Source organism: Lathyrus oleraceus, chromosome 1 (genome assembly GCF_024323335.1).
Source record: "Lathyrus oleraceus cultivar Zhongwan6 chromosome 1, CAAS_Psat_ZW6_1.0, whole genome shotgun sequence".
Classification (NCBI taxonomy): Eukaryota; Viridiplantae; Streptophyta; class Magnoliopsida; order Fabales; family Fabaceae; genus Lathyrus; species Lathyrus oleraceus.
The window spans coordinates 456,599,698-456,665,237 of NC_066579.1; the positions used below are offsets into that span (position 1 = coordinate 456,599,698).

The 65,540-nt window shown below is 35.7% G+C and overlaps 2 pseudogenes; both read left to right on the forward strand.

Moving 5' to 3' along the window:
• Window positions 1-41,904: 41,904 nt before the first annotated feature.
• Window positions 41,905-43,276, forward strand: LOC127115296 (probable plastidic glucose transporter 1; annotated as a pseudogene).
• A 106-nt stretch (window positions 43,277-43,382) lies between these two features.
• On the forward strand, window positions 43,383-46,392 carry LOC127115297 (uncharacterized; annotated as a pseudogene).
• Window positions 46,393-65,540: the final 19,148 nt, after the last annotated feature.

The window sequence follows — 65,540 nt, forward strand, 5'->3', positions numbered from 1 at the left end:
CGGATGCGATAGCTGGCGACTCTGCTGGGGAATAAGAAGTTGACCTCTTGTTGGTCCATCTTCCCTAAGCGAGTCTTTCCTAGCGCTCTCTAGGATAGTTTAGGTTGCTTGTGCTGCTCTATTTAATGTATTTATTATTATTCTATTGTGTATATATTTGCATAAATGTTTGCATGCATCATACTATCATTGTGCTGTCTTCTGTACAGGTGGTTCCTCTGATTTGGGGTGGGTGTTCTGAGTGGGGCTAAAACCCAGGCCCGAGTATACACCTAGGATTAGTGTGGACTCATGTTGCCTCTCATGTTAGGTCAACATGTTTTGGGCAACATGACATACCACAAGCCGGACGAGGTTCTTTTGAGAGAACTCTTCCTTTGTGGAGTATCCACTTTGGTTGAGTTACCTCATATGAGCTGGTGACTTCGGTGACCGATCTTTCCCGGATCTTTGGTTTAAATGATCTTAAGAGAGCTGCAACGGCACACCCGAAAGGGCAAACCCGTTGAGTATCTTTGCCCGATTGTCGAGACCATTATCCGCCTTAGGATGACCTGATTAGAATTTACCTGTGAGGGGAGGGTTAATTCTTACAGATGCATGTTCTGATGGTGACTTTGATGGTGACTAATGGTTCAGCCGTTGATCAGAGTCCTATTTATAAGTCGGATTTATGGATTTATTTCCGAGACGCCGGAGTTCTGTCCGTGATATTTATCAGTGGGGATCCGTTTATTTCAGGATTCCCTGGGTTGATTCAGATAGTGTGGTGGTTATCATTTCAGTGGGTTCTGATGATGATGGTGATGTACCCTTCAGTTCCGTTTATTTCAGAATTCTTGAGTTGGATTTATGGTTACTCAGTTCCTTAGATGGTTGTGATCAGTTCAGAGACCGTGAATCAGTGCAACAGATGTTCAGATGACTTGGAGGATGGCACAGTGCATTGCATTCATGCATCAGCATCATTTCATTTTGCATTTATTTGCATCTAATTCATGTTTATCCATATGCAGGGACATTCTTGATCGAGATCCTGGTTGAGAGACTTCTTTGCTCAGACATGAGGACCGGTTTGAAGGACGATGTTGTCTACAGTTTCTTTAACCCAGAGATCGGTGTGTTGAGAGATATGATAACCTTGATTACGCCTGACCATGTGGGGATGCTTCGTGAGGCATATGGTGGTATTCTGAAGTCGGTTTTCAGGCTCACAGACATCGATAGGAGCGCCATCCATACTCTTCTCCAGTTCTATGACCCTGGTTTGAGATGTTTCGTTTTCCCGGATTACTTGTTGGGACCCTTGATGGAAGACTATGCTAGCGTCATGGGTATTCAGATCATAGATCAGATTCCTTTCTATGCCACTAAGGGGGAGCCTGATGTTGCTGAGATCTCTCGTGCTCTGTATTTGAGCCCGGAGATGACCAAGGGGGGGTCTGAAGGAGAAGGGAAAGTTGCCTGGTTTTCATCTGAGTTTCTTGGAGGCTAAAGCCAAGGAATATGTTGTTGTGGGTAATTGGAAGACCGTTTGTGCTTTGATTGTTGTGAGCATCTATGGAATCATCATGTTCCCTAATCAGAAGAACTTTATGGACATTAATGCCATCAGGTTGTTTGTGCAGAGGAATCCTATTCCTACTCTGGTTGGGGATGTATATTACTCGGTCCATAATCGGAACGAGAAGCGACGTGGTGGATTGATTCGGTGTTGTGCTCAGCTGTTGTACAAATGGTTCATGGGGTATTTGCCTTCCAGGGGTGCCTTTGTCTTTCTTGATCCTACTGTCAAGTGGTCAATCAGGTTGATGGGTTTGCGAGCCAAGGACATAGCTTGGACTCACAACGGTATGGCAGGACGAGATTTCATATACAGTTGTGGGAGTCTTCCCAATGTGCCTCTTATAGGAGTTCAAGGTTGCATTAATTACAACCCGGTGCTTCTTAGGAGACAGATGGGATTTGCTGTGGAGGGTCCTCCTCTCGGGCGAGAGATTCAGGAGTCTTTCTACTTCCCAAGTGAGGGTAATCAGCCAAAGTTGAGGCAAGTATCTGATGAGTGGCGTGACATTCAGAGAAAGGGCAAGGTTCCGTTTGGTAAGGTTAACAGCAGGTCTTTTCCTCCATTTGATGATTGGCTTAGGAAGAGGATAGAGCTCACACATCTACCATTACCTGGAGGTGATCCTTGGTGTCCTTTGATTATGGGGCCACGTTCTTCTGTCAGTATGGAAGAGTTCCTTGAGATGAAGAAAGCCAGAGATTAACTGCAAGCAGAGAAGACTGAGTTGGAGATGAGTGTTGCTAGAATTCAGATGGCTAATCAGGAGATCAGAGGGAGGATGGAAGATCAGGATAAGAGACACGCCATTGAGGTGAAGCGCTTTGAGATAGACACCGCTTATTATCGGAAGGTCAGCCAAGCTTTGGAATCGTCTACAAAGGAGCACGACATCACCAAGGAGAGGTTGGCTAGAGCTTCGCAGGTCATCGAAGATGAGAAGAGGAGACAAGTCCTTGTGAAGAATCAGAGAGATGCTAGAGTCAGAGTCCTTATCACCGAGTGGGAAGCAAAGCTGAAGACTAAGGAAGGAGAGAACACGAAGATTATTGCTGAGAGAGATCACTATCTTGCTGAGAGGGATCATTATTTCCGGCAGATGAAGATTCACCAGAAGGAGATAGGGAGGTTGCAGCAGGAGAACACTGAGCTTAGGTTCGCGGTGAAGTTTACCAAGATGGTTGATGATGCAGAGCCGTCTGTGGGACTTCCTTCAGTGTAGACCTTTCTCATTTGTGTGGATTACCGTCAGGCCTGTTGACGGAATTCACTTGCCTGTATTTTCTTTCTGATTCTAGAGAATTGTATCTGATTTGTATCAGCTCGATATATGACTCTTGCATGTATTGTGCACTTTTGATATACCGTGGTTGTTTTCTTTCAGTGATCAATCTTCAAGCTTTATTTGCTTTCCTGTATGCACTCACATAGCACACACATGGTCGGGTGATATCTTTGCTAAATCATATATCTCTGATCTGTATGATGAAATCAAATGATGGATGTCAGAATATTGCCGCCGGATTATTATCTGTCTCGATGAAACCAGGATCGAAAGACAGAATGTTCCTCACATGGATAGACAGTGCATTCATGCGTGAGTCATAATAACTTGTGTTCTGTTTTGCAGGTGTCAATTTCTAACATGTTTGATTGACTTAGGAATGATGAATCCACCCAACGCTGACATTCTCGAATTGAAAGAGATGATGAGGGAGTTGTTCAATGTTGTGCATGGGCTCGCCTTGGGGCAGAAAGCAATCGCCGAGAAGGTGGAGAGGATTGAAAACTGGCTGAGAATGGGGGAAATCCAGGGAGATGCTCTGTCGTCTGGAGTAAAGAAGCCCTCCGACAATAGTCAGCACAAGAAGGAGGTTGAATCAAGTGATGTGCATGCCAAAAGGGGTAAAGATCGTTACCACCCGTATGTTGCTGCAGTGACTATTCCTGCTGGTAATTCATCTGTATTACGGCAACGGCAGTCACCTCAACAGAGAACACAGAAAGCTGGGTGCCAAGTGAGAAGAAGGACGACAAATCGTCATTTTAATAAGCCGCCTGTGACTTATGCCTTTCTGTTTAAAAGGTTGAAGGATCTTGGGTTGGTGCAGCCAAGGACATTGGTTCCAGTGAGACCGGATCAGAGGCTTGCAAGTTATGATGAGAATGTCAGGTGCGAGTTCCATGCTGGCGCACCCGGACATCATATTGAGGGGTGTAAAGCTTTTAAGCATGTCGTTCAAGATTTGGTGGATTCTAAAGCCATCAATTTTGCACCGACGCCGGATGTTAATGCTAACCCCGTGCCGATGCATGGTCCTATGGGGATAAATGTGATGACAGAGGATAAGAGAAAAATAGAGGTGACGGATGTGAACCAGTTGAGGACTCCAATGTCTGTGGTCAAGAGACATTTGATGAAGAGTGGAGTTTCCCCTGGTTGTGATAATCGTTGCGTTGCCTGCACCGTTACTACAAATGGGTGCATAATGCTGAGGGAGACGATTCAGAGAATAATGGATGAAGGACGTCTCCGATTTGAGAAAGTTGATTGGGGGAAGGAGGACATCTTTGTCAGCCACTTGTCATCGTTCAAGCAGGTAGAAATGGACGGTGAATTATTTGAAACACCATTTCAGGCAGTTGAAACCGTCAAGATAGAAGATGCCATTGTTGCTGAGAGAGAGAAAAAGTTGTCCATTTCTTCTTACAAACAGGCCATGGAAGTGGTGAAAAACAGAGAGGCCCAAGGCTGGGGAAGAATAGTAGACATTGTAGTAAAAGCTGATAGGTTCGGGGTTGGCTATCATGAAGGCCAAGACTCGTCTGAGCAAAACAGAGGACGTCGTCCGCCGTTCACGTTCATCAGTGCTGGAATGCTAGATCCAGGTCACGCCGGTGCGGTGGGTAAAGAAATTAACAGTGACTGCGAGCTCGATGGTTGGATAAACTCGTGCGTACCAGAGCACTGGAAGGCCTAAAAGATCATCACTGTCACTCTACTTGAAGAGTAATATTTCTGTTTTTCAATACTGTTTGCATGAAAGCCATACGTTTTGCCTGAAACGTAATGGTCCATTGTAAGGGCCACCTCATGTGTTTCATTTTGCAACATTTTGCATCATTAATAAATGGATGTTTTTATAGTAAAAGCGATGTTCCCTGTTTTTCATTTATTTTTGCAGTTTAAAAACAAAAATAAAAATGGCAATGTTTGTTTTCATTTTCCTCCTTTTGATTTGTCTCGTTCCGACTTCAAAAAAAAAATTCTCCGGATCTCATTGATAACAAGTCGGTTACACCTTTGTATGACTTCGACAATCCGATCTATCATGCCGAAGAAGAAGGCGAAGAAGATTGTGATCTGCTGGAAGATTAGCCAGGTTGTTAAGACAAGAGGAGAAGGTGATTCAACCGCACGAGGAGCGAGTTGAGATTGTCAATCCAGGCACCGAGAAGGTCAAAAAGGAAATAAAAGGTTGGGGCCGCCTTGGAGGCGAGTGTCAAGAGTGGAGGTGATGCCATTCGGTTTCAAGAACGCCAGTGCTACTTATCAGAGGGCTATGGTGACTTTGTTTCATGATATGATTCATCATGAAATCGATTGCTATGTTGATGACATGATAGCAAAGTCCCCAAACTGGAAGAGGGGCGTCTGGTAGACTTGGCCAAGCTGTTGGACCGGTTGAGACAACTCAAATTGAGGTTGAGTCCGAATAAGTGCACTTTCGGAGTGCGGTCCGGTAAGTTGCCGAGGCTTATGGTGAGTAAAGAAGAGGAATCGAGGTTGATCCTGCTAAAAAAAAGAGAAGAACAAAGCAATACGAGAAATACCTGAATCGAAAACAAGGAAAAAGAGATCAAACGGTCAGGTGAATAATGATTGCCAAGGGGCATTGAAAAATAAAGGAATAAGTTGCAGGAACCTCTGATTCAGATGCCTCCCTGTGGAGGGAGACCTTTAATCCCGTACTTGACAGCCCTCGAAGAGTCTATGAGGTGTGTACTCGGGCAGCATGACGAGTCTGGTCGAAAAGAGCATGCAATTTACCTTAGCAAAAAGTTTACCGACTGTGAAACAATACATTCACTGCTCGAGAAAACTTGTTGTACTTTGGCATAGGCTGCTCGTCGACTGAGACAGTATATGCTGGTCGATACCACTTTGTGGATTTCCAAGATGGATCCGATCAAGTAGATGTTTAAAAAGCCAGCATTGACCGGACGGGTTGCGAGATGGAAAATGATTTTTGACTGATTTTGATATACAGTGCACCTCTCAGAAAGCAATCAAGGGGAGTGTATTGTCTGATTACCTTGCCTAGCAACCCATGGAGGATTATCAATCGATGATGTTTGAATTCCCTGATGAGGACATCGAGGTTCTCAAATCGAAAGATTGTGAGAAACCGATCCCGGAGGAGGGGCCTGACCCTGAATCCGAACGAGTTCTGATGTTTGATGGGGGTCGTTAACGTGAATGGAAGCGGAGTTGGTGTTGTTTTGGTTACGCCGAAAGGATCCCACATTCCTTTTGTTTCCCGGCTGACATTTGAATGCACCAACAATGTGGCTAAGTACGAAGTTGGTATCCTGGGTATTGAACCTCGGTGCGTACATCTACTGGGGCAACGCCTTTCTCGCTCGTGTATGGAATGGAAGCGGTGCTACCGGTTGAGGTGCAAATTCCCTCTTTGAGAGTCCTGATGGACGTGAAATTGTAAGAGGCTGAATGGGTAAGGACCCGGTACGAAGAGTTGAGCCTGATTGAGGAAAAGAGGCTGGCGGCCATCTGTCATGGGCAGTTGTGCCAGCAGCGGATGAAGCGTGCTTTTGACCGAAAGGTGCGACCTCGTGTATGTCACGTAGGAGATATGATGCTGAAAAGGATCCTTCCTCTTCAGAACGATCGTAGGGGCAAATGGACACCCAATTATGAAGGTCCATTCGTGGTCAAGAAGGTTTTCTCTGGCGGGGCCTTGTTGTTAACGACCATGGATGGCGAAGATTTTCCATCCCCTGTGAATGCGGACGCAGTTAAAAAATACTTCGTATAAAGAGACCCGCTGGACGAAAAGAATAAAATAGTCCAGGCAAAAAAGGGCATCCCGGCGAACCAAAAAAAATGATGAATGAAAAGGTTCGGGCAAAAATTAGGGATAAAAATGAAAAATTGTACACCCGGCAAGTCGAAAACCCCACAAGGGCGGCTTGGGCAAAAAAGGGTATCCCGGTGGATTGAAAACCCGAAAGGGCGGTCCAGGCAAAAGAGGGATTAAAACGAACAACTGCGTCCAACATGATCGTTTGTGCTTTGGATATGACATGGGTAATCCTTGGCAGGGATCAGTTGGAGACGTCTTGTTCAGAAGGCAGAAAGCGCGGAGAGTTTGAGGACATATGGGGTGTAACCGAGTTGGAACTCGATGAGATCACGGTTCCACATTTCCATTAGGATAGATTTTCCTTTTGTGCGCAATTACCTCTTTTCAGGAATTGCTTCCTTTGTATTGCTCAGTTTTGAGCCACACTTTCTTTTCAATCAATAAAATGCATATTCAGTCAAATAATTTTGTTTTTGTTTTCATTACCGCTTTGATTGCAAAAACATCTGTTTATTTTGATAAAGAATATTTGCATTTTAAGACATACAGGTCCCTTCCAATGCATGTTTATAAGATTGAAAACTTGAAATCTTATTCGGAAGGTTGAGTGACCCAAGTGTTGAAATCTTGACACGCCTGGGGCACGTTTTTATCTAGCGATCTTTTTTTTGCAGGTGCTGTTAGATATTCTTTCACTCACTTGCAGGTTGTGATGTGGAAGCTTTTGACAAAGGATCCTCGTGGAGTCCGATCAGGGACGAGGGATTGGAGAGTGGTGAAAAGACGACGAAAGATATACGACGATCCTGGATAATAATCAAGAAGACTCTTCAAAGTCTGAAGATTAGAAAGTTTGTACCAATCTGAGGAGTTCGCTTTCCGTAGAGTACGGAGCAGTCGAGAATACAAGGTGATGAATCAGAAAAGTCCAGGCGAGTCTGGGAGTTCTCAAAATTGGAAAGTTGACATTAGGATTTAGATGGTGAATGCCATGGTTCAACGAGTCGACGGGTGTTCTGTGCCAGACTTTCCTGGTTCCCCCAAGCAGAGTTGGGATTGTTACCTCCTCAGCAGATTCAAGGTCTGTGTTTTCCCTAGCAGGGTCGGGATAGTTATATCCCCAGCAGGTTGGAGATCGGTGTTTCCTCAGCAGCCAGGCCTGAAGGTTGCTATATTTCCCAGTGGAGGTATCTATTGGTAGTGGTTTCTCCAAGCAGAGTCGGGATTGTTATATCCCCAGAAAGTCGAAGGTTGATATTTTCCCCGCAGAGTGCGTTGGTGGTTTCTTCCTCAGTGATGTCCCCAAGCGGATCGGGTTCAGTGGAGTTCATCCCTAGTGAGGGTTGTCTTTTCCCAGCAGCAGTGCTATTCCCCAGCAGGGTGGAGGTTGGAGTGTTAGTGGGTTCCTCAGCGGAGTGCCTCGAGCTCCCCAGAAGAGTCCCTTGAGGGGGATACCTTTTATGCATTCATCATTTAGGAGATCATAGCATATTACATAATAAATTACGTAGCATTTCCATGATTATGGAGCATTACGCTAAAAATCATCATGCATCATCATTGCAGGAATAAGCTAGTCTCAAGCCGTGGTTACCGTTTGAGAAGTGGTTTCGCTAGTTGGAAGATCAGCATCAGCATTGCAAGCATTAGTTACTCGAGCCGTGGTTACCGCTTGGGAGTTGGTTTCGCCGGATGGTGAAGATGTTACTCTGAGGAGTTTAGCATCGTGGTGAGGGTCAACCATATTCCCCAGTAGTGCGATACTGGAGGAGATTTCTGTCATGCGAGATAGAAGTTGGAAGATGTTACTTTGAGGAGTTTAGCATCATGACGTCAGATCAGCAATGTTCCCCAGTAGTGCGATATTGGTGGAAACTTTTCCGTCGAGCGGAGATGGAAATAAAATCAAAGGACGTTACGCGATCAGCGCGAAAATACATTTCAATTGGAGAAAGGGAAGTGTTGAGGCATTTTCTGGAGAACGGGGTTCAAATGGAGATTAGAGTTGAAGATTATATCCGGGATAAGGTCCTCAGGATTATCTTCTGTTCATGTGTCACCTTAGACTTTGGCTGAGGTCAACAGAGGTCGTTGTGGGTGTCTTCTGAGAAAGAATTGCACATGTTACCTTCCTTTTGTGAAGGTGTACCCTCTGATACGTCGCCATCAGAGTGGTGTTTTGGTGTTATTTCCGACGTTGCCAGCGGAATTATCACAAGAAAATGGAGAGCGGGGTTCAAATGGAGAGAAGGAAATGCTAGGCATTTTCTGGAGAACGGGGTCCAAATGGAGAAAGGGAGACACGGGGTGTTTTCTGGAGAACGGGGTTCACAATGGCGATCACAAGTTATCGTCAGGCGGCTGGGGTCCAAATGGAGAAAGGGAGACACGGGGTGTTTTCTGGAGAACGGGGTTCATAATGACGATCACAAGTTATCGTCAGGCGACTGGGGTTCAATTGGAGAGAGGGGTTCATTATTTGGAAAACAAGACTACTATGAAGATGTCGGGGTTCAACTGCGGTGATCGGGGGTCATACGCGTGAAAATATGTGTTCGGGGTTCAAGAAAAATGAAAAAAGAGGAAATCAATCAGAAAGTTCTGGGGTTCAAGAAAAAGTAAAAGAAATAATAATGATAATAATCCCCAGCGGATATGCGGCGTTCAGGCCATGGTGGTTCCTGTGTTACCATTTATTTTGGTATCCAAGTCAACATTCTGTTTCGGTATTCAGGCCGACTTTCTCCGTACCAGACGGGTTCTTCTTGTGAGATTGTTTCTTCGCCGATTCTGACAGGCATTGTTAATTATTTCCCATCAGAGTGCAAATTGTTCGTCTGTTCTTGGTATTCAATCACTCTTCACCCTATTCATCAGAAAGCCGAGGCTGTTCATATCGACGGGTTCACAGTGGATTGAATAGGGGCAGCTGTAACACCTCAAAATTTGCCCCCTCTCTTGGGACTAGCTTAGTATATTGCATTTCATTTTTTAGGACATTAGGCATTACATCTTTGCATATCATGTGGAAACAATGAGCAAGTCATACTCCTAGGTCTTTCTCAGAAGATGGAGGGGTTAAAAGATTCAAGCTTGAGGGTCTCATGAATGGATCACTAGCCATCTGAGGGTTTGTGCTTCATTTAGGGTTTCTTGGTTTCTCAAGGAGATTGGGAATTATCTTGGTTGAAATGGTATATCATCATCATCATGGTTCATTATTTCTGATCAGATTCCTTGGGATTAGGGTTTTGACCTCTGGTCAACCCTAATCAGCTGCATTATACCAGTCAGGGTTTTTCAAGGAGATGAGGTCTTTGTTGAGAGGGATATCATCATGTGATTTTATTGAGCTTGTACAAGCTAGGGTTTCATTTTGGTGCCATTTCATCAAGTGGTTGAGGCTCAAAATCATCTGTGCATGGCCAAGTCATCTGTCAACCACAAAGGTCAACTGCAAAGTCAACTGTTGGATTTGGAGGTGGGAAGTGGTTAGAGATACTTCATTCATGTTCAAACAAGTCTCATTTGACATTTCAAACATCAACATTGAAGAATTTAAAGTCAGGTCAAAACTTTCCAAAAATAGAAAGTGACCTATAATTTGAATTTGCCAAAAATGGAAAGGTTTTAGCCTAACTTCAACTTCAAATTACATCATCAAGAAAGCTTCAAATGAAATTTTGTTGAACATGAAAGTTGTAAATATTTCTCTCCCATTTCCAAAAAGTCCAAGATCATCAATTTCTCATGTGTGGTTAAGGAGATATGATCAAAACTTGACAAAGTGTACATGGAACTTCAAATGGGCATAACTTTCAAACCAAAACTCCAAATTGGATGGCTCTTTTGGCTTTGTTCTTATTTTGATCTCTAGTTTCCAAATCTTGCATTACATGACATGCATTACATTCACATGAGCATTTGGAAATTTCTTTGATTTTTGGAGGGAAAATATGGAAGTTTAAATTTGGGGCATTATTTGAACATTCCACCATTGCATTTAGCTCCAAAACAGAATTTTGAGTGACTTTGAAGCCAAGCTCGTGCACTGTTCACCATGCATTTCATGCATAGGGTGAAAAATCAAATTTGTATTTACACTCCATAACTCATCAATTTCATTAGCATTTGGTTTAAGCTTAATTAAACATGATTAGGAGGAGGTATATAATCATAACCCTAACTGTTTTCAGCATTAGCTTCTCATAATTTCAGATCTAGATCTCAAACACTCCAAATTTTCTCTCAAAACTTTCTTCAATTTCTTCAAAAAAATTGCATTTCCTTTGGTTGAATCATCATCTAGAAGCATCATTGAGCAAGATTGAACATAGATCCATAGCAATTCGTGCCTGTTTGAAGCATATGCAAGCTTGAACTCAACAATGGTGAATCCAAATTCTGGTTGAATCACGAGCAATTGAACTTCAAGCTTTCATCCAATCAACTGTACAAGCATTATAGAAGAAGTTTGGAGCATTGCAAGGCCTGAATCACACGAATTCCAAATCTGCACTTCAAGAGGTCACCAAATCGAATCTCTCTTTTCTCAAAATTATTGTGATATTATTGTAGATCTTGATGTGCTGGTCATGCTGAGCTTCGAATCATTAAAATCCATGCACTATTGAGTGAACTAGGTTGATTTAAAGTTTGGTGTATAAATGTTCATGTGCCCGATTCTCTCTTAACATGTGGAATTAGGTTTAGTTGTTTATGGATTTGTGATGTATGTTGAAGGATCTATGTATTGATGTGTTCAATTTTGAATTCTGGAAAAAAATGTTCTTGATGCCTCCACTGTTCTGGAAATTCACGATGAAGATAATGATGTTCATCTTTTGGCCACGGTTTTTGGATCCTTTCTGCAACATTGATCCGTGGCTGTAGGTGTTTTAGGGTTTAATTCTCATTGGTTCATGCTGAATCCCATGCTAGCATTTCTATTGGTACACTTAACATCCACCTCATTGCCATGCAAGCACATTGATTGGATCACATTGTGTGTGACCACACACATCAGCGCTGACTGCCAAGTCATTAAATGAAACGCCGCGTTTCATTACTTGGCGCGCCAATGCATTCAAATTGTGGCCGGGTTCGATACCTGGCTAGTGTGAAATTCAAATGCCTTCACTCCTATTTTCCATTTCCCTCCTATTTCATGTCCAATGCCTCTAATTTTTTGTGTGATGACCATGTTGTATGTTCTGTTTACTCATGAATTTTGCCAAGATTATTTGAATCATTTTTTATTTAATGTGCATTTGTTTCTTCTGATGTCTCAATATGGTCACAACTTGCATACCTTGCCATGTTTGGTTCATGAAATGAATTTGGTTAATGATATTGATATGGGACCTTTTGGATTGTGTTCTTGATTGAATGAAGTTGATCCATGTTAAATTTCATGTTCTGTTTTGAATGTTTGACCTTCTTTTGACCCTAGGCTTTGACCTAGTGGTTTGGACTCACTGTTTGGATTATGGATTTCAGGTTAAGCACATTACCATGATGGAGTTGCTCACTCATTTGAGTTGATTAGTTGGTTGATGTTGGCTAATATTGAGTTGTTTTGTAGGTTGATGCCAAGTTATTTGTGTTGTGCCCATTGGCTTATGGCTTGCACATTGTTGCTTAATGCCTTATCTGTCTAATTGTGTGATTGACTGTTGTTTGATTGTCTGTACAGTTGAACTGATTTGTTTAGATTGTTTTCAGGTACATAAGTTGCTTTAAGTTCAATTTGAACTTGCTTTTTCTTGGTTGCTTAACCACTTAGGTATAATATCTCTTCTTCATGTAGTCTGGAAGACCTACTGTTATTGGTAGGCACCTGTCTGAAGTCCTCCTTAAGAGGCAATGCTTGTGATTGTTTACTTTTTGTGCCAAGTAGGAGAAGTCCTTTGATAAGGCAATTGGCAGATAAAAGAGATGTGTAATCCGTCTCCTGCTAGTCAGTGTGTCCTTCACCTTGCTCACACAATGTGTTGATGCATTGTGAATACTAACCCAAGATCCAGTTGTGTCAGTCATGTGGAATAGAGTCCCACATTTTGGACTCCCACACTTTCATTTGTCTGAAGCTCTCCCAGGCCAGGGATAAGAGTTGTGAGGTCTCATCCTCACTTCCTACTTCATCTGCTTCACCCTAACTCTCAATGTTAGGGTTAAGAGCTAACACCACCCGATTCCAGTTGGCTTGTGTTTCACAGCCTAACCTTGTATGAGCCCATTTGTTTGCATATAATGTGTGTGCTTGCTTTTTGCGCGTGTATGTGTTTGCTTGTGCTGTTTAGGATAGCTTGCTGCCTGTGCAAGTTAGATGGAAACCTCAACCTAGGACCATTGTGGATTGCATGATAACTATTAGGCTCGAGTCAGTCTCCCTTCTAGTTTGTCATTTCCCAGTCTCTGGTTAGGAGAAAGTTTCTCCCCTGTTAAGGGGAACTACGTTGCCCTGATCCTCATACCAGATGAGGTACGTAGGCAGGAGGTCGTACGAGATCTCTCCGGGCACCCTTTTTCTTTTTGTGTGTGTTTGCTTGACAGTTATTAGGCTCGAGTGCCAGACTCCCTATTAACTTGTTTGTTTGTTAACCTTCTTGTGTGTGTTAGGAGATGGATGTAAGACCAGCGATTGGCATTCCGTATCCTATTGGTGTTTGTTGGTGTGGAGTCTGACGTAAGTCCAGCGATTGGCAGTCGGTTTCCTGTGTGTGTTTGTTGGTTCGGAGTCTGACATAAGTCCAGTGATTGGCAGTCGGTTTCCCGTGTGGTTTTGTTTCGGCGTGCGTGAGCCGAACTACGGTAGCTCTGATTCTCATTCCAGATGAGATACGTAGGCATAGGATGTGATATCCTAGCGAGCCCGTTCCCCTTTTCTTCCATTTGTGTCTTATTCCAGTGTGTGTGTGTGTGCATTCTTTTGAGCAGTTTTAGCAACCTTATTCTTTGTTTCTGAGTGTGGATCCCGTCGAGTACGACGGATGCGTAGGGGTGCTAATACCTTCCCTTCGCATAACCGACTCCCGATCCCATCTCTCTTTGGTCGCGAGACCATGTCTTTTCCAGGTTTACTTCGAGCATTTCCTTTCTCTCTTTGGGATAAATAACGCACGATGGCGGCTCTGTTTGTTTTGTTTTTCCCGCCGGTTATTTTTCGCAGATGCGACAGGTAGCACATTCAAAGAAGAGCCATTTTCGATCAACACATGAGACAAGGTGATCCCCTTACACTCAATGGAGATATGCAGAGCTTTATTTGTGATTCTTTCCTGCTGGTGTCAGGTCAGCATCAGAAAAGCCTATGCCATTATCAACAGCCAAGTTAGCAACATAATTTTCTAACTGATCGACAGATGTCTCCTGAGGTACATGAGCGGTCTTCAAGAATTTTATCAACACATTGGCATGAGATTCAGAAGATAACAACAAGGATAACATCGAAATTTTAGATGGAGCATGCCCCAACTATTCTTCCACATCAAAATCACTCTTACGGATGATTTTCAGCATTTCTTCCATTTTCTGCTTGGCAACATCTTCGGTAGTAACTTCAACTGGTGTCTTTGATTGAGAAGGATTGATTACTGGTCCCTTTCCTCGAGTTTCAGGGGCGGGAGGTGAGATTTCTGGAGAGAAGATCCTTCCACTTCGAGTAATTTTACTAGTCCCAACAATGTCAACGTCATTAGGATTAGCAGAATTATCATCTTGCTTTATGACGTGGATGTAAACATCACCTCCATAATTCCACGAAATGACTTTGCTTGAGGAATACGGTACTGGGCCAGGTGCAGTAATAATTAGGGGAGCTACCTTGGGCTCAGCAGTAATCTTCACAAGTACTCTAGTAGCGGTAATCTTCACTGGAACTTTGGACCTAGCAATCACAGATATTTCTTCAATAGGGTTTTCCACCTTAGGAATCTTTTCAAAGAGAATTGTACGATCATCCATCAATCGTTGAATATAGTTCCTCAACTTCAAGCAATCATTGGGTCGGAGTATACAGAGATCACAATTTTCAGCACAACCTAGAAATAAACCAGCTTGCAATAAATTCTTCTTGATGATCAAGAGAGGAGATGCTAAGTCAGCTACATTAGTAATGTGAGAATTGTCATCCACAGCATTAACAGTCTTGTCATGATTAGGCATAGGAGCAGTGATGACATTAGGAGTCTCAGGAGGATCAAATTCAATTTCTCCAGCGTCGATCATATCCTGAATCTTATTCTTCAACAACCAACAATCGTTTGTATCATGCCCGGGGCTATCGGAGTGATATGCACACCTGGCATTGGGATTATAACGAGGAGAAGTAGTGTTGGGATTTGCAGGAGGATCTCTGAGGGTAATTAAATTTTCTTTTAGCATACCCTGCAGTGCTTGTGCTAAAGCCATATTGATCTTGGTAAACTGCCTTCTTGGCCTGTCTTGTCTGTGTTGGAAGTTTTGAGATGGCGGTGCTGCAATCGTAACTGCTCCAACAATATGGTCACGATTTTTCTTGTTATGACCCCTTTGACCGTACACAGCATTTGATTCATTCTTCCCCTGATAGGACTTTTTGGTGCTTGCAGAGGTAGCCGCCTGTATCTTTCCACTTCGAATGCCGCTTTCAACACGTTCACCCGTCAATATAAGTTCAGTGAAACCCGATGAGGAACTTCCCAATAGATGGCTGTAGAATGGGCCAGTCAGTGTACCCATGAACATGTCCACTAATTCTCGATCAGTCATAAGGGGTTTGACTCTGCCAGCCAAGTCTCTCCATTTTTGAGCATATTCTTTGAAGCTTTCTTTAGAGCCCATAGTCATATTCTGCAACTGTAGCCGAGTAGGCGCTAATTCAGAATTATACTGGTAGTGCTTGTAGAAAGTTGTCGCTAAATCAGTCCAGGTGCGGATGTTAGAGCTCTCGAGCTGATAATACCACTCTAACTGTGTGCCAGACAGACTCTCTTGGAAGAAATGGATCCATAGCTTCCTATCAGTGGTATACGGCTGGATCTTTCTCACATAAGCTCTCAGATGCATCTGAGGACAAGACGCACCATCATACTTAGTGAAAGCGGGGACCTTGAATTTGCGAGGAATGACCACATCAGAGACCATACCTAAGCTTTCAAAATCCAGACTGGGCGCCTTCTGACCCTCCATAGCTAGCATACGTTCTTCCAGCAACTTATACTTATCATCTTTCGGAGAGTACTGTTCATTTTCATAATTTTCATAGTCGTCCTCAGGGTTGAAGGGATCAACATTCTCATCTTCTGAATCATTTTCTGTCTCATCTTCTTTATCCTTCGGAATTCCAATCTTGACTCCTGGAGTCTGTCCTTTAAGCCTTCTTCCCGGGTTAATGTAACTCACAGATTTCTTGTCTTTCTTCTTCCGGAGCAATAGAGTCTTCAGTTCCTCCTGCCCCTTGGATAAGTTCAAGATCATCTCCTGGAATTGAGCATTATGAGCCTGGAGATCCTTGACAATTTGTTCGAGGGCCATTTTTTTGTTTGAGAGGAAGACCGTGAGAACATTGATCCTTTAGAGTACCTGTTATGCAATGTTATGTTATGCTATACAATGTATGAAATGTTTTCAAGGACTTTTGGAATTTAACTTTGCGTAAACCACCAAAAAGGGGAACTTTTATTAATAATTTCTTTAATCAATGTTCATTACAAGAAAAAATGAAAGCTCAAGTCTCCCAGGGACGGCTTCTTTTTGGGCGGAGATATGCATTGAGACTTCGTTCCTCATTAAGCTGGCTGGTGAGCTCTAATACTTTCTTCCTTTCAGCACAAAACTGAGCTTCAAAAGTATCCCTTTCCTCTCTCAACTGGATCCAAGATTTCTTCAATTCTTCAACATTGGTAGGCATATATGGATAAGGAATGATCTAAGGGGTACCTCATTCAACTTTTGGTTCAACAATCAGAGGTCCGGTTGCAAGATATGGCATGATAAGCTCACGAGCTCTGGCGCGTACCCATTTGAGATAAGGTTCCATAGGAATAGAGTTTTTCTGTCCTAAAGTACTTCTTTTCACCATTCCCCAAGCTCGTACAAACCTTGGACAGAGACCTTGAGAATCATTGTCATAGTCAAACACAGTGCCTTGGATAATTATTTCATGTGGACCATCTCTTCGAGCATAACCAAACTAACGTAGGGCTAAAGCAGGATTATAAGTAATACCTCCTCTTATCCCCAGGAGTGGTACGTTAGAGAATTCTCCACAATGGTCAATGATGATAACATTTTCTTTGGGTTGGGGACACCAATGGATGTCTGAATGGGAGAGCGACATTATCCTTTGAGACCATTTCAAATTTTGCTCATTCTTCAAGACTGATTGAGGAAGGTGCGAAATAAACCACCTAGATAATAAAGGTACGCAACACATGAGAGTCCCTTGCCTTTTCATAGTACGAGTGTGAAGGGAATGCAAAATGTCTCCAAGCAAGGTGGGCACAGGGTTATGAGTGAGAAATATCTTAACAGCATTCATGTCTATGAATTGATGCGGATTAGGAAATAGCACCAAACCATAGATTAGTAATGCTAGAACATCTTCTAAAGCATGGACACTCATAGCTTTTAGAAATTCTCGGGCCTTATTTATCAGAAATTTGGCAAGTAAACCCTTAACTTCACTTCTTGTTACCCAATTAGTTTCAATGTCGAACTTTGTCATGTGTAAAGCCGCGTCAACCTCTTCAGACCTCAGAATCTTTTCTAAACCACTGAAAGGTGTTTGATCAAGGATAGGTATCCCAAGCAACCTGGAAAATTCTTCTAATGTGGGTACCAACGAATAATCTGGGAAGGTGAAGCAATGATGTTTAGGATCGAAGAACTGGAATAGAACTCTCATCATATCTTCCTTGAAACCAGTGGTAACTAAATTGAGGAGATAACCATGTTTCTTGATGAACTGAGCATGATCGGGAAGTTCCGACACTAAATCCTTGATTTGAGGAGAGGTCGCTACAAAATTGATCCGAATGGTCTTCCTGGAAGCCATAGCCCTACAAAACAGAGCAAAGTTAAATCCTTAAGTCCTCGAAATGGTTAGTACAATGCCATGATGTCATGATGTTATGATGTTATGATGTCAAGTAAGTAACAAGCACAAATAAGTCACACCACAATCATTCCTAGGTTTTAAGGCTTGCATGAGTTCCATAGGTAAGTACCCTCCCCACTGAAGTTTGGTTGGTTCAACCTATCCTAGAATAGTAACCGGGTTCTAGAAGGATCTCAAATCATTGACCTTTCCTTAAGTCCACTTCAGTGCAACACCAAGCGGTTGACCAAAATTTCCCTAAAGTCCAATCTCAAAGAGTGTAGTATCGAGTATCAACCAACCCCAGTCGGAACCGAAGTCAATTATCTCACTACTTTCTAATGGCTAGGATGAGTCAATTAGGGTTCTAAAGGTCTGGTTAATGCTTTGATGACACCACGCAGACGCCAATTTTTTCCTCAAGTAAACATGAGTAACATCAGGACATCCAAAGTGTCACATTAACCGTAGCCATTATTTTAACCATTCCAGTATACGCCGGACAGTCGCGATGATCTCTTGCTACTTACCTAAGGTACACTAGATCCGGGTGTAGGATCTTTCACTCAAGCATAGAATACCCAAACAATCCCTTAAAAGTAAATCAGACAAAGAAACAATTCGAAAACATAAGTGATCTTATCTTTAAGGTAACCTCTCTTTTTAAGATTCCCTAGCAGAGTCGCCAGTTCTGTGATACGGTGAACTGACTTTGCGTTTTTGCTTTGAAAAGCAATGTTGCGGACAGCAAGAGTCGCCACCGACTTTTCTTTTATCCAATAAGGAAAGGCGGAAAAGAACAAGAAAGACCTTGATTAGATTTTGAGTTCGGGAGGTACATTATACAAAGGGAAGGTGTTAGCACCCTTTGTATCCATGGTTATCCATGGGCTCTTAATTGCTTAACTCACTTATGTTTTCCTTGTTTGAGAAAGTGTTTGAGAAATGTGGTGTGTTTAGAAAATATTTTGAAAGGAGAGTTTAACTTTGTAATGATTCTTGTACGAATGTATACAAAGTGTTTATCTCGTTTGATTTTGAAAGATGTTTAGAAAAATATAACTCGGCGATGATTCTGGTGCGAATGTATACCAAGTGGTGATTTTCTGAAAGATGTTTTGAAAAGTGTGAGGTGTGAAAAGTATTTTAAGCTGTGAGCAAGCATTTAAGAGTTATACCTAACCAAGGTCTTTATAGGTATTTCCTATCCTTAGGAGGGTAAAACTGTCCTTACTATTGAGAAGTAAGTAGTTTTATCCTTTGGATGTAAAGGGACATCGTGGGGTCGTCGATTGGTCATTGAAGGCAACATTTGTAAGGATACCTTAGCATTCGAAGGGACGATCATCATTTAATCGTAGGCTACAACGAAGGGTCATCGAGGGACAAAGTCATATATTCGAAGGCAACGTTCGAGGGACTATGATTTATCTTGTAGGAACATTGACCTCTTGATCGAAGGGACTATGACTTATCTGTTTAAGGATGATGATGATTTAATCGAAAGGGTCTTTGCTAAGGGTATCCCCACATTCGCGGGACATGACCGTAATATCGTAAGGCAACAAAGAGAGGGTTACCCTAGAGGTGCAAGTGTGGAGATGATTGGATTCAAATATATTATCTTGAATTAATTTATCTAAGTTTGATTATTTATCTTTCCATGCAATCCTATTAGCATACATGTAGACAGTTATATTCACAGTATGGAAACATTAAAGTGCGAAAAATAAGATTACGCTATTACATGGCTTCGGGATGGGGGGTACATAATTTAAAAGGGGATATAAAATATCTAAATCTTAATTAACGAGTACAAAATTAAAAGGGCATACAAAATAGTAAAACCTAATTAAACTAAAAAGAAGGAAATAAAAAAAATAAAAATAAATAAATATAATTAGATTTTTATTATTCAAAATAGCCCATTTTAATTAATTTAGTGATATATGAAAATTTAATTAATAAACTAGATTAAATTATATCCTAGTTTAAATAACTAATATAATATATTAATTAGAAAATTAATTAATGGGTTTTATTTTAATAATAGAAAAATAGTGGTGAATTAATTATAGTGGAAAGGGAGTAAACATAGTAAAAACACTGAAAAGCTAAAAAGTAGGTCCTGGGGGCTCAAACCCAGGACCTCTACGTTGCAGTGAGGGGGAAGCTACCAACGAGCCATGTTAGTCCATTCGTTATTTATTTGCCTTCATTAAAATATATATTAATTCTACATGGATTTTTCCATTTTGACACAACACTGTATCACCTCAAATTTGCACCTACCTTTTGTACATACATTCTCATATTAGGTCATTAACATAACATAGTCCACTGCATAGCATCGCATTGTCCTTTGCCCAAATGCAAGTTCAACTGGCAAAATTAGGTCAAACTGGTCAGGAGATCAGTCAAACAAGCAAGCAAGTGCAATTTCCTTTGAGACAAGGCTCTAGGGTTGGTCCAACATGTTCACATGACCTAGGGGTCCTTTGGAAGTGGTTTGGTCAAGGTTTGGGTGCTCAGAAGTCATCAGTCATTGTTCAGTCCACCAGAAACCCTAGAAAGTCAACTATGGTCAACTGTGGTCAACTGTGTTTGATTTTATGGATTTCAAGGTGGGAGATGGTTTGAAAGGGTTCATTCATGTCCATATAAGTCTCATTTGGCATTTCAAAGATCAAGATTAAAGAATTTGAAGTCAGACAAAAAGTTTCCAAAAATGGCAGGTGACCTGTAATTTTCAACTGCCAAAAATAGAAAGTTTTTCTCCTCAAATTTACATCATCATACAAGCTTCAAATGAAGTTTTGTCCAACATGAAAGTTGAATATCTTGATCTCACCTTTCTATAAAGTCCAAGAACACTCATTTCTCATTTATGGTTGGCAAGTTATGATTAAATCATTCTCAAGAATTTTTGAACTTCAAAGTGTCATATCTCCCAAACCATTTGGCCAAATTGGGTGAGGTTTTTTGCTACAAGTCATATTTGATGTGCTCTATCCAAATCTTTCATCACAATTCACCAAAAATCTTTCAATCAAAATGGCTTTTTTTCAAGTGCATGAATTAAAAAGAGGTGAGTTGAAAAATGGACTTTTAAATAAATCATTTCCAACACTTTATACCAATTACATATGTTCAGAAATCATGTTTGGAATTTGTCTAAGGCCCATTTCGTGCATATACATGCACCCCTTGCAATTTGGAGTGATTTTTAGCAAATGACCAAAACACTTCATTTAATCAAAATTGGATTACCACTTGATTAACCAAGCTTAGCAATGTTAAACAGAGTACATATAAATCATTTTCAGATTGAAGAAACCCTAGCCACACTCTGGAAAACAGATCAAAAATCCATTCTCTCTAAAAACTCTCATTTCCTCACTTGGAACATTTTCTGAAAACTGTCAAAAGAATTCGTGTTTGTGAGCTTTGGTCCATCATTCACCAACTATTTTGAAGCCATTGCAAACATTATTTCTCAGCTGTAAAGCTATTTTCGACCACTGTTCCATTGAGCTCCTTTCATGGCAACTGGAGATTTGGCCACTACCTAGCAAGCTTGAACCACGATTCACCACCCATTCATCATTTGGGACATCATTGGACTTCTGTTTTAGCTTAACACAGCCAAATAACTCCTATTTCATCACTGCTCTTCAAAATCAGGTGAGATTCGAACCTAGCCTTTGATGAAATTATGATATGCTTCATGAAGATCTTGCCATGCTGAGTTCATTGATTGTTGTAGTTTTGAAAATGGTTGATTATCGAGAGAGAAAATTGGAATTTAAGTTTGGTTGTTAAACTTTATTTTGCATGATGCTTCCATTTCAGCATGATTTAGGGTTAATGGTTGTTGGTTTGTTGTTATACATGATGAGATGATCACATTGGTATGCCGATTTTTGATTTTTGTTGCAAAGTGTTCTTGCTGGGATTTTGAATGAAGAACACGTACTGTAGCTTGAAAACCCTAGGAGAACGAACCCAGGCAGCGTGTTTGATCTTCTAAACCGAGCCATGCATGTGTTTTCCAAGTTTCTGGGCCATGTGGCCATTGGGCGTGTGACACGCCTTAAGTTGGAACGCAGCGTTCCATTTAAAGGAACGCGTAATTACCATTCTGCCATTCCTGTCCCATTATTTTGATTAATTCAATTTCTTTTTCAATATTTATTTCACTTTGCATGGCCATCTTCAAAAAAATCATAAGTCACTCATTTTTGATCCATTTTTCATGGGATTTTTTGTGGAATGCTCCTCATGACCTCTAGTTTTTTATGATGTTTTTTCCAGATTTTTTGCACGTGTAGATTTTAAAATGTGCTAGGGTTTGTTCATGTTGTCCATTTTGTGTATGTCTTACCAAATTGCTTGTGAAATGGTGATACTTTATCCAATGCTTCCCAAATTTTTTGTGCTTAAACTAGACATGTTCATGGTGATTTTGGTGTAGAGTTTGTAATTTTATCATTGCTGGTTGTGGAGATATGAATTTTTGAATAGGGGTGTGACAATTTGTGTCCCACCATGCATGTCCAACTTCATGATTTTAATTACCATGCTTATTGAACTCAAAATGGTCTGGATTTTTGCATGAAGACACGTGTGCATGTTTAGAAGGTGTGTGAATTTTTCTGGAAGTTTTGAATGCATTTCCTAATTGATTGACAATTTCTCCCCTGTTTGACCAAATTGTTGACTTTTGTGACACATGATGCCATATGATTTGTGAAATTCTAATGCTTAATTGGATGGACTTGAAATTTGACATGTGCATTGTGAACATATTGAAGTACATCATGGATTTGGCCCCATTCATTTATCATGTGTTGGTTCTGTTTTATGATTAATTGAAGTTGGTGCATGTTTTGATGCTTTGAATGAGTATGCTTGAACTTGCTTTGCCTTTCTGAATTTAATTTCCCTACTTCCTTTGATCCAAATGAGCTGAAATTTGGTATGCCTATCATGTTGTGAATGATGTTTGATCATGATTTATTTGAGGAATTTTTGAAATGTTTATGATTGGATTTGAGTTGAGTCATTCTATTGACTTCTTTGAGGTTCTATTTGCCATGTTTTGACCTAATTTGCTTGTGAAATGATAATGATGAATGATATGATTGTGAAACCACTTGGGTTTGCTTCTTGATTAATTTGTCTTGACTTTGGGCACTTGCCTCTTGCTGTTTTAAACTTTTTATCTCCTTTTGACCCTAGGCTTGTCCTAGTGGTCTTGTTGCTCATGTTTAAGCTTGTTGTTTCAGGTTAAGCAACAAATGCTTCAAAGAGATCAATACAAGTTAAATGAGTTTGTTTGTTTATCATGACCTAACTTGTGTTGTTTTGTAGGTTTCTTAGCTCACTTGCTTTGAGTTTGTGCTTTGCACATCTGATTGACTGTGTTATCTGTTGGTTTATGCTGTTTGTTTTGACTTTGTGTCTGGTATACTAATTGTGTTTGACTGATTTCAGGTACTTTAGTTGCTAATAATTCTTTGAGAACTTTGCTTTGCTTTGCTTGATAAGCAATTTGCATTGAGGTATAACTTCTTTACTTCATGTAGTCTGGAAGACCTGGCCTGTTACTTGGCCAGGCACCTGTCTGAAGTCCTCCTTAAGAGGCAATGTTTGTGTTTGTTTACATTTGTCCTTGTATATATTCAAAGACCTCCTAAGTGAAGAGGCAATTGGCAGAACCCAAGGGATATGCAATCTATCCCCTGCTATTCTGTGTGTCATCTGCTTTGCTCACACCACTGTGTTGATGCATTGCAGATACAAACCCAAGATCTTGTACAGTTGTACAGTTGAGTCAGTATCAAATGTGTAGAAGGGTTCCCCCTTTCTGAACCCACACATTCTTCTCTTAAGCTCTCCCAGGCCAGGGATAAGAGCTGTGAAGTCTCATCTTCACTCACCTTTCATCAGCTTCACCCTAACTCTCAATGTTAGGGTTAAGAGCTAACACTACCCAGTTACAGTGGTTTGTTTGTTGAGGTTGATATGACCCCTCGACTAAAACCTAACCTTGTTTGAGCCCATTACTTGCATATAGTGTGTGCTACTTGTGTTTGTGTGTTTGCTTTAGCTTGCTTCCTGTGCAAGTTAGGTTTAGTTTGGCTTGCTTCCTGTGCAAGTTAGGTTTAGTTCGGCTTGCTTCCTGTGCAAGTTAGGTTTAGGATAGGCTTGCTTCCTGTGCAAGTTAGCTAGAAACCTTAACTTAGGGATGATTTTGCATGATAACATCTAGGCTCGAGTCGTAGTCTCCCTAGTTGTGTCTCTCTCTGTTATCTGGTTAGGCTAGTCCTGTATCCCTCCGTAGGGGAACTACGTCGCCCCGATCCTCATACCAGATGAGGTACGTAGGCAGGAGATGAGCAGATCTCTCCGGGCGCCCTTTTTCTTTTGTCTTTGTGTGAGTAGGAGATGGATGTAAGACCAGCGATTGGCATTCTGTATCCTGTGCGTTGTTGTGTGCTTGGAGTCCGGTGTAAGTCCAGCGATTGGCATCTGGTTTCCAGTGTGGGTGTGTTTGGTTCGGAAGCTGATGTAAGTCCAGTGATTGGCATTCGGGCTCCATGTTTGCCTTTGCCTGTGTTTGTTTGTGTGCGTGTTAGCCGAGCTACGAATGCTCTGATTCTTCTTCGTCCAAGAAGATACGTATGCATAGGATGCGACATCCTAGCGAGCATGTGTCGTTCCCCAGTTCGAACTACTTTGACGCTGATGTCTATGCCAGATAGACTAAGTAGGCCCAGGATGCGATATCCTGCCGAGTCAGTCTTGTCTGTTTTCTTGTGTCTCTTTCAGCCAGTGTGTGTGTGTGAGCAGTGTTTTAGCAACCATTTTCCTTCCTATTGCGCGTGGATCCCGTCGAGTACGACGGATGCGTAGGGGTGCTAATACCTTCCCTTCGCATAACCGACTCCCGATCCCATTCTCTTTGGTCGCGAGACCATGTCTTTTCCAGGTTTACTCTGAGCGTTTCCTTTCCCTCTTTTGGGATAAATAACGCACGGTGGCGGCTCTGTTGTTCTTGTTTTCCCGCCGGTTTTTCGCGTAATGCGACAGCTGGCGACTCTGCTGGGGATCTCTAGCTGGGGATTACCAGACATTTACCGATGAATGGAGAAAACTCGATGTTTACCGACATCGAAAGATGATGTTTACTGACATCAAACAAAGGCGACCAGACATTTACCGATGACTGGGATGAGACTTGATGTTTACCGACATCGAAAGATGATGTTTACCGACATCCAAAAACGACCAGACATTTACCGATGACTGGAGTGAGACTCGATGTTTACCGACACCGAAACAATGGTGTTTACCGACACCAAAAAATGACCAGACACTTACCGATGACTGGAGTGAGACCCGATGTTTACCGACACCGAAACAATGGTGTTTACCGACACCAAACAAAGACCTCTACGTTGGGGGCTCAAACCCAGGACCTCTACGTTGCAGTGAGGGGGAAGCTACCAACGAGCCATGTTAGTCCATTCGTTATTTATTTGCCTTCATTAAAATATATATTAATTCTACATGGATTTTTCCATTTTGACACAACACCACCATGCATGTTACAACTTTCTCTCTTACGGCAAGCTACTTTATTTTTTCTCATGCTGTTTCTTTCATGTGAATACAACAAACCTGTAACTTCATCTTATATCAAACCACACACATAAAATAAGATCATATGTAATCATCATGCAATAATAAAAATAGCCATGCACAAATCAAGAAGCTTATATTATTTTACTCATGTATTAGTTCTCTTTACTGTAAGTGATAATGATAAAACAAACCTTACACATACATGTTAAAGACAACCAAGGATTTATATTATCACCATTATATCATCATCATTATTATGTAATAACAGCATGTGAAATAAACATAATCATGCTAGAAGCAACACTCATATAATAATAATTAAATGACAGATATAATTCTGTAATCATGCAAACAGAATTTCTCCAACATGCTATGACATATCAAGAACAGATGCATACTTGAATAAAGAAATATCAACATCCACCAAACCATGAATACATCATCTCAATATATATATTAAACCAATATTATTCATGCATGAATTAAGGAGTATTGGAAGGTAATCATGCTGGATGCAAATTCCATAATAAACACTTACAGGGGATTTGATTCTTCTAGCTTGCTCACTGTATGTGTGTTGTTCTTATTCAGGCTATGAGTGCTTTATGGTTGCTTCTCTTTTCCCTGCCCGTGAATCTTCTTGCTTCTGCCTTGCCTTGTGTATCTTCTTCTACTGTATCTCTCCTCTTTTTCGTCTCCTCCCTCTCGCTGCAGCCATATGAAGTATTTATAATGGTATTTATAATGCCATGCATGAATCAATTTATCATAAAAATTAACAGGCAAATTTTAGGGTATGACAGATATGCCGCCAAAAAATTCTGATACATCAATAGAATATTTTCACCGCGTTTGGGTCTTGCGAATGACATTAGTCATGTTGTCATTTCGCACAAACCGGTATGGGCAAACCAATTCAATTAAATAAATTGATATCGACACTTAATTCTTTCTCTTTTAAGTATAACAAATTAATTAATTAAATTTTGTCCAATTAGTTAATTACCATTAATTAATTTTAATTAACTTGATTATTTAATTTTAATTAATTAATTTTGATAATTAATCCTAATTAATTTAATTAATCGAGTTAACCAAATTTTAATAAATTAATTTTGGTACTAAGAATTGATCTATTTCTTTCACTATCACAATTCCTAATCATTTTCAAACTAAACTCTTTCAATCTCATTCATAAACAAAACTTTGGTTCAATGCCAAGAGATTCATTTCAAACCCGATTAAATCATTACCGTGCAAAATCAAATCATTTCTCAAATCAATACAATTCTATTTTTTTTTTCATTTTTATAATTTAAAAAACTATGGATGAAAAAGAGCCTAGGAAGCGGCCGCTTCATTATCTCTCGAGTATTCGGATGATTGGCGTATGCCACATTGCTCGAATTCTTGTCATCCAATTAAAAATTCAATCATACAAATTCAAATTACTTTTTCAAATCAAATATAGTTTCTAAAGACATTTTTTATAAACTTCGGATGAAAAAGGATGGGAGGCGTTCGCCACACCATCTCTCGAATAATTGAATAAGTGGCGCTCGCCATATTCCTCCAATTATCGACTTCCGATTAAAACCTTAATTGTTCGAATTGAAATCATTTTTTTAATTAATATAATTTCTAAAACATTTTTAATTCTATACTTCGGATAAAAAAGATGGGAGGTGTTCCCCTCACCATCTCTCGAATAATTTAATGATTGACGTTCGCCATATTGCTCGATTTCTCCGTCTTCCAATTAAAACTTTAATCGCATAAGTTCAAATTAAAATAAATATTTTTACAATTTAAACCTCTGATGAAATAGAATGGTAGGTGTTCGCCTCACTATCTCTTAAAAATTTGAACAATTGGCGCTCGCCATATTGCTCGATTTTTTCCACCGTCCGATTAAAATACTTAAATGAACTTGGATAAAGGAACGAGTGGCGCACGCCTCATTGTTCCTTGAATAAGCAAGTGGGAGGTGCACGCCTCACTACCGTGCATATCCGATTTCCCCAAACAAACTTTCAATAATAATTTAAGCGAAAAAGGAGTAAAAGGCGTTCGCCTTATTCTTCTTCGAAAGTATTGAATGATTGGTGTGCACCATGTAAGACCCCAATTTTGACCCTAAGATCCTTCATGCAATTTCATCATAAGCATTATCATTGGGATCATACCTTGGCATCCTCCTTACCCCTATTTCATTGGGTTTGTTTTAGGAGAGATCATCAAGCACTATGTGATTGTATCATACTTGTATATTATCATTTTACTAACCAAAATACCAAAAATATGTCTTTGCATTTTCCTAACTCTTTTGTAGGTAGGGCATGATCATTATTGATCTATGAAGTTCATATCTAGGGTTTAAGACCCTCATAGCTAAGAGCACAACCAAGGATTGATTCACAATGTCACAAAACATCATATATGAGTACCAATGATCTCTACATGTTATATTGATCAAGTTTTCTTCAAGAGTTTGGAGGTGATTTGCCTTGGAAACCCTAGTTTGACTGGGTATCTTGAGTAACTTCTCCAACAAGCTATCTCACCAATTGATCAAATTTATCAAAGGACACTTAAAAATTCATCATCTTATGCATATATTATCTACCATTAACTAAGAAAGTATAAAGAATTGAAGGTTAGCAAGTTGGTTGATGGTGGTTGGCCAGATGAATTCATCTGATCATAACTGGGTCTCCCTAGACCCTATCTCCTACAGTTTTCACCATATGAAAATGATTCCAATAGAAACGTTACTCTAAATTACATTCCAAACAACTTTCATGTTGATACCTAGATCTAGTTTTGCTTGGAAAATCATTTTCTATGTTGAAACATTATAGGTCATTTTGTCTAAATGCTAATTTGAAAGTCAACTTCCCAAGGCCATAACTTGCTCAATTTTTATGAGATGAAATATTTCCAAGTTTCACAATCAAATTCAAGATGTCTAATTCAACTTTGATGTTTGGAGTGAGAGCTAATTCAACTTTTATGAGCATGTGATATAAGGTTACATTATAGGTCACTTTTGACCTATACCATTGAACAAGTGATTTTTCCAAACTTCAGAAATGCATAACTCTATCATACCAAATCCAAATGACATGAAATTGGTGACCATTTTGAAGTTCTTCTAAAGATATACAAGTTTTATGAAGATACTTTTCTCATTTGAAGCTCACATAAAAAGTTAAGCATGGTGGAATATTGAGATATATGGCTTGACACTTAGAAATTTTTTTGATATGTTAAAATTTCCAAATTTTCACCTCAAAATTCATCATGATACAAGCTTCAAATGGAAAAGTGTTGAACATAAAAGTTGTTCCTCTTGATCCAACCTTTCCAAAAAGTCTAATTTCATACTTTTTGGACAAGAATTGCTAGGGCTGCGCATGGCTTGAACATGATATCATCATTTGGCAAAGATCAAACTTCAAGTTTCCATATACATTTGCCTTGCATTCCAAGTTGGCTTCAGACTTACTCACACTAAATTGTGGATCAAATGGAATGATCTCATGGGCCTGTACACGCCCATGCACCCATGCATCACTCATTGCCAATTTTGGAAAGTCATTTGGAAGGTGCAAATATCACATGATCCATCTATAAATAGAGCTCCATATGCTCAGAATTCAACAGACATTCGCGCCAGCTTTGATCCTAAACCCCTAACCCTTCCATTTGAGAGGATAAAACTGAGAATTTCCTTTGGAAATTAAGTTGAATTCTCACTATTTTGAGATTCAAAACTCTAGGGATCCAAGACCTTTTATGCATTCTAATCCACTTCTACAAGCATATTGAGCAAGATCAAGACAAGCCAAAGCAAGAACAGTTGAATCCAGACCTACATTGAAGGTATTTTTCAGAATATTTCATCTCTTTGATTCTCTCTTAATTCCACTCAATTCTCTTGGATCTTTGGTTGTATGAAGTCCTACCAATGTAGGCAAGAAGATTGAGTTGCTTAGAGGTCAAATCGAAGCAACTCAGTTGACACACCTCAAAATTCAACTCCTTATATCTTTATATATATGTGGAGTTAGTTAAAATTGAGGTCAGATTCGTGTTCTACGCCATTTTTTCTTTCAGATCATGTCCTCCTTTTTTATTTTCTTGATGGTGATGACTGAACCAGTCCTGCCAGGGTCACCAGAGAAGATGACCGGCCTTTGGACGCCAGTGATGTGTTGGCATGGTTCAGAGCCATTGATCATTTTCAAATTGTTTTAATCTCGTGCGTTGCTTTTAAATACCAAGCATATGTCGCGTTGACTCAAGTCCACCATGGAACGCGCGCTGGTGGCCACTTGATCTGCCACCTCAATTAATGAGGGAGATCAAGTGGTCCACGTTTTTTCTGATTATTTGAATTTCATTTTAATTGCTTTATTTTCATTAATTCATATTAATTTTAATATTGATCCAAAAAATATGAGTTTCACCAAAAAAGTTCAAATAATTTCCTCTTTCATATTCTGAATTAAAATTATTTTTTGGATCATTATTAATATTTTTCATGATTTAATTGATTTTAAATTTGTTTTTAATTATTTAAAAATACTTTTAAGTCTTCAAAAATTCTGAATTTTTTTCTCCAAGGTCCTTTGACCTTGTTTGGCCTATGATAAATCTCATGGCCATTTATTTGGTGTTTTAATGAGGTTTTAGGAATTTGACAAACCATATTTAATTTAAATGTCTTATTTTAGTATTTTAAATTTGAATAAATGCTAATTAATTTTGTTGACCAATTGTGATGACTTGTTTGAGTTTGACTCTTGTTGTTGGGGCTTGGTCAAGGTTGATTTGACTTTGTCAAGTTAATATCATTGGATTTAGGGGATTGATGGAATGTACATTCCATCTCCCAAAATGAATGGATGATATTAATTTGGTAAAAGTCCTCCTTTGATCAATTTGAGTTTTGATCCATTCCCCTCCCTCTTCATCTCATTCCCCTTCTTTATGCATTCATCTCATTTGGCCTATGATATCTCAAAGTCCTAAAGCTAGTTGATTGAAAAATTAACATGAGTATGGATGAGATTAGGCCACACCTTTTGCATATTCTTTTTGTGTGTGGTATGTTTCATGAGCATAGTCCATTATACTATGTCTCTAACATGCATTAACACCAAAATTCTATTGCTTGACCTCAAATAGTTATGACTTCTACATAAGTCCAATTACGATTGCTTAACATAACGCTAAATTTGTGACATAAAAGGCATAGCATTCTAGTTAGTGAGATTGTAAGTCTCCCCTCTTTCATGGTATTGTGTGGAAACTTGGCCCTTTTTTCTTCCTTTGGAAGATGTCTTGGCTCAAGGATCCATGCTTGTGATAAGTGGGTTGAGTGTTCTCCAAAGAATGTCTAAATAATGAAAAGCAAAAGCAAAACAAGACTAACTTCTAACCTATTAACAACTAACTTTTAATTTCAAGTCATTTACTTTAATGTCATTTAATTCTAGCTTTTATACATTTGACATTGTTCATATCATTCTAATTGTTTATGTTAATGCAATTTTCACTTTGTCCACTTGGACCATATTGTGTGATATATCTTGTTTGTGTATACTTTGCTTGTTTGTGTGGTCTTTGACCATTAATGTACATAATAACAACAAAAACCCTAAAAAACTTTTGTGTGGACTGTTGGCTTGATCTTGGACAAATGGATATAGAACTTAGACAACATTCTTATGCTAAAGGACTTGGCCAATGCCAACTTATTGAGAAACCAAGTGCTTGCAATTTGAAACTTTATCTAAAACATCATTCAAGATCCCTCTGAGTTCATCTGCAACATGATCATTATGTAGCTATCATTTTGAACCTGTGACTTGTGGAATTCATCTGCTACATGGGCTAATTTTTGAGGTAGATCATGGAATGGATAAAGCTTGGATGTGGCTATCTTTATTTGAGGCCTTTACTCTTCAAGATAATATAATTGTGCATTTGTGTGTTGCTTGATTCTAAAAGTCCAAGGAAATTCTGGGTTTCTATTGACATTCTTATCTATTGGATTGTTACCCATTTGGTCAGATCTTTTCAACTCTTAACTTTTAATTTTGTGCATAGGATTAGTCCCTTCATCTTCTCCACATTTATTTAATTTCAAAATATCTCCCTCCTTTTTTTTCAAAATCTTCTTTGATTGAACTTATTTTGTTCTAAACTTTGACCACTTTGCAAAAGATAGAGACTTTGGCCTTATGCCATTGAGTTTTCAAACTTCCTTTTCTTAATCAAACTTGTAAATAGACTTAACTATACTTGACCTAAACTTTCAAAAAAGCCAAAAGAGAATAACTCATTCAAATCATTTTTGGGCCTTTGTGCCTTTCAAACTTATTTTTTGTTAAAAACAATGCACCCACTTTGAAATTTGTATCACGAACTACGAGGTTTTGATCCCTCATTTTTATGTTGGTACATAGGCACAAGACCGAAGTCTTGCCAAACACAAAAATATAATTAATAAATTCTCTTCTCATCCCCTCATTCTATTTGTTTGTAAACATCATTTTTGTACCAAATACATATGCACACAAAAAGGGCTTCCTAGGAGTACCTAGGATACTTTGGGTGCTAACACCTCCCCCCTGTGTAACCAACCCCCTTACCTGTAATCTCTGACATTTTATTAGTTTTGATTTGAAAACTTCTTACTTTTGGGTTTTGTTCGTACTTTTTCCCTTTTCCCTTGGAAAAAATAAAAGCGTGGCGGCGACTCTTGTTATTTGATGTCTAGCTTATCCATAACTTGATGATCATGAATTTATCGCTACACACCACATTTCTCAATCTTTTGTCGTTCTTCTTCAAAAACACATCAAATCTATTTGTCCTCGCCCCCGTGCGATTAAAACCAATCAAACAAAACAACCAACATATTAATTCGACTTGTTACCCCGTGTGACCAAAAATCTTTTAAAAAATAACACTGTTTAATCCTTTCTAGCGCGCACAACAAACTAGTGCTTAAGCCTCCGCCGAGAGTAGACAAGTCGGCGTTTAGCCTTTAGAACGCGATCTAAATAGTCGTTCATGAAAAAACACCAACAAATCGTAGTTCCCCGAACTACGAATGCTCTGATTTCCTTATTGTACTATAAGGATACGTAGGCACGAGATTGCGAGATCTTGGCGAGCACACTAATAAAAAACCTCCATTTTCCCCCCTTCTGAGGTCTCCATCCATCTCTATTATTGATCCTTATCACTTAAAGAAAACAAATAACATTCAACTAACATTCAAATCGCAAATTAAACTAAAAGGTTCCCGTTGAGTACAACAGACGTGAGGGGTGCTAATACCTTCCCCTTGCGTAATCGACTCCCAAACCCGAATATGATTGAGATGACCATTATTCTATTTCCTAAAGGTTTTATCAATATCTTCCTATCTCTTCATTGGGATAAATTAAGTTTGGTGGCGACTCTGTTCAAACAAAACTTTTCTACGACCATCGCGAGGGATCGTATTTTTCAAGATGCGACAGAACCAAACCACATCGATTTTCATTGGCTTGATTTGGTTTTTGAACCGAATGAGAAACAATGGGATTTTCTTTCGATTCGGTTTAGTTTGGTTTGGATTGTCAATTTAATTGGTTTTTTCGGATCCGCTTACATCCTTACATTAACATTTTAGTTTTTAAATTTTGTTGTAGTTCAACTCTCTCACTCTCTCACCCTCATCGAACTTCTCCCCCCCCCCCCCCCCCCACCCTTACTCTGTTCAAACTTAGAATTTGCCACGCTAACCCCCACCTTTGCCTTCAATGAACAACCGTCCGTTGATATTCTCTTCAATTATATCATCTGACTTTAACATTTTTTTCTTGTCATTTAGGTCGTAACCATGGGTCTACAAGTCATGCCTAAGCATAAAAGATGATTCCACAAGACTAAGAACACTTGAATTATATCTCTCAATTGTAATTAAATTTCTAGTCGACACTAATTTATTGATAATGTAGTTTCTAGTTATGTTCTATTAATATTTGTATTTTGTAAATATTTGAATCTTGAGAAGAATTCATATTTTATTTTTTCTGAAACATTGTAAAATCATTTTCTTTGTTGTTGTTAGATTGATCATTCGATTAGTTAAAAAATCAATTTCAGTTGTGTGTGAAAAATGATTTATGATCATTGTTGAATTGCTTGTTTAAGCAACTTCATATTTCTCAGTTTTTGTGATTACTGATCATCTGAGTTAATTGTAATATCAATTTAATCGTATGTCTTATAAAGGTGCTGCTATCTTTTGCTTTAGTTTGCAATATGCTCCCATGATATGAAATTTTTGGCCTCAAAGCGTGTAATTTGTGAATCTCATGGTAAAACACTGATTTTATAAAAGGAAATGTTTTTGAAAATGGTTTTGGGGAAACATTCTATTTAACCCCTTCCACTCAATAACATTTGATCCCCATATCCTCCACCAATAAGTAGTATCAGAGCTAGTCTTTTGATTAGGTCCTGCAACCTCAGAAGTTGAGAATACGGGATAGAACGATCCAAAAGGTGTGTTCAATAGAGCTCCCATATTCAAATTTGAGTTATATGAATAAATTTAATATCATTATATTAACATAATCATCAGTTAGAATTTCAATGTGACTTTATCTTATTGGATTGGGCTGACAAGGTGTTAAGGTTTATGTGCACGAATAACCACCTAGCCACAAGACTTGACGACTTTAAATATTTTAATTTTGTTTGGAAAACTGATTTATCATGAAGCTTAAAGTATCTAAATCAAATAAAAAAGGGAAAAAGATTGTTAGAAGAAAGTAGAAGCATCTCCTTGAAGACTTATTCTTCTAAGGTCATTGTGAAGGAAGATGAAGATAGTTTCTATGAATATGATGGTGTGTTCTTTAATTGTTCAACAAGTATATGATAAGACTCAAAATAATAAGTTTTTATTAGTGATCCAAATTATTGTGACATTTTGAATAAGTTATCTAAATTTGTCGATGCGTAAGACAAGTAAATATAATAAAAGCATGTGTCATTCCACTTCATTTTTTATTTTGTTAAGGAGTGTCTGAGAATATCTCTCCAAACGTGAAAATAAAGACATATTCAATTATATTTGGTTTTCATCGTAATGTCCATTTACTTAAGTTTTTTCTACTAACCATTACTTGTGCAACAATTAGAGTTTAAATCATCAAATTTGTATGATCGTTCTATGCTCCTCCACCTTCTATTAGTGTGCCTTTAATTATTTGTTAATATTTGTTAGTTTGATGTATTTTGTGTATGTATTATATGTTTTTTATGTGTGCATAATATATCTCATTCATATCTACATTGCATTGTCATCTAGATCATTTCATTTATCTGATTTTTGTGTGTAATCATCTGCATCATTATATTTGTTTAGATGATATTTTTTCGCTTTCAGAATATCTTGCATCAAAATTTCATTAATTTCTTACAGCGAACTATTGTTTTTTTATATGTGCATAACATTCTTCATCGATCAATGCATCATTAAAAAAATTTCATTTAGTATGAACCTTTTTAGAATATTCACTAAAACATATTCCACTTGTATATCTACAATACCATAATCAAATATGGTATTCAAATCCTCCAATATATCTACAATACCATAATCAAATACCCGTTTTATAATATTACATTCTCTTAATCATCATATCGGTGTTAATTTTGATTGGTCTCCTAAAGAAGTAGTGAAGCTAATTGCCATTATCTCGTTATTACTTAACATTTTGAATACATATTAGGTCATTAAACTTATACTATACATGACTCAAAGTTACACAAGGATATTTCGAAGTGTCTATCCATGATCATGCATGGAACAAAAAAGTTTCTTGAATAATTTAATATTATAATGATAATAATAATAATAATATTAATAATAATAATAATAATAATAATAATAATAATAATAATTATTATTATTATTATTATTATTATTATTATTATTATTATTATTATTATTATTATGTAACCTCCTTATTAGGTAGCTTGAAGGAACACACACAACACATTTATAAAATTAAGAGACATTTAATTATGATTATAATTTTCTAAAATATTTTTACAACTTCGTAAGGGATAAAACTAAAATTAAATAAATATTTAAGAATCTGAACATTACATGCTATAAAAAGATCAAACTATGCGCTATATTTTACAAGTAAAGTAAAGTTTAAAATGGTTGTTTTATGTTTTATTATTTGTTACAACATCACATGCTGTTGGTAAACCACTTTATTTATATTTTTTTTTCTAATTTATTTTAAACTTTCAAGTTTGTATATAATATTTTATTAAGTTTTCTAATATTACTTTATAATCTCTTTTCATTTCAGAAAGATATGAGTTACTTCCTTACGAATGTGAAGTTGATCAAGATTGTCCTAGAGAATCATATTATCAACAAATTGTGAAATGCATCAATCTGTTTTGCCATATTGTATACAAGGATTAAAGATCTAAGACATGTCAAATGGAAAAGTATCAATAAAAAATAAATGAATAATATATTATGATAAAATTTATCTTCTAAAATAGCATTTATTTATTGTTCAAACATTTTTTGTAGTTTTCTGATTTCATGAACCTTGTATTACGATTTTAACTTGTACTTTAAAATGATAGTAAGAAAATAAACAATATAACAATGACATATATCCAATTCATCTATATTACCTTATTTTTAATCCCACCTACCTGTAAAATTAACTTTATATTTTCATTTGTAATTTTTTTTAACTTACTTCAAAATCTATATTTTTATGTTAAAACCACATGTTAACTTAAAGATTTCATGTCTAAAAATTTGTATTTTGATGTTCTGTAAAACAATTTGATAGTTTTGAAAACAAGAAATTATATAATGTTCTTTATTTCCGGATGAATATTTTGCTAAAATCTAAAATTTGATTATGAGTTGTATTTATTATTAGTGATATTGTTTTGTTCTAATTATTGTATTTACGACGGTAGTGCTATTGTATTCTTTTTGGTTTAATTGTTACCATTGCCATAAAATTATATATCATCTCGGTTGACTAAATGGTTTGCCCTGGTTGATTGTCTGTGGTTACAAGGGTGTCATAGAATATGCGCTATTTTTTCCTTTGAACTAATGGCTGAAGTAAAAAAATGAATAGCATGCATTTTTTCTCATGATCGAACCTGCTAACTGAGGTGAAAAGTTGTTTGATCATGAGTTCGTTTCTTAATAAAATCATTTTGGTATTTAGGCGCGTGGATTTTTCGCCACGGTTGTTACTTTTAATCGAGGGGATAATATTTCACAATGGTTATAATGAATTTATAGATAAAATAATATACATATTTTGTAACAATACTAGAAGAAATTTTGTTGAAGAAGAAACAATTCTTTTTTTAAAATATGAGAACTAACACAGAGAACTTTAACACGAAGAAGACAACAATAACATAACGATGGTAGAGAATAATAGTGGTGGAAGGAGGAGAGAGCAGCAACTCAATGAATAAAAAGTTTTTGTGACTTATATTATTTTTACTTTCTATGTTTGGGAGTTTGGTTCTATATTCGTGTTTTTCTAAAATAAATTAACGTAAACGAAGATGGAGAATAATTTGATCGATATAAAATTTGGGCTTAATTATAGGTGGAATAAAAGATTTAGAGCATAATTATATCATTGGTTCGACTCATCGATTTGTCGGTTCCTAAAAATTAAAATTGAGAATCGAACCAAACCACATCGATTTTCATTAGCTTGATTTGGTTTTTGAACCGAATAAGAAACAATCGGATTTTTTTTTGATTCGGTTTGGATTGTCAAATTAATTGGTTTTTCCTAATCCGCTTACACCCTTACATTAACATTTTAGTTTTTAAATTTTGTTGTAGTTCAACTCTCTCACTCTCTCACCCTCATCGAACTTTTTCCACCCTCACCCTTACTCTGTTCAAACTTAGAATTTGTCACACTAACCCTCACCTTTGCCTTCAATGAACAACCGTCCGTTGAAATTCTCTTAAATTATATCATCTTACTTTAACATTTTTTTCTTGTCATTTAGGTCGTAACCATGGGTCTACAAGTCATGCCTAAGCATAAAAGATGATTCCACAAGACTAAGAACACTTGAATTATATCTCTCAATTGTAATTAAATTTCTGGTCGACACTAATTTATTGATAATGTAGTTTCTAGTTATGTTCTATTAATATTTGTATTTTGTAAATATTTGAATCTTGAGAAGAATTCATATTTTATTTTTTCTGAAACATTGTAAAATCATTTTCTTTGTTGTTGTTAGATTGATCATTCGATTAGTTAAAAAATCAATTTCAATTGTGTGTGAAAAATGATTTATGATCATTGTTGAATTGCTTGTTTAAGCAACTTCATATTTCTCAGTTGTTGTGATTACTGATCATCTGAGTTAATTGTAATATCAATTTAATCGTATGTTTTATGATGGTGCCGTTATCTTTTTCTTCAGTTTGCAATATGCTCCCATGATATGAAAATTTGGCCTCAGAGCGTGTAATTTATGAATCTCATGGTAAAACTCTGATTTTGTAAAAGGATTTTTTTTTAAAATGGTTTTACGGAAACAATCTATTAAACCCCCTCCACTCAATAACATTCGATCCCCATATCCTCCACCAATAAGTAGTATCAGATCTAGTCTTTTTATTAGGTCCTGCAACCTCAGAAGTTGAGAATACAGGATAGAACGATCCAAAGTGTGTGTTCAATAGAGCTTCCATATTCAAATTTGAGTTATATGAATAAATTTAATATCATTATACTAACATAATCATCAGTTAGAATTTCAATGTGACTTTATCTTAATGGATTGGGCTGACAAGGTGTTAAGGTTTATGTGCATGAATAACCACCTAGACACAAGACTTCAAGACTTTAAATATTTTAATTTTGTTTGGAAAACTGATTTATCATGAAGCTTAAAGTATCTAAATAAAATAAAAAAGGGAAAAAGATTGTTAGAAGAAAATAGAAGCATCTCCTTGAAGAATTATTCTTCCAAGGTCATTGTGAAGGAAGATGAAGATAGTTTCTATGAATATGTTGGTGTGTTCTTTAATTGTTCAACAAGTATATGATAAGACTCAAAATAATAAGTTTTTATTAGTGATCCAAATTATTGTGAAATTTTGAATAAGTTATCTAAGTTTGTCGATGCATAAGTTCAAGCAATGAAGTAATTAGTCATTATTGGGCGGGAAGACACAAGTAAAGATAATCAAAGCATGTGTCATTCCACTTCATTTTTTATTTTATTAAGGAGTGTCTGAGAATATCTCTCCAAACGTGAAAATAAAGACATATTCAATTATATATTGTTTTGATCGTATTGTCATTTTACTTAAGTTTTTTATACTAACCATTACTTGTGCAACAATTAGAGCCTAAATCATCAAATTTGTATGATCGTTCTACGCTCCTCCACTTTCTATTAGTGTGCCTTTAGTTATTTGTTGATATTTCTTTGTTTGATGTATTTTGTGTATGTATTATATGTTTGTTATGTGTGCATAATATATCTCATTCATATCTACATTGTATTGTCATCTAGATCATTTCATTTATCTGATTTTTTTGTGTAATCATCGACATCGTGACATTTGTTGAGATGATTTTTTTTCGCATTAAGAATATCTTGCATCAAAATTTCATTAATTTCTTACAGCGAACTATTGTTTTTTCATCTGTGGATAGCGTTCTTCATCCATCAATGCATCATTAAAAAAATTTCATATAGTATTAACCTTTTTAGAATATTCATTAAAACATATTCTACTTGTATATCTACAATACCATAATCAAATATGGTATTCAAATCCTCCAATATATCTACAATACCATAATCAAATACCCGTTTTATAATATTACATTCTCTTAATCATCATATCCGTCTTAATTTTGATTGGCATGCTAAAGAAGTAGTGAAGTTAATTGTCATTATATCGTTTATACTTAACATTTTGAACACATATTAGGTCATTAAACTTATAGATGACTCAAAGTTACACAAGGATATTTCGAAGTGTCTATCCATGATCATGCATGGAACAAAAAAGTTTCTTGAATCATTAAATATTATAATAATAATAATAATAATAATAATAATAATTATTATTATTATTATTATTATTATTATTATTATTATTATTATTATTATTATTTTTATTATGTAACCTCCTTCGTAGGTAGCTTTAAGGGACAAACACAACACATTTATAAAATTAAGAGACATTTAGTTAAGATTATAATTTTCTAAAATACTTTTACATCTTCGTAAGGGATAAAACTAAAATTAAATAAATATTTAAGAATCTGAACATTACATGCTATAAAAAGATCAAACTATGCTCTATATTTTACAAGTAAAGTAAAGTTTAAAATGACTGAAATTCTCAAGTTATTTTATATATGGTTTTTTTATGATTTATTATTTGTTACAACATCACATGCTGTTGGTAAACCACTTTATTTATATTTTTTTTCTAATTTATTATAAACTTTCAAGTTTGTATATAATATTTTATTAAGTTTTCTAATATTACTTTATAATCTCTTTTCATTTCAGAAAGATATAAGTTACTTCCTTACGAATGTGAAGTTGATGAAGACTGTCCTAGATATATACATCATCCACAAATTATGAAATGCATCAATCTGTTTTGCCGTATTGTATACCAGGATTAAAGATCTTAAGATATGTTAAATGGAAAAGTATCAATAAAAAATAAATGAATAATATATTATGATAAAATTTATCTTCTAAAATAGCATTTATTTATTGTTCAAACATTTTTTTTTTGTTTTCTGATTTCATGAACCTTGTATTTATGATTTTAATTTGTACTTTAAAATGATAGTAAGAAAATAAACAATATAACAATGACATATATCCAATTCATCTATATTACCTTATTTTTAATCCCACACACCTGTAAAAATAACTTTATATTTTCATTTGTAATTTTTTTTAACTTACTTCAAAATCTATATTTTTATGTTAAAACCACATGTTAACTTATAGATTTCATGTCTAAAAATTTATATTTTGATGTTCTGTAAAACAATTTGATGGTTTTGGAAACAAGTTATTATTTAATGTTCTTTATTTCCAGATGAATACTTTGCTAAAATCTAAAATTTGATTATGAGTTGTATTTATTATTAGTGATATTGTTTTGTTCTAATTATTGTATTTATGACGATAGTGCTATTGTATTCTTTTTGGTATAATTTTTATCATTGCTATAAAATTATATATCATCTCGGTTGACTAAATGGTTTGTCCTGATTGTCTGTGGTTACAAGGGTGTCATAGAATATGCGCTATTTTTTCCTTTGAACTAATGGCGGAGGTAAAAAAATGAATAGCATGCATTTTTTCTCATGATTGAACCTGCTAACTGAGGTGAAAAGTTGTTTGATCATGAGTTCGTTTCTCAATAAAATCATTTTGGTATTTAGGCACGTGGATTTTTCCCCACGGTTGTTACTTTTAATCGAGGGGATAATATTTCACAACGGTTACAATGAATTTATAGATAAAATAATATACATATTTTGTAATAATACTAGAAGAAATTTTGTTGAAGAAGAAACAATTTTTTTTAAAAAAAAATATGAGAACTAACACAGAGAACTTTAACACGAAGAAGACAATAATAACATAAGGACGGTAGAGAAAAATAGTGGTGGAAGGAGGCGAGAGAAATTTTGTGACTTATATTGTTTTTACTTTCTATGTTTGAGAGTTTGGTTCTATATTCGTGTTTTTCTAAAATGAATTAAACGTAAACAAAGATGGAGAATAATTTGACCCATATAAAATTTGGGCTTAATGATGGGTGGAATAAAAGATTTAGAGCATAATTATATCATTGGTTCGACTCATCGATTTGTCGGTTCCTAAAAATTAAAACTGAGAATCGAACCAAACCACATTGATTTTCATTTGCTTGATTTGGTTTTTGAACCGAATCAGAAACAATCGGATTTTTTTCGATTCAGTTTGGTTTGGTTTGGATTGTCAATTTAATTGATTTTTTATGATCCGCTTACACCCTTACATTAACATTTTAGTTTTTAAATTTTGTTGTAGTTCAACTCTCTCACTCTCTCACCCTCATCGAACTTGTCCCTCCTGTCGTACCCCGATTTTGGCCCTGAAAAAAAAAACTTTTCCCAATCACTCGTTTGCGTTCTTTCTTCATTCACCTTCATATCCTTCATTCATGTTCATATTTACTATTTCATATTTTTTTACGTTTTTCACATTCCAAATTTACATTCATATTTTCTTCATTCACATTGAAAAAATTCCATTCATATTGAAGGAATTCTACATACTCATTCATATTTCATTTATTTCGTTCATTCAATCATGATGTGGCATGTGAGCAAAGCATCTTATCACATGAATATATGGAAGATTTTCACGCGAGGCAAGAACTGGCCGGATCTTCCGAGACTTCACAAGACAAGTTGGAATCCTGGTTTCAATATACAGAATGGTCCTATTGTTTCAATTGCCCAGGAACTTGGCTTTCAGCTTTCAGGGAAACTCGTCCATTGAGGGACTTATTGTTAGTATATTTATTGCTGGCGTGTTTATTGGGAGCATAAGCATTGGTTCTTTGGTTGGCAAACTTGGTTGTCGCCTCACTTTTCAGATTGATGCCATACCCTTGATCCTTGGCGCAATAATAAGTGCAAATGCCTGCTCCTTGGATGAGATACTTTGGGGAAGGTTTCTTGTTGGTCTTGGTATAGGTGTGAATGCTGTTCTTGTTCCGATATATATATATATATATATATATATATATATATATATATATATATATATATATATATATATATATATATATATATATATATATATATATATATATATTTATATATATATATCTGAGGTTGCTCCAACAAAATATAGGGATTCCCTAGGGTCCTTATGTCAAATTGGTACCTGTCTTGGTATTATTGCATCACTATCTCTTGGAATTCCTTCTGAGAATGATCTACACTAGTGGATGACAATGCTGTATATTGCAAGCGTCCCTGGTTTTATTGTTGGCCTAGGTATGCAATTTGCTGTTGATAGCCCACGCTGGCTTTGCAAGGCTGGGAGAATAAATGATGCGAAAAAGTAATACGGGAGCCTTGGGGAGCATCTGAAGTTGAGGGTGCAATTGAAGAATTTCAATCTGTCAGCAAGAATGATGGCAGTGATTTGGACAGCAGATGGTCAGAGATCTTGCAGCAGCCATGTTCTAGAGGTTGTATCAAGTTTGCAGGCATAAACATAGTTCTTTATTTTTCATCGTTGACCTTTCATGACGTTGGAATTCAAAGCAGTGATTTAGCAAGCTTGTTTGTCGGGCTTACAAACTTTGCAGGTGCACTTTGTGCCTTATACTTAATCGATAAGGAAGGGAGGCAGAAACATATTATAGGAAGCTACTTAGGAATAGCAATTTCAATGTTTCTTGTGGTCTATGCTATCATCTTTCCATTGGATGAGCATCTCAGCAACAACTTATCAATATTAGGAACTATCATGTATATATTCTCTTTTGAAATTGGAGTTGTCCCTGTAACTGGCATCATTATACCAGAGCTTAGCAGCACTAAAACACGAGGGAAGATCATGGGGCTCAGTTTCTCTACCCATTAGGTTTGCAACTTTGTGGTGGGATTGTTCTTCCTTGAGTTGGTGGAGAAATTTGGAGTTGCACCGGATATGCTAGGAATTCTCATACTCCTGTATGATAAATTGATAGCAGAAAAGAGTGGTTAACCGAATCGGACAGCTCGGGTAGCACTGTTAGTGCAGTTCACAGCGTTAATGAAATTGAAATGGGATACAGTTAAATGTTAAGGTCCTTGCTTAACCAGCAGTGACGATGACAAAGGTGAGGCGGCATCGTGACTTTTCTTCTCCTATTGTGCGTCTTAGAAGTGGCAGAGCAACTATGCATCCCCACTGTCATGAGCTTGCTGCATCCAATTACACTGACTTGTGTCGGTATAGCATCATTACCTCATGTCGCAGCTTGGTTAATTCATTACAACATATCCATTGTGTCGGCTTATTGTGTTCTGCAGTTTCCATTCATGTTGATGGTTATGGTTGTCATGTGAAGCTACCATCATGGACTTGTTCGTCTGCAATAATGCTTGGTGCAATGTCCGTCATTTCGTTCGTGGCCTTGTTCGCGTTTGCAGCTTGGCTTGCGTTCCGGTTTCTTAGCAATTGTTTTACAGTTTGGAAGGCTAGCAAGATTCTCTACCTTCTCGTGTATAATTCAAAAGAGGGCAAGTATGTCTCCAAAAATCAGGTGAATCTTTCCGCAACAATTTTAAGTATTTCATGGCTTCAACGTCGGATCTTCATCCTGCAACTGCTACTCAGAGGGTCCAAAATGATCTGGTAGAGATGTTACACATTCGTAGATGTATCAATTTTGTCAGCGGTCAATTAAACAATTTAGAGCTTGCTGTTAGTCTTGCCAAAAGAGGAAATCTTCCTGGTGCTGAAAAGCTGGTGGTTGAGGGTTTTCATGAATTATTTTCCCAAACAAAGTATAAAGAGGCAGCAGAGCTTGCTGTTGAATCTCCACAAGGAATCCTTCGTACTCCTGACACAGTTGCCAAATTTCAGAGTGTTCCCGTGCAAGCTGGTCAAACACCGTCGCTGCTACAGTATTTTGGAACACTTTTTACGAGGGTTCTGTTGAATGCTTAAATTTTGATAAATTTCTTAGTACTTTACATCCATTGGGGGCTTCAAGTTATCATTCTCCGTGTCCATAAAATCTGCAAGACACATCATTATCAAACTTAACTTTACAAGAGGAGCAAACAAAAAGTGCTCAAATGCCAAAAAAATGCCAAAGTGGACTTGGAGGTGGACGAATCTGATACCTTTTCTGTGCTAGCTGGCTATTTTAGAAAGTCATGTACTGAGCCGTCTAGTAGGTTTCTCCAAGAAAGTCTGAGGTCATACTATGTTGGTTGTGAGGATAAACCAGAAGGCAGCTTATGGGCATACAAATACAAGCCAACTAAAGCCGTTGAAGTATGTGGTAATGACGAAGCCGTGAATTTCTTGAGTGACTGGCTACATCAGTGGCATGAAAGACGTTACAAACCCAGGAAGGAGACATGTAAGAGGGATACAAGGGTCATGCAAGATGATGATGATTATATGTGTTCTGACAGTGACTATGATTCAGAAGATATGAATGAAGAGGATTCACTGCAGAATGTTCTTTTAATTACAGGACCAACAGGGGGTGGCAAGTCCGCAGCAGTCTATGCTTGTGCCCAAGAGCAAGGCTTTGACATATTAGAGCTCAATGCATCAGATTGTAGAAATGGGACTGTTGTAAAGCAGTATTTTGGAGATGCATTTGGTTCACATGGGTTCAAAAGGTTATCAGAACATACTTTGAGTTCACAGAAGATAACTACAAATTTCCCCCAAGCTCCTGCTTTGATTAATGATAAAGCTGCGGATGAGGTGAATGACGGAGTAGTTGAACCAATACCGTTATATGATGATGAAGCTCATAGCCCATTTAAAACATCCCAAAAGTTACTTGGCAAGAATGATGTTGTTGCATGTGATAAAGTCCAAACTTTGATTCTGATTGAGGATGTGGACATACTCTTTGCTGAAGATCGTGGATGTATTGCCGCCATACAGCAGATTGCCGAGACATCAAGGGGTCCAATTATATTGACCAGCAATAGTGATAATCCTGGCCTTCCAGATAATTTTGATAGGCTTCATGTTTCGTTCTCATTGCCAATGCCAAAAGAGTTGCTTTGCCATTTGTACTATGTTTGTCTGGGAGAAGGAGCCCCCATCCATCCTCTTCTACTGGAGAAGTTTATACAGTCATGTGGCGGAGACATCCGGAAGACCATTATGCATCTTCAGTTCTGGTTGCAGAGTATAATATTTAGTAAAGATCTAAAAGCACAGACAGGATATGTCTCACTTCCATTTGATCTCAAGGGTGGTCATCGGATACTACCAAAGATAGTGCCATGGGATTTCCCTTCGAAGATATCCGAACTAATTGAGAATGAATTTGTCAAATCAGTAAATATAATGGAAGAGAATTGCAGTATGCAAGGGTTTGATGAAGAAGAGCTTCTTCACATAAATGAAAGCCAAAATGATTCAGATGAGCAGTATATGGAGACTGATTATATAAAAGCGAAGAAGGTGGAAATGATTAAGAGAAATGGGTCTGTAACAGATTATGACGAGTTTGAAATTCAATACAAAGCTATCTCTGAGTTTCCCAATGCTTCTGGGTCCCCTGAAGCATCCTATCTGCAAAATGGTCGAAGGAAACTTGTAGTAATGTCCTCTGATTCTGAGGAGGAGGATTCAAATAACCGATATCCTCAAGACACAGAGGACAAAGCTAACAAGAGACATTCCATCAAAGGAAATAATGAATGTACCTCTGACATTCAGTTGAATGTCAAGTTGCCACAACAACACCACATAAAATCAGTTAATTCCAAAACAAATTTTTCATCTAAGTGAGTTACGGTGGTGAATTGTTTCTTACCAACAGTGAAGTCTTGGAAATGGAGAGAATTGAGGAAGAGGGACCACAAGTGGAATAAGGAAAAAACTCCCCAGACATCCTCTGTACGAACAGACCTCTCCACTACACAGCAGACCTCCACACAGCAGGAAACATAGCAGAGGAAAGACATGAGTCATATATAAAAAAGCAATCACTATTCACAGAGAACCCTAATTTTTGGAGAGGAGCCGTTATTGTTCACTAAGATAAAAAGGAGTCGACGGCAAGGAGAAAAGAAAGCCATAGTTTTTCTTGGTGGTGAAGAGCGGACAAGAAGATCAAAAACCGGTTCAGACGGAACCTTACCTACATCCGTCGGTCAATCTCGCCGCAACCAGTTAGTTTCCTTTTCGAGTTTCTATTTCCATTTCTCCGTTTAGTTTCCTTGAAGCTTCCATTTGTGTGGTTATCTTGCCGTTAAATCTTTGATGTTCAAAATGGAAAGAAACAGGATCTATGTGCGTTAAGATGAATTTGTTTGAGTTCTGCTACTGTTTTCAACTTTGTGTTTTATTTAAAAGGCTTGGTCCGTTTTTTTATGTTATGTGTTAGCGATTGAGATCATATGACAAGGATGTCTATTTGATGGAGTTGGTAAAAGGATGCTTTGGCAAGTCCTTGGTCCTGGGTTCAATACCCATGTGCACCATATTTTAATTTTACAGCATTTTTTTAATTTTCTATTTCACATTTCTTTTTAATCCCCTCATTATTCCTAATGTTTATTACCCCTTTTATTTATTTTAATTGTTAAATATCGATTTTAATTTATGGATTCAATAGTTTCCATGTTGTTTATATATGATTATTTTTATCGATACATCGATAGTATTTCGTCGTGTTTTGATTAATCACATATGACATTTCAATTATTGTCAATATGTGCAAACCGACTTTGAGCACATTATCTAGATTTCTTGTTTGCTTTTCAATTTCCATCTGCCTTGCACGTCATTCCGTTATGCGACCTTGATTCGCGTCCTCGCATCCCAATTTTTATCTGTGCGCGTCCTGATGTTGTTTCTTTCAATTTAATTTTTAAGTGTCTTGTAAATATAATTTTGTATTTGTTGTTTTCTTCACATGGCTTACTCTTGGGCCTTCTTACAATGATCCAGTTCTCTTGCACTTACACTCATACATTGCATTATTTGTTGTTTGGGCCCGATTTAATTATTCCAGTACTTTGAATCCCCATTTGAAAAAATGTACCCCACTCCCCCGATGTGTAATAATTTTACTGTTTTATTTCTTTATTGCTTGACTGTTTAGTTAGCTACTTACACAAGAATAAAATCAACCATTTCCAAAAGATCAAAAATAAGACTCGAATCGACGTCGAGTATTTTCTCAATAGACAAATCAATCCATTTCTTCTTCCCATTCCATTCCATTTCTTTCAAACCTTCATCAAATGCTTGATCCAACATCAAGTCATTTTTCATAATAAAAAATCAAAAAATATTAATTCATATTCAAGACCTTTTCAATAAAGGTGGAAATGGAACGTGGTGGATACCACGGACTCCTGAGACTAAGATTCGAGGTGGATGCCTCGCCTATCTTAGCTCTCGTCATCATCCAAATCTACCCATTCTGTTTCTCTCAAACCTTCATTCAAATCTTTCTCAATCGCTCATCAAATGCTTGATCTAATGTCAAGTCATTTTCACAACAAAATTCAAAGTACTTAATTCCTATCTAAACACTTTTAAATAACACTACGCCAAAAACTGGAATAGACAGCGCACCTTAGAGGGCGCTTTATTACAAAAGCGCTCTCTAAAGTGAAGCGAAAAAATAAGGAGCAATAGACAGCGCACTTTAGAGGATGCTTTTGTAATAAAGCGCCCTCTAAGGTGAAGCGAAAAAATAAGGAGGAGATAGAGGGACAACAATACATGGCGCTTTTTAGAAAGCGCCCTCTAAGGTTACCCTTAGAGGGCGCTTTTAATAAAGCGCTGTTATAAGTCCATGTGCATTTCCAGCTTATAAAGCGCTTCTGGAAAGCCTTAGAGAGCGCTTCCATAAGCGCCCTCTTAGGCCCCCTTTAGAGGGCGCTTTTTTAATAAAGCGCCCTCTAAGGTGAAGCGAAAAAATAAGGAGCAGATACCTTAGAGGGCGCTTTTAATAAAGCGCTGTTATAAGTCCATGTGCATTTCCAGCTTATAAAGCGCTTCTGGAAAGCCTTAGAGAGCGCTTCCATAAGCGCCCTCTTAGGCCCCCTTTAGAGGGCGCTTTTTTTCCACAAGCGCCCTCTAAGGTCCCCTTTAGTAAACATTAAAATTATAACATACTGCGCGTTTTGTTATTTCACTCTCTGTTATTTTCGTTCTTTTTCACGTTAGGGTTCTAAGGCGTTTTCCTTCCACCTCTGTTAGATCTACATTATTACTGCGCGTTTCCTCCTTCTACCAATCAAAGGTACACGATGCATACATTATTACTTTTACTATTGCTTTGTTTTAGCTTTGCGCAATTTCAGTTTTATGTTATTGTTTTACTATTGCTTTGTTTTAGCTGCGCGTTTACTATTTCTTTGTTTTAGCTTTCTTTTAGCACATGCAATGAGACTACATTACCCAGTAGTTAGGGTTATACGACCTATGAACATTTGTTTTTGTGTCAACACCAGTATCATTAGAAACCTAGGTCCGAATGTGTTTGAACTCTTTTGAAATTGTTTTTTATTTATTCTAATTAGTAATGGATAATACATGGATGTCTTCCAATCGATTGTCGAGAGAGTACGAGAATGGGGTATCAGAATTCGTTAAGTTTGCCGTTGCGCACGCCGAAGACCCCAGTAGAATGATATGTCCTTGCTTGGGTTGTTGTTATGGGAAACGGGTTGACGCAGTTCAGTTGACATCGCATCTAATGAGGCATGGAATTGGTCGAAGTTATACATGTTGGAATTTGCATGGTGAGAAAAGTAACGAGAATGTTGAACCGGGTGATAGTACGACCTATGCCTCAAACTATAGTGGCGCAGATGCATACGATTGTGATCGAGTTGAAGAGATTGCAGAAGCACTTGAAGGAGATCTTAAGGATTGTCCCGAAATGTTTGAGAGGTTGGTAAGTGATGCAGAGAAACCTTTGTATGATGGTTGCACTAAATTCACAAGATTGTCTGCGGTATTAAAGTTGTACAACTTAAAGGCGGGCAATGGATGGTCGGATAAAAGTTTCACAGAGTTATTAGCCCTTTTAAAAGATATGCTTCCTGAGGATAATGTTCTTCCCAATCAAACATATGAGACCAAAAAGATGTTGTGCTCTATTGGCATGAGCTATGATAAGATACATGCATGTCCAAACGATTGCATTTTGTTTCGAAATGAGTATGCATCGTTAAATGAGTGTCCTAAATGCGGTGTCTCGCGATTTAAGAACAAGTTGTCTCCAGCAAAAGTCTTGTGGTATTTTCCTGTTATTCCGAGATTTAGACGCATGTTTCGTAGTGAAACCGATTCAAGACACTTGACCTGGCATGCAGATGAAAGAATTATAGATGGAAAGTATCGACATCCGGCAGATTCACCACAGTGGTTGAAAATTGATAATGATTATCCTGAATTTGGAGAAGAATCAAGAAACCTTCGCTTGGCATTATCTACTGATGGAATGAACCCACACGGTATCCAGAGTATCTCACACAGTACATGGCCTGTGATTATTATGATTTATAACCTACCTCCATGGCTATGTATGAAGCGTAAGTACATGATGTTGTCTATGTTGATTTCTGGACCTAAACAACCAGGGAATGACATAGACGTGTACTTGAAGCCCTTAATCGAAGATTTAAAGATTTTGTGGGAGACCGGTGTGGAGGTTTATGATGGATATAGGAAAGAAAGTTTCAACTTGAGGGCGATGTTGTTTGGCACAATTAATGATTTTCCAGCATACGGAAATCTATCAGGGTATAGCATAAAAGGTCAATGTGCGTGTCCTATTTGTGAAGATAAAACAGATTGGAAGCGCTTGGAGTTTGGTCAGAAGAATGTCTTTCTCGGTCATCGGAGATTCTTAAATTCAAATCATCACTACCGTGGATGGAGAAAGGCGTTCAATGGAGAGACAGAACAAGGCAGAGCTCCACCTATATTGACGGGTGATCAAATTTTTGAAAAGGTGAAAGATTTGGATACTCAGTTTGGCAAGCCTTTTGCCCACACACTTGTCAAAAGTGGGTGGAAGAAGAGGTCAGTTTTTTTTGAATTGCCGTATTGGAAGTCCTTGTATGTGAGACATTTTCTTGATGTTATGCATATTGAAAAAAATGTATTTGAAAGTGTTATTGGCACGTTACTCAATATACAAGGAAAGTCTAAGGATGGCCTTAAGGCAAGAAAGGACTTGATAGCGATGGGAATAAGAACTGAATTAGGACCCTTGAAGAAAGGAAAACGAACATATCTACCGCCTGCTGCTTATACTCTATCTAGAAAGGAGAAAAAAACATTGTGTAAGTTTCTAAGTGAAGTTAAAGTTCCAGAAGGGTACTCTTCAGATATTAGAAGACTTGTGTCTATGAAAGACCTCAAGTTAAAGAGTTTAAAGACCCATGATTGCCATGTTATAATGGAACATTTTCTCCCAATAGGTATACGTTCTATTCTTCCAGAAAAAGTAAGAAGCTCTATAACTAAGTTGTGTTCTTTCTTCAAGTCAATTTGCAGTAAGGTGATCAATCCTGCGATCTTACCAATGTTGCAAAAAGAAATCGTTATTACTTTGTGTGAGCTTGAAATGTTTTTTCCTCCATCATTTTTTGACATAATGGTACATCTAGTTGTTCATCTTGTGAAAGAGACACAATTGTGTGGACCAGCTTATATGAGATGGATGTACCCTGTTGAACGTTATATGAAAATATTAAAAGGGTACGTGAAGAACCGAAGTCGACCAGAAGGTTGTATGGTTGAAAGATACATTGTTGAAGAAGCGATTGAGTTTTGTACTGAATATTTGTCTAATGTTCAGTCAATCGGACTCCCCAAGTCTCAGCTTATCGAAAAGAAAGAAGGAAAAAATCTAATTGGAAATAAAATCGTGGCAGTATCAAGGGTCGAACGGGATCAAGTGCATTTGTATGTTCTGCACAATGAGAATGAGGTTGAGCCGTATGTTGAAATTCACAAGGATGTTCTCCGAGGTTTAAATCCCAATAGAAATGAAAATTGGATAGTACGAGAGCACAATCGATGTTTTATACCTTGGTTTAAGGATCATATTTATTCAAAGTATTATTCAGATCCCGCTTCAATAACAGAAAGGTTGAGATGCTTAGCATATGGTCCAAGTTTCCATGTTTTTTCTTATAGCGCATACGCGATTAATGGATACACATTTTATACCAAAGAACAAGATGATAAAAGTACTATGCAAAATAGTGGTGTCACCGTGGTAGCTGAAGCAATGCACATATCAAGTGTGAAGGACTTAAACCCCAAATTTGCAAATCTGTCGTATTTTGGTGTTATCGAGCGCATTTGGGTGTTTGATTATGAGAAGTTTCAGATTCCTATATTTGGTTGCAAGTGGGTTGAAAATAATAACGGCATTCGAATGGATAAGTCAGGATTTTTGCAAGTGGATCTTAATAGGGTGGGATACAAAGATGAGTCTTTTATTCTAGCCTCTCAAGCTAGACAAGTGTTCTATGTCAATGATCCGAAAAGTACGAAATGGTCTATAGTTCTTTTTTCCAACAAAGTAATTGATGAAAACACTGGAGATCAAGGTGATATTGATGTTGAGATTGAATCGTTTACCAGAAATGATCAAGATGAGAATATTATATCAAATGATTCATATATTAGAAATGATCATAATGAGGGTATTTGGATCAATCCAACCGTCCGTGTTGTTAAGAGACATGTAGAACATATTCCAACCAAGAAAAGAAAGAGAACTTAGTGAAAAAGGTACAGGTCAAATGATTTTAATTGTGCTCTTTATTACAGGTAAAATGACTTTTATGATTTTAATTGTTTTTACATTTGTCATCTGATTTTAATTGTTTTCTTTATTACATGTAAAATGGCTATTATGAAGTCAATCATTCGTGCAAGGGGCAAGGGATACTCGAAAGTATCAATTGATATTTGTTTAGATGGAGATGTTCCATTGTCGTCAAGCCTCATTCGCGTAGATGATGATGCTGGATATTTGAAAGTATCCCTCTACGACAATGGAACATGTCCATCTAAACAAATATCAATTCTATCTTCAAAAGATAAGAGACCAAAAATATAAGGGGATTACGCAGCAAATCGAGTCAGTTGCATCAAAAAAAAAGGTATAAACACAATTATATGATATTTATGCATAAAAAATGTTAATTCTTGATCTTATACATCACCTAACTAATTTTATGATATTTTAGGTTCATGCTATTGATATTGAACAAAAAGAGGTTGTTGCTAAGAAGACTGCTGCTAGCAAAAAAAACATACATCTCAGAGATGCTTTTGCTACTTAGTTTTATTTCTTTTTAAGTTATGAATTGGTTGTATATAGAATCTTTAGAAGTTAAACGATTATATATCAGTGGATTGTTGTATATGTATGGATTGTTGTATATAAGGCTTGTTGAATGCAATGTGTGAAAAAGGGCTTCAAATTATATAGTTTTGGGTGTACTGCTTCAATATACAGGTTGTCTAAAATAAATAAAAAAATATAGCGCTTTTTAAAAAAAAAATTAAATAACCACCCACTTTAGAGGGCGCTTTTTAAAAAAAGCGCCCTCTAAAGTGGAAACATTTAAGGGTTTAGAGGGCGCTTTTACTGGAAAGCGCCCTCTAAAGTGGAAACTTTTAAGGGTTTAGAGGGCGCTTTCCAATAAAAGCGCCCTCTAAACCCTTAAATGTTTCCACTTTAGAGGGCGCTTTTTTGAAAAAGCGCCCTCTAAAGTGGCCCTTAAAGGGCTTAAAGAGCCACTTTAGACAGCGCTTTCACTAGGAAAAAAAGCGCTGTCTTTACCTATGCCAGCGCCAGATTAGAGGGCGCTTTGAAGCGCTGTTATAGGCCAAAAAAAGCGCCCTCTTTTCCCTTATTTGGCGTAGTGTAAAGATGGAAATGGAACATGGTGGATACCGTGCACTCCTGAGATTAAGATTCGAGGTGGATGCCTCGCCTCTCTTAGCTCTCGCCATCATTTAAAATTGTCAATGCGGTTTCTTCAAACCCTTTCTCAATCAAATTCAAAAAACACTTAATTCTTATTAAATATTTTTGCAAATAAGATGGAAATGGAACGTGGTGGATACCACGCACTCCTGAGACTAGGATTCGAGATGGATATCTCGCTCATCCAAGTTCTCGCCATTACTCAAAACACATCAAACCAATCAATTTCTTTCTTCGCCCCCGTGCGATTGACCCTTCAAACCTTTTCTCAAAACAAAAGGTACTTTGTTTCAAAACAATGCAAGGCAATGTTTTTCCACCTATTTTGGGTTGTCCAACAATGTTTTGGTCGATTTGACACAAAGTAGCTTTCGCTAAAATCGACCAACAAACAAACATTTTTCTACCCAGAACTACGTAAGCCTTGATTTCTCTGTTGAAATACGTAGGAGCAGGATTTGTAAATCTTGTCAGGCCCACTAATAAAAAACTTAGGTTTAGTCATTCGTCAAAAATCCCAAAATATTCTCCTCTCTTCTATTCTTTCCCACTTAATAACTTGAAAAGCCTAACATTTCAAACTAACATTAACGCGCACAACTAACCTAATGGTTCCCGTTGAGTACAACGGATGTGAGGGGTGCTAATACCTTCCCCTTGCGTAATCGACTCCCGAACCCTGATTTGGTTGCGAAGACCAATAATCATTTTCGTTTTGTCTTGGGTATTATCGATATTTCCCCTTTCCTTTTTAGGAATAACTAAATTTCGGTGGCGACTCTGTTTAGTCCATCATCGCGAGCGCGCGATTGCGCTTCGCTTAGGACATATGTCTCTCATTTTTTTCCGAGGTACGACACCACCCTCACCCTTACTCTGTTCAAACTTAGAATTTGTCACGCTAACCCTCACCTTTGCCTTCAATGAACAACCGTCCGTTGAAATTCTCTTCAAATATATCATCTTACTTTAACATTTTTTCCTTGTCATTTAGGTTGTAACCATGGGTTTACAAGTCATGCCTAAGCACAAAAGATGATTCCACAAGACTAAGAACACTTGAATTATATCTCTAAATTGTAATTAAATTTCCGATCGACACTAATTGCTTGATAACGTAGTTTCTAGTTATGTTCTATTAATATTTGTATTTTGTAAATATTTGAATCTTGAGAAGAATTCATATTTTATTTTTTCTAAACTTTGTTGTTGTTAGATTGATCATTCGATTAGTTAAAAAATCAATTTTAGTTGTGTGTGAAAAATGATTTATGATCATTGTTGAATTGCTTGTTTAAGCAACTTCATATTTCTCAGTTGTTGTGATTACTGATTATCTTAGTTAATTGTAATATCAATTTAATCGTATGTTTTATAAAGGTTCCGCTATCTTTTGCTTCAGTTTGCAATATGCTCCCATGATATGAAAATTTGGCCTCAGAGCGTGTAATTTGTGAATCTCATGGTAAAACTCTGATTTTATAAAAGGAAATGTTTTTGAGAATGGTTTTAGGGAAACAGTCTATTAAACCCCCTCCACTCAATAACATTTGATCCCCATATCCTCCACTAATAAGTAGTATCAGAGCTAGTCTTTTGATTAGGTTCTGCAACCTCAGAAGTTGAGAATACGGGATAGAACGATCCAAAGTGTGTGTTCAATAGAGCTTCCATATTCAAATTTGAGTTATATGAATAAATTTAATATCATTATACTAACATAATCATCAGTTAGAATTTCAATATGACTTTATCTTAATGGATTGGGCTGACAAGGTGTTAAGGTTTATGTGCATGAATAACCACCTAGCCACAAGACTTGAAGACTTTAAATATTTTAATTTTGTTTGGAAAACTGATTTGTCATGAAGCTTAAAGTATCTAAATAAAATAAAAAAGGGAAAAAGATTGTTAGAAGAAAGTAGAAACATCTCCTTGAAGAATTATTCTTCCAAGGTCATTGTGAAGGAAGATGAAGATAGTTTCTATGAATATGTTGGTGTGTTCTTTAATTGTTCAACAAGTATATGATAAGACTCAAAATAATAAGTTTTTATTAGTGATCCAAATTATTGTGAAATTTTGAATAAGTTATCTAAGTTTGTCGATGCATAAGTTCAAGCAATGAAGTAATTAGTCATTATTGGGCGGGAAGACACAAGTAAAGATAATCAAAGCATGTGTCATTCCACTTCATTTTTTATTTTATTAAGGAGTGTATGAGAATATCTCTCCAAACGTGAAAATAAAGACATATTCAATTATATATTGTTTTGATCGTATTGTCCTTTTACTTAAGTTTTTTATACTAACCATTACTTGTGCAACAATTAGAGCCTAAATCATCAAATTTGTATGATCGTTCTACGCTCCTCCACCTTCTATTAGTGTGCCTTTAATTATTTGTTGATATTTCTTTGTTTGATGTATTTTGTGTATGTATTATATGTTTGTTATGTGTGCATAATATATCTCATTTATATCTACATTGTATTGTCATCTAGATCATTTCATTTATCTGATTTTTTTGTGTAATCATCGGCATCGTGACATTTGTTGAGATGATTTTTTTTCGCATTAAGAATATCTTGCATCAAAATTTCATTAATTTCTTACAGCGAACTATTGTTTTTTCATCTGTGGATAGCGTTCTTCATCCATCAATGCATCATTAAAAAAATTTCATATAGTATTAACCTTTTTAGAATATTCATTAAAACATATTCTACTTGTATATCTACAATACCATAATCAAATATGGTATTCAAATCCTCCAATATATCTACAATACCATAATCAAATACCCGTTTTATAATATTACATTCTCTTAATCATCATATCCGTCTTTAATTTTGATTGGCATGCTAAAGAAGTAGTGAAGCTAATTGTCATTATCTCGTTATTACTTAACATTTTGAACACATATTAGGTCATTAAACTTATAGATGACTCAAAGTTACACAAGGATATTTCGAAGTGTCTATCCATGATCATGCATGGAACAAAAAAGTTTCTTGAATCATTAAATATTATAATAATAATAATAATAATAATAATAATAATAATAATTATTATTATTATTATTATTATTATTATTATTATTATTATTATTATTATTATGTAACCTCCTTCGTAGGTAGCTTTAAGGGACAAACACAGCACATTTATAAAATTAAGAGACATTTAGTTAAGATTATAATTTTCTAAAATACTTTTACATCTTCGTAAGGGATAAAACTAAAATTAAATAAATATTTAAGAATCTGAACATTACATGCTATAAAAAGATCAAACTATGCTCTATATTTTACAAGTAAAGTAAAGTTTAAAATGGCTGAAATTCTCAAGTTATTTTATATATGGTTTTTTTATGTTTTATTATTTGTTACAACATCACATGCTGTTGGTAAACCACTTTATTTATATTTTTTTTCTAATTTATTTTAAACTTTCAAGTTTGTATATAATATTTTATTAAGTTTTCTAATATTACTTTATAATCTCTTTTCATTTCAGAAAGATATAAGTTACTTCCTTACGAATGTGAAGTTGATGAAGACTGTCCTAGATATATACATCATCCACAAATTATGAAATGCATCAATCTGTTTTGCCGTATTGTATACCAGGATTAAAGATCTTAAGATATGTTAAATGGAAAAGTATCAATAAAAAATAAATGAATAATATATTATGATAAAATTTATCTTCTAAAATAGCATTTATTTATTGTTCAAACATTTTTTTTTGTTTTCTGATTTCATGAACCTTGTATTTATGATTTTAATTTGTACTTTAAAATGATAGTAAGAAAATAAACAATATAACAATGACATATATCCAATTCATCTATATTACCTTATTTTTAATCCTACAAACCTGTAAAAATAACTTTATATTTTCATTTGTAATTTTTTTTAACTTACTTCAAAATCTATATTTTTATGTTAAAACCACATGTTAACTTATAGATTTCATGTCTAAAAATTTATATTTTGATGTTCTGTAAAACAATTTGATGGTTTTGGAAACAAGAAATTATTTAATGTTCTTTATTTTCGGATGAATACTTTGCTAAAATCTAAAATTTGATTATGAGTTGTATTTATTATTAGTGATATTGTTTTGTTCTAATTATTGTATTTATGACGATAGTGCTATTGTATTCTTTTTGGTTTAATTTTTATCATTGCTATAAAATTATATATCATCTCGGTTGACTAAATGGTTTGTCCTGTATGATTGTCTTTGGTTACAAGGGTGTCATAGAATATGCGCTATTTTTTCCTTTGAACTAATGGCGGAGGTAAAAAAATGAATAGCATGCATTTTTCTCATGATTGAACCTGCTAACTGAGGTGAAAAGTTGTTTGATCATGAGTTCCTTTCTCAATAAAATCATTTTGGTATTTAGGCGCGTGGATTTTCCCCACGGTTGTTACTTTTAATCGAGGGGATAATATTTCACAACGGTTACAATGAATTTATAGATAAAATAATATACATATTTTGTAACAATACTAGAAGAAATTTTGTTGAAGAAGAAACAATTATTTTTAAAAAAAAAAATGAGAACTAACACAGAGAACTTTAACACGAAGAAGACAATAATAACATAACGACGGTAGAGAAATATAGTGGTGGAAGGAGGCGAGAGAAATTTTGTGACTTATATTGTTTTTACTTTCTATGTTTGAGAGTTTGGTTCTATATTCGTGTTTTTCTAAAATGAATTAAATGTAAACAAAGATGGAGAATAATTTGACCGATATAAAATTTGGGCTTAATGATGGGTGGAATAAAAGATTTAAAGCATAATTATATCATTGGTTCGACTCATCAATTTGTCGGTTCCTAAAAATTAAAACTGCGAATCGAACCAAACCACGTTGATTTTCATTGGCTTGATTTGGTTTTTGAACCGAATGAGAAACAATCGGATTTTTTTTTATTCGGTTTGGTTTGGTTTGGATTGTCAATTTAATTGATTTTTTCGGATCCGCTTACACCCTTACATTAACATTTTAGTTTTATAAATCTTGTTGTAGTTCAACTCTCTCACTCTCTCACCCTCATCGAACTTGTCCCACCCTCACCCTTACTCTGTTCAAACTTAGAATTTGTCACGCTAACCCTCACCTTTGCCTTCAATGAACAACCGTCCGTTATAATTCTCTTCAATTATATCATCTTACTTTAACATTTTTTCCTTGTCATTTAGGTCGTAACCATGGGTTTACAAGTCATGCCTAAGCACAAAAGATGATTCAACAAGACTAAGAACACTTGAATTATATCTCTAAATTGTAATTAAATTTCCGATCGACACTAATTGCTTGATAATGTAGTTTCTAGTTATGTTCTATTAATATTTGTATTTTGTAAATATTTGAATCTTGAGAAGAATTCATATTTTATTTTTTCTAAACTTTGTTGTTGTTAGATTGATCATTCGATTAGTTAGAAAATCAAATTTAGTTGTGTGTGAAAAATGATTTATGATCATTGTTGAATTGCTTGTTTAAGCAACTTCATATTTCTCAGTTGTTGTGATTACTGATTATCTTAGTTAATTGTAATATCAATTTAATCGTATGTTTTATAAAGGTGCTGCTATCTTTTGCTTCAGTTTGCAATATGCTCCCATGATATGAAAATTTGGCCTCATAGCGTGTAATTTGTGAATCTCATGGTAAAACTCTGATTTTATAAAAGGAAATGTTTTTGAGAATGGTTTTAGGGAAACAGTCTATTAAACCCCCTCCACTCAATAACATTTGATCCCCATATCCTCCACTAATAAGTAGTATCTGAGCTAGTCTTTTGATTAGGTTCTGCAACCTCAGAAGATGAGAATACGGGAAAGAACGATCCAAAGTGTGTGTTCAATAGAGCTTCCATATTCAAATTTGAGTTATATGAATAAATTTAATATCATTATACTAACATAATCATCAGTTAGAATTTCAATATGACTTTATCTTAATGGATTGGGCTGACAAGGTGTTAAGGTTTATGTGCATGAATAACCACCTAGCCACAAGACTTGAAGACTTTAAATATTTTAATTTTGTTTGGAAAACTGATTTATCATGAAGCTTAAAGTATCTAAATAAAATAAAAAAGGGAAAAAGATTGTTAGAAGAAAGTAGAAGCATCTCCTTGAAGAATTATTCTTCCAAGGTCATTGTGAAGGAAGATGAAGATAGTTTCTATGAATATGTTGGTGTGTTCTTTAATTGTTCAACAAGTATATGATAAGACTCAAAATAATAAGTTTTTATTAGTGATCCAAATTATTATGAAATTTTGAATAAGTTATCTAAGTTTGTCGATGCATAAGTTCAAGCAATGAAGTAATTAGTCATTATTGGGCGGGAAGACACAAGTAAAGATAATCAAAGCATGTGTCATTCCACTTCATTTTTTATTTTATTAAGGAGTGTCTGAGAATATCTCTCCAAACGTGAAAATAAAGACATATTCAATTATATATTGTTTTGATCGTATTGTCGTTTTACTTAAGTTTTTTATACTAACCATTACTTGTGCAACAATTAGAGCCTAAATCATCAAATTTGTATGATCGTTCTACGCTCCTCCACTTTCTATTAGTGTGCCTTTAGTGATTTGTTGATATTTCTTTGTTTGATGTATTTTGTGTATGTATTATATGTTTGTTATGTGTGCATAATATATCTCATTCATATCTACATTGTATTGTCATCTAGATCATTTCATTTATCTGATTTTTTTGTGTAATCATCGACATCGTGACATTTGTTGAGATGATTTTTTTTCGCATTAAGAATATCTTGCATCAAAATTTCATTAATTTCTTACAGCGAACTATTATTTTTTCATCTGTGGATAGCGTTCTTCATCCATCAATGCATCATTAAAAAAATTTCATATAGTATTAACCTTTTTAGAATATTCATTAAAACATATTCTACTTGTATATCTACAATACCATAATCAAATATGGTATTCAAATCCTCCAATATATCTACAATACCATAATCAAATACCCGTTTTATAATATTACATTCTCTTAATCATCATATCCGTCTTAATTTTGATTGGCATGCTAAAGAAGTAGTGAAGCTAATTGTCATTATATCGTTTATACTTAACATTTTGAACACATATTAGGTCATTAAACTTATAGATGACTCAAAGTTACACAAGGATATTTCGAAGTGTCTATCCATGATCATGCATGGAACAAAAAAGTTTCTTGAATCATTAAATATTATAATAATAATAATAATAATAATAATAATAATAATAATAATAATAATTATTATTATTATTATTATGTAACCTCCTTCGTAGGTAGCTTTAAGGGACAAACACAACACATTTATAAAATTAAGAGACATTTAGTTAAGATTATAATTTTCTAAAATACTTTTACATCTTCGTAAGGGATAAAACTAAAATTAAATAAATATTTAAGAATCTGAACATTACATGCTATAAAAAGATCAAACTATGCTCTATATTTTACAAGTAAAGTAAAGTTTAAAATGGCTGAAATTCTCAAGTTATTTTATATATGGTTTTTTTATGTTTTATTATTTGTTACAACATCACATGCTGTTGGTAAACCACTTTATTTATATTTTTTTTCTAATTTATTTTAAACTTTCAAGTTTGTATATAATATTTTATTAAGTTTTCTAATATTACTTTATAATCTCTTTTCATTTCAGAAAGATATAAGTTACTTCCTTACGAATGTGAAGTTGATGAAGACTGTCCTAGATATATACATCATCCACAAATTATGAAATGCATCAATCTGTTTTGCCGTATTGTATACCAGGATTAAAGATCTTAAGATATGTTAAATGGAAAAGTATCAATAAAAAATAAATGAATAATATATTATGATAAAATTTATCTTCTAAAATAGCATTTATTTATTGTTCAAACATTTTTTTTTTGTTTTCTGATTTCATGAACCTTGTATTTATGATTTTAATTTGTACTTTAAAATGATAGTAAGAAAATAAACAATATAACAATGACATATATCCAATTCATCTATGTTACCTTATTTTTAATCCCACACACCTGTAAAAATAACTTTATATTTTCATTTGTAATTTTTTTTAACTTACTTCAAAATCTATATTTTTATGTTAAAACCACATGTTAACTTATAGATTTCATGTCTAAAAATTTATATTTTGATGTTCTGTAAAACAATTTGATGGTTTTGGAAACAAGAAATTATTTAATGTTCTTTATTTTCGGATGAATACTTTGCTAAAATCTAAAATTTGATTATGAGTTGTATTTATTATTAGTGATATTGTTTTGTTCTAATTATTGTATTTATGACGATAGTGCTATTGTATTCTTTTTGGTTTAATTTTTATCATTGCTATAAAATTATATATCATCTCGGTTGACTAAATGGTTTGTCCTGTATGATTGTCTTTGGTTACAAGGGTGTCATAGAATATGCGCTATTTTTTCCTTTGAACTAATGGCGGAGGTAAAAAAATGAATAGCATGCATTTTTCTCATGATTGAACCTGCTAACTGAGGTGAAAAGTTATTTGATCATGAGTTCCTTTCTCAATAAAATCATTTTGGTATTTAGGCGCGTGGATTTTTCCCCACGGTTGTTACTTTTAAACGAGGGGATAATATTTCACAACGGTTACAATGAATTTATAGATAAAATAATATACATATTTTGTAATAATACTAGAAGAAATTTTGTTGAAGAAGAAACAATTTTAAAAAAAAAAAAAATGAGAACTAACACAGAGAACTTTAACACGAAGAAGACAATAATAACATAAGGACGGTAGAGAAAAATAGTGGTGGAAGGAGGCGAGAGAAATTTTGTGACTTATATTGTTTTTACTTTCTATGTTCGAGAGTTTGGTTCTATATTCGTGTTTTTCTAAAATGAATTAAACGTAAACAAAGATGGAGAATAATTTGACCGATATAAAATTTGGGCTTAATGATGGGTGGAATAAAAGATTTAGAGCATAATTATATCATTGGTTCGACTCATCGATTTGTCGGTTCCTAAAAATTAAAACTGAGAATCGAACCAAACCACATTGATTTTCATTGGCTTGATTTGGTTTTTGAACCGAATCAGAAACAATCGGATATTTTTCGATTCGGTTTGGTTTGGTTTGGATTGTCAATTTAATTGATTTTTTATAATCCGCTTATACCGTTACATTAACATTTTAGTTTTTAAATTTTGTTGTAGTTCAACTCTCTCACTCTCTCACCCTCATCGAACTTGTCCCACCCTCACCCTTACTCTGTTCAAACTTAGAATTTGTCACGCTAACCCTCACCTTTGCCTTCAATGAACAACCGTCCGTTGAAATTCTCTTCAACTATATCATCTTACTTTAACATTTTTTCCTTGTCATTTAGGTCGTAACCATGGGTTTACAAGTCATGCCTAAGCACAAAAGATGATTCAACAAGACTAAGAACACTTGAATTATATCTCTAAATTGTAATTAAATTTCCGATCGACACTAATTGCTTGATAATGTAGTTTCTAGTTATGTTCTATTAATATTTGTATTTTGTAAATATTTGAATCTTGAGAAGAATTCATATTTTATTTTTTCTAAACTTTGTTGTTGTTAGATTGATCATTCGATTAGTTAGAAAATCAAATTTAGTTGTGTGTGAAAAATGATTTATGATCATTGTTGAATTGCTTGTTTAAGCAACTTCATATTTCTCATAAGTTACTTCCTTACGAATGTGAAGTTGATGAAGACTGTCCTAGATATATACATCATCCACAAATTGTTAAATGCATCAATCTGTTTTGCCGTATTGTATACCAGGATTAAAGATCTTAAGATATGTTAAATGGAAAAGTATCAATAAAAAATAAATGAATAATACATTATGATAAAATTTATCTTCTAAAATAGCATTTATTTATTGTTTTTTTTGTTTTCTGATTTCATGAACCTTGTATTTATGATTTTAATTTGTACTTGAAAATGATAGTAAGAAAATAAACAATATAACAATGACATATATCCAATTCATCTATGTTACCTTATTTTTAATCCCACACACCTGTAAAAATAACTTTATATTTTAATTTGTAATTTTTTTTAACTTACTTCAAAATCTATATTTTTATGTTAAAACCACATGTTAACTTATAGATTTCATGTCTAAAAATTTATATTTTGATGTTCTGTAAAACAATTTGATGGTTTTGGAAACAAGAAATTATTTAATGTTCTTTATTTTCGGATGAATACTTTGCTAAAATCTAAAATTTGATTATGAGTTGTATTTATTATTAGTGATATTGTTTCGTTCTAATTATTGTATTTATGACGATAGTGCTATTGTATTCTTTTTGGTTTAATTTTTATCATTGCTATAAAATTATATATCATCTCGGTTGACTAAATGGTTTGTCCTGTGTGATTGTCTTTGGTTACAAGGGTGTCATAGAATATGCGCTATTTTTCCTTTGAACTAATGGCGGAGGTAAAAAAATGAATAGCATGCATTTTTCTCATGATTGAACCTGCTAACTGAGGTGAAAAGTTATTTGATCATGAGTTCCTTTCTCAATAAAATCATTTTGGTATTTAGGCGCGTGGATTTTTCCCCACGGTTGTTACTTTTAAACGAGGGGATAATATTTCACAACGGTTACAATGAATTTATAGATAAAATAATATACATATTTTGTAATAATACTAGAAGAAATTTTGTTGAAGAAGAAACAATTTTTTTAAAAAAAAAATATGAGAACTAACACAGAGAACTTTAACACGAAGAAGACAATAATAACATAAGGACGGTAGAGAAAAATAGTGGTGGAAGGAGGCGAGAGAAATTTTGTGACTTATATTGTTTTTACTTTCTATGTTTGAGAGTTTGGTTCTATATTCGTGCTTTTCTAAAATGAATTAAACGTAAACAAAGATGGAGAATAATTTGACCGATATAAAATTTGGGCTTAATGATGGGTGGAATAAAAGATTTAGAGCATAATTATATCATTGGTTCGACTCATCGATTTGTCGGTTCCTAAAAATTAAAACTGAGAATCGAACCAAACCACATTGATTTTCATTGGCTTGATTTGGTTTTTGAACCGAATCAGAAACAATCGGATTTTTTTCGATTCGGTTTGGTTTGGTTTGGATTGTCAATTTAATTGATTTTTTATGATCCGCTTACACCGTTACATTAACATTTTAGTTTTTAAATTTTGTTGTAGTTCAACTCTCTCACTCTCTCACCCTCATCGAACATGTCCCACCCTCACCCTTACTCTGTTCAAACTTAGAATTTGTCACGCTAACCCTCACCTTTGCCTTCAATGAACAACCGTCCGTTGAAATTCTCTTCAATTATATCATCTTACTTTAACATTTTTTCCTTGTCATTTAGGTCGTAACCATGGGTTTACAAGTCATGCCTAAGCACAAAAGATGATTCAACAAGACTAAGAACACTTGAATTATATCTCTAAATTGTAATTAAATTTCCGATCGACACTAATTGCTTGATAATGTAGTTTCTAGTTATGTTCTATTAATATTTGTATTTTGTAAATATTTGAATCTTGAGAAGAATTCATATTTTATTTTTTCTAAACTTTGTTGTTGTTAGATTGATCATTCGATTAGTTAGAAAATAAAATTTAGTTGTGTGTGAAAAATGATTTATGATCATTGTTGAATTGCTTGTTTGAGCAACTTCATATTTCTCATAAGTTACTTCCTTACGAATGTGAAGTTGATGAAGACTGTCCTAGATATATACATCATCCACAAATTGTTAAATGCATCAATCTGTTTTGCCGTATTGTATACCAGGATTAAAGATCTTAAGATATGTTAAATGGAAAAGTATCAATAAAAAATAAATGAATAATACATTATGATAAAATTTATCTTCTAAAATAGCATTTATTTATTGTTTTTTTTTGTTTTCTGATTTCATGAACCTTGTATTTATGATTTTAATTTGTACTTTAAAATGATAGTAAGAAAATAAACAATATAACAATGACATATATCCAATTCATCTATGTTACCTTATTTTTAATCCCACACACCTGTAAAAATAACTTTATATTTTAATTTGTAATTTTTTTTTAACTTACTTCAAAATCTATATTTTTATGTTAAAACCACATGTTAACTTATAGATTTCATGTCTAAAAATTTATATTTTGATGTTCTGTAAAACAATTTGATGGTTTTGGAAACAAGAAATTATTTAATGTTCTTTATTTTCGGATGAATACTTTGCTAA